Raw genomic sequence first — 69,667 nt, 5'->3', positions numbered from 1 at the left:
GTGGTTAAGAATCTGCCTGCCAGTGCAGGGGACACAGGTCGAGCCCTGGTCCGGGAAGATCCCACATGCCGCGGAGCAACTAAGCCCGTGCGCCACAACTACTGAGCCTGTGCTCTAGAGCCCGTGAGCCACAACTACTGAGCCCGTGTGCCACAACTACTGAAGCCTGCAGGCTTAGAACCTGTGCTCTGCAACAAGAGAAGCCACGGCAATGAGAAGCCCACACACCGCAACGAAGAGTAGCCCCCGCTCGCTGCAACTAGAGAAAGTCTGCACTCAGCAACAAAAACCCAATGCAGCCAAAAATAAATAAATTAATTAATTAAATAAGTAAATTTTTAAAAAAAGAATTCCTGTCCCCTCTGAACACGGACCACAAAATCCATCCCTAAGAACGAGGTATCTTTACTCTTCAACATGCTTTAAGTTTGTGACCTTTCTTCTGCCGTCAGGCAACTGGTATCATTAACGCCAGTTTATTTTTAGACATAAATGTATATCCATTTGACAAAAAAAAACTTGACATCCCAATAAGAATGACTTGGTGATGGAAAAAGGCTGGAGCTATTAGTAAAGGCCCAGTCCCCTCTTTCCAATGAATAAAATCCAATTTCTCCATCCCTGGTACAAGCATGCTCCATCACTTGTGAGTCCAGCTGGTGTCAAAGGCGCTGATCTAAAAGAAGTTAGCATGAAAAAATAATAATAATAAAAAACAAAAGAAGTTAGCGCGTGTGCATGGTGTGACAGGCCCAGCTCATTAGACTGGAATCAGAGACCCCGGGTCCTTGTCTCAGCTCTGCCACTCACTCACAGTGACCTTGACAAGGCCCCTCCACCTCTTTGAGGCTGAGCACATTTTTTCCCAAAAGCTCAAAATACTTTGTAACCTTATTTATGCAAAACAAGACCAAGAGATACCCATTATGTAGAGAACAAAGCGTGGCAGATTTCTCAGGGTAGTTTATGGGCTTAAAGGAGCTGGTTCAAACTATTTTCTGTTAACAGACAGGTAATGAGGGCTTGAAAAACTCCTCTCCTCTGAATCTTGTCAGAGTCCTTAGCCTGGCAAGTTCTTAGGTGTTGCCATGTTTCAAATAAACATTGTAAAAAAAAAGTCCTTGACCTTGTAGTCTTTAAAGCACTGGGAACATTTTTTTCTTATAAAAGGTCAGTTCCAGTGTCAGAAGAAAGATTACCTTCTCCTCATGTTAAAAAAAAAAAAAAAAAAAATCCCCTCTAGCTCAGCCTGTGTCCGGAGCCGTCCCTCCCACTGATCTCCCCCTGGAGTTTGCCTGGGCCAGCCCACCTGCCCAGGAATGGGCCAGCCACCCATACCTCTGCTCCCTGCCCAAACAGAACTCCAGCATCCCTGGTTACAGTCAGCCCTGGAGGCAAGGACATGGTCACCATGTAATAGACAATTTGGATTTGCCTTGATCCCTAGGCATGAGGGTGATGTTCAGCACTTCAAAGTCATGAAGGACAACAAGGGTAATTACTTCCTGTGGACAGAGAAGTTTCCATCCCTCAACAAGCTGGTGGACTACTACAGGACGACTTCCATCTCCAAACAGAAGCAGATCTTTCTGAGGGATAGGACCCGGGAGGAACAGGTATGCTGCATGTCCCCATTGGCCTCAGTCCAGAGATTCTGGGCAGCTCGGGTCCTACACGAACCACCAAGACCATGCATCTGATGGGGAGGTCCCATGCATCTGATGGGGAGGTCTCAGTTTAAATCCTAGCTTAGCACTTCCTAGGTATGTGACTTTGGAAAGTTCTCTAATCTTCAGTTTCTTCATCCATTAAAATTGAGATAATAGTGACAGCTACCTCATAGGATGGTGTGAAGGTTAGAGAAGATCACGTAGCCCCACTCCTTGCATCATTCCTAATCACGCCACAGGCACTCGGTACACATGGGCTCTTATTACGCTCTTATTTTGTTATTCACAGCTGTTACTATGTCACAGTTTTCAGCCTAGCTCAGGAGCCGCCCAAGGATGAAGGTGCGGGGAGGATGGGGTGCACTATACATGGGGATATTAGAGCCTAGAGTCCAGGACTAATACAGCAGGTAGAGCTTTGTGGCCGAATTTGGGGATGGGGGAGGGTAGAAGCAGGGGGCACTGGAGGAGAAAACTGGAGGTGGGATTCTTGCTCTTGGAACAGTTTGGGATATGAAGTATTGTTTTAAAGAAGATGCATCCGACAGACCTGGCTTTCTTTAAAACCTGATTTCATTGCAAGAGAAGAAAACTTTCTGAGTATCGGTTTTTCTCATCCATAGAATGGAGAGACTATAATGCCTCCATCATTGGGCTGTTGTGAGGATAAATGAGACATCATTACAGGCCTTGCCACAGGGTCTGGTCCATAGTCGGCACTAAGGAAATGTTAACTAACCTCCATAAGTAAATTCACACACACACAACCTATGCAATATGTTTCAAAGGAAATAACATGGTTATAGGAGATGGGTATTACAGGAACAAGCATTGACTAGAAGAGTTGAAATCCCAGCGACAGGTTATTTGAAAAGACATTGAGACTTTCAAAGCAACATGTGCTTCAGGGAAGTAAAGAAAACCATCCCTTGCAAGTAATGGGTTGATTTTAAGCCTGAGAAGTTACAATCAAAGGAGGAAAGAGTGTTCCCAAATGCAGAGAGAAATTTAGAAAGATAAGCAAAGGTTAAACCCCCACCTTGTAAATTCTTTTAACCAGGAAATGGACAGAGGTATTCATTTATTAGGATGTGCACACACAGGTGAAAGAGGAAATATAAAAATGCATTAAACTGGATTTAATGAGCTCATTTTGCAAAGTGCTTAGCGCAGTGCCTGGCATATACTAAGCCAAGGGCCCTGTGTAATTGTTTGTTAGATAAAAATAACAAGGAATTGTCTCTGAGTCACGAGGTTGTGGTAGCATTCAGGAGAAAGATCTTGTTTCTTCCCAACGTGCCCAGCAGCAGGCCTGGTTTCCATGGTGCTGCAAGAGCGTTGCTGTTTGGGTCTCCATCATCAAGGCTATAAATGACAGTTCAAAATCATGCAAAGTCAATAGCAGAGCTTATCTGGAGGGTAGGATGTCCAGCAGTGTGGCAACATGCGATAAGGAGGGGTGGCACTGTGTCAGTAAAATGGAACATTTAAGCATGATTACACGGAAAAAAACAAGCCCACTAGGAAGGGGCTAGTTGGGTACCACGTGGAAAGTCTGTGAACCGGAGACCCAAACTCCCCAAACTGGGAGAATCTGAGAATGCAGCGGCCGCTTTGAAAACGTAATGGTCTGAACCATTGATTCTCCTTAAGCTGCCCTCACCCCATCAGCTGTTTCTTGGAGCTGGCATGAGCTAAGTCTGGGAACAGCTGCCAGAAGAGTGGGGTAGGACCAGGAGATGGGTGAGGAGGATGGACCTGCATCATCTCTGTTCTCTCCCAGGGTCAGCGGGGCAACAGCCTGGACCGGAGGTCCCAGGGAGGCCCACCCCTGAGTGGGACTGTGGGGGAAGAAATCCGGCCTTCGATGAACCGGAAGCTGTCGGATCACCCCCCGCCCCCTCCCTCGCAGTATCCCCCCGCACCACTGCCACCACAGCAGCGGTATCTGCAGCAGCAGCAGCAGCCTTTTCATCAGGTATCTGGAAAGAATGAAGTGGGGCACAGTGAGCTGGGGAGAAGGATCTGCTCTCCCCCCCAGGCTTCAGTCACCTTGTCCCCACTGCCACTCAGTGTATGAAAACTCCCCACGGTGCTGGAAACAACCAAAGCAAATAAATGCTGGGGACCTGTTTTGGGTCCAGAACTGTCGGCTGGGGAGGAACGTCCCAGTCCAGGCCAGGCCCCATCAGCTCTCACTGGGCCCATATAGAAGATCCTGGGTCCCCAGATGGCAGAAATATGGAAACCGCTCTTGGTGAAGAAGTCTCTGTGAATTAAATGGCTCCCTGCTTGAAAACACACACACACTCTCTCTCTCACCCTGAGGACACAGTGAACAATTGTTTCATTTTCCTATCAGCACAATTCCAAATCTTTTCATGCCCTTTAACCCATCTGGCTGTCAAGATCTACAAGAAAAACTGATTAACACCAGAAATGGATCCTTGCTTATTTATTTATTTATCCCCCGCCTTGTTCCAGATAGGATTTTACGTGGCTTGCCCAGAGTGACAATACAGCCAGATAGCATCATCCCTGAATTCCGCAGCAGGGCATACAAAGTCCTCTGTGAGCTGCCCCTATCTGTCTCCCCAGCACCATCCCCTGCTACCGCGCCACGTGAACATACCTCTGGCAACGCTGCACTACCTTTAGTTACCAGAATTTTTCACTGCGTTTTCTCTCATGGCTTTGAGGCTTTTTATATGCTGTCCCCCCTGCCTGAAATGCCCTCTCTTAGTCAGTTCTACTCCTCTTTAAGCTGGAGTTCAAGCATCATCTGCTCCCTGATCACCCAGGCCAAGTTATTCAGTCTTCTCTATGCTCACTCATCACTTAAATGTGTATGGTTCCCCCTCTAAACCGATGTTCCATGAAGACAGGGGCCTCCTCTTTCCAGCTATATATCCTCATGCTTAAGACAGTACTAGATGAAAGCTGGCATCATCTTCACAATGTAACGTCTGCACTGGCTGTGTCCATGTCATCAGAGCAAGGTGCTGGGGGAGCCTGTGAGGGATGCTTCCGGCGATGTGGTGATGGCTGTTTTGTCACATCTGTTTCTAGGAACGCCGTGGAGGCAGCCTGGACATAAACGACGGGCACTGTGGCATGGGCAACAGCAGCGAAATGAATGCCGCCCTCATGCAACGGAGACACACAGACCCCGTGCAACTCCAAGCAGCCGGGGTATGTGAACTTCCCTCTCTGGGCTCAGGGGAGGAGGCCAAGGGGCCAAGTAGAGAAACGGTTGGTCCTCCACAGGAGACCGGGAGAGACCAGTTTCTCTCCACGAGAGACTGTGTGTCAAACTGCACACAGAGGTGGTGGGAACCCAGTGAGTGATGGTGGGGCAGGAGTTCCCCGTAGAGCTGATCCCAGCTGGCGCCATCCAGCCTGCTGTTCTCAGTTTGGCTGTCGGGCCTTGCCCGACCCTCATATTTCCTGACTGCAATTCTAGCAGAGGGAGATCCGTTGCGCTGGCATCGAGGGCTGTTATTCTGGGCACACTGCGTTCTGTTTGTCACTCGAAGAAAATAAAAAGAACACCTATTCATGTAGAGAGAGTAGTTCTCAAGGATCCTCTTGGAGCCTTGGAGAATAACATCTCAGTTGCTCAGAGCTGTGCATCCGGGTCTGCTTTCAGTTGCAGTGGGGTTTGAAATGTCTCTGGAGAGCCATCTGTCAGCCTTCAGGGCAGGCAGCTCACAGAGAGCTTTGTCTTGGTACCAGGGCCCGCAGATCCTCCGCCGTGTGCCCGTGGCTTAGAAAGCAGCTCGGCCGGCCCCAGCTCAGCAGGACCTCTCTGTGTTTTCCCCCAGCAGCGAGTGCGGTGGGCCCGGGCGCTGTACGACTTCGAGGCTCTCGAAGATGATGAGCTGGGATTCCACTGCGGAGAGGTGGTTGAGGTCCTGGACAGCTCCAACCCATCCTGGTGGACTGGCCGCCTGCACAACAAGCTGGGCCTCTTCCCTGCCAACTACGTGGCACCCATGACCCGGTGAGGCCCTTCTGGAGGGCTCGGAAGCTTTGGTCTGAAGCTGCCTGCAAGTGATGGAACAAGGAAGAAACTCTGGAAGTACACACACATATATATACGCGTGTATATATACATATGCACACACGTATATATGCCTACATATCTACACATTTATAATAGTAATTTATTGGCAAGTTCGTTGGTTACTTAGTTGATATGAAAGGAGCTCAGGTGGAGAATTCTATTCATACTTATCTTTCTGCTCCCCTCAGCGGGTGTGCAGAAGGCAGGGGTGGCGCTGGGAAGTGGGAGGCAGGGAAATGACACCGACATGCCTCCTGCCCTTAGGCCGGCACTGCTCCCTCCTCGTCTTGGGAATTCTGACTGAGAGGACCTAAGCGGGATCCACACCTGGTGCTGGACGCAGAAAAGCAGGGTGGGGTTGGACTTGGCGGGGCATGTCCTCCTTTACCTGCATGTCCTCCTTTACCTGCATGTCTGGCTCCCCGCCCCCTCCGAGGGTGTGTGGGGCTGCTGCCCCCCTCTCCCCACGGGGTGGGCACTGCTGGGTGGAGGACGAATGCGCCGCTCTGAGCTGGGAGCGGGAGGGGATGGGAGGGGAGGGCTGGAGCAGGGGGCGTCCCGGGGCCTGGGCAAGACTAGTCCCCTGGCAGATGCTCACCTGAGACCTTCCTCTCCCTCAAGCGAACGTTCCCCAATGAATTCTCTTCCATGTGGCTGCGGTGGAGAAATGGAGGCCCTGTGAGAACCGAGCACTGGGAAACGGAGGGGTTTTTCACAAATCCCCCACTGGCTTACTCGGGTGTAACATCTGTTTCCCCAGCAACCAAGAAAGCAGCATCCTAGACTCTGTAAAGCGCCTGGAGAAGCCCCGGCTGAGAATGGCAGATTTCAGAGCCACTGTTTTATGGTTACAGGGGTGTCTCTCCAGGGCTCTATTTGTTTTCCCTCTTGGTTTCCTGTGTTTTGAAGATGCTTTGCCTAGCAACACAGAGAGAAGCCCACTCCTCAAGAGCACTGTTTAGCGACTGGTTGATTGACTGATTGGCCATGACCCTGGGTGGCAGCTGGCTTGGAGAGAGCTTCCTGTTCCCTCCGACTGTTGGGCCACCGCTGGTGCCTCCCCGCCCCACAAGCTGCACCTGGGAAGGAACCCCACGGCCACTGTCTCTCCTTCACCTCAAAATAGACTCGCGTCTCCCAGGGCTCAGCCTGGGCGCGGGAAGCACAGATCAGCCTGGCTGGGGAGCAGGGACACTGGAGAAGGAAGCTCAGTGTCCTAGGGGAGCCAGAACAAACGTGTCCGCCCCGAGGGCGTCTAGGAGGGGTGGTGGGCGGGTATACGGAGACCAGAAGGAAAGGGCTCAGGCGGAAGTGCTGGTGAAGGAGCTCCGGGGTGGGTGGGGACCTGTTGCTTCCTCTTCTTCCCAGCCCTTCCTGCTCTGAGGAGGGACGGGGCAGCCATCACCCAAGGTGACGTAGGAAGAAAGGGCTTCTGACTCAGAAGTAACTGTCAGTGTAACGTAGGCTATGGCCTGTTGGCTCTGAAATCTGCCATTCTCTGATCTCCATGTCGCCTTTAGAGAAAAAGAGAAAAAGAAAAGACTCTGTGGTGGGTCTTGGGAGGGAAGAGAAAATAGCCTGAGAGGCAGGGGGAGTCCAGCGAGTGAGGAGGGGTCTCTGGAAGTGAAAGCGCAGGAGGTAGAAGGGAACGGAGACATTTCAAAAGATCCAGGAGCAGCGTGAGAGGCTGAAGGGAGGAAGAGGGACAGGAGGTGAAGTGGGACAGGTGAGGAAGACACTGGAGTGACACGTTGGGGGCAGATGAGGCACGGGCAGGAGGGACAGAGGCTGGTGGGCAGGACGAACCTGGACAGAGGAGACACTGCAGGAACCAAGGCAAAAGAACAAAGGCCAAGGAGCCCGGATAAGCTGTTTCGGTGCTGGGTGATGTGAACAGGTTACAGTAAATAAAAGCCAAAGTAATGTTTGATTTTACAGTATTTACAAACCGTATGCTTTCAGCGGTCCACGAACTTGGTCCATTTGTCTGATTCTGTGGGAGGACCAGCCCCAGGGAAGACAGAGGGAAACGACTGGCCTCTGGCCTGGGTTTTGTGCCTTGAAACACTCCTCAAGAAAGCAGTAATAAAACAAGTGCCTTTGTTCTGCTGGGCTGGGTCTGGGTCTGTGTCACACGCCTCTCTGGAGGAGGGTGGGGGTCACTGGCCTGGAGAAGCTGACCACGCAGTGTGGGCAAAGCTCGCAGAGCCCCTGGATCTGGACTTTCTGTTCCACCAGAGCTTTTAATTGAGGTGCTCAAACAGCCTCGTCCCTGCTCATCTGGAGGCTCAATCCAGAAGGAACTGAGAGTCATCCTAACCACCCGCAGTGAACAAGGGCCCTCGGGGACCAGACTAAGAGGACAAGGACCGCGCTGTCCACACTGTCGGGGCAGGGGAGGCTGACCCTCCTTGGCCTCTGGTGCTGCCCAGGGGAAGTTGCCCTCCACCCAAGGGGATTTCAGCACCAGGGGCGGGTCCCCCCAGGGCCTCTCACAACCACACAACCAGGAAACAACACATGGTCTCTGAATTCGGTTGAATGAATCACTCTGCGTGACTTGGGGGCCACCTGGAACTTCCAGAGAAAATCTGGTTCCTGTTGGACCATTTCGGTCTCCCTAACCGCTTGCTGAGGCTCGCAGCATTTCAAATATCTTGTACCTGCCACCGCCCACCCACTTTTAGATGGCCCTAGGGTGACCTGAGGCAGCGCTTTTCTCAGAATGAACCTGTCTGTGAATTGCCTGGGGAGTGTGTTCAAATGCGGAGTCTGGTTCAGTCCTGCAAGTCTGTCAAGCTCTGAGGCGTTGTCGCTGGGTCCACAGACCACACTTGAGTAGCAAGTGCAAAGAACTTAGCAGTGAGCTGTCTACGAAAATCTAATTGAATCTCTCTTCTAGGGGTATTTAGGCGTTTTTCTCTGTTGCTAACAAGTAAGTCACTTTGGCCGTGGGATAGACAGGCATGATTCAGAGCTGTCATAACATCATTTGCGTCTGGCAGCCCAGACTTCTTATTTTAGCATCTTCATCTCCATCTCAAATCAAGAAACTTTAGGGCAAGAGGCATTCGGATGAATACAGACAGGGATTTCCTAACAGTAATTATTGTAAACACGAGCAGAGGTTACAGAAGTGGTGAAAGCTTTCTCAGGAAACCCTTAAACTCCCATCAGCTGTGATCCTGCTTGGAGGCTATGGGGGGGGGAATAGCCCTGTGATGTCATCAGATCTCGGGTAACGTAAAGCAAAACAGGCCACGTGTGGGACAGACTGGCGTGCTCAAAATATTTGCTGTTTGCTTTGTCTAAAGTTGGCCTGTCTATACCAAGGCAAGAACCTAAGAAAAGCCGGTCATCTCAATTCTTCTCTTAAATACTCCTTAGACTCCTCCATTTCTTTCTATAACCACAGCCATGCCACCATCATCTCTCCCTTAGCAGCTGAATTCCCCTCCACCCTTTCCTCCCTGCACGCCCTCTTGTCCCCAATCCATTATCCACACATTCTCCAATGTGAATCTGAAGGCACCACTCCCCTGCCCACTGCACTTAGGTTTAAATCCAAAGTCCTAATGTGGCCCTGTGAGGTGTGGCCCCTCCCTCCCTCCCCAGCCTCCTCTGCTTCCTCTCTCCTCCTTGCTATCATGCCCCTGACCCACTGGCCTTCTTTCAGTCTCCAGATGACAAAGGATTTGTCCCCATACCTTTCACACCTGCTGTTCCCTCTACCTGGAATGCACATCCCTGCTGTTCACCTGGCTCACTCCTAAACATCTCCAGGTCTTGGTTTAAATATCACTTTCTCAGATTGTCCTTTCCTGACCTCTAATCTAAAATAATCCTTCCCAGGATTTCCCTGGTGGTCCAGTGGTTAGGACTCTGTGCTTTCACTGCCGAGGGCCTGGGTTCAGTCCCTGGTCGGGCAACTAAGATCCCCCAAACCACGTGCTGCAGCCAAAAAATAATAATACTAATCCTTCCCGTTAGACTATCTCGCGGTTCCCAGTACTTCTCCTGAATAGCACATCTACAGATGATGGTGCCGGACTGATTACTATGACTATTAGATGGTAAGCCCCCTGGGGACAGCATTGTCTCTGTTTTGTAAACCATTGTACACCCAGCATCTAGCATGATTCATGGCACACCCAGGTTTGATAAATATTTGTTTAATGAATGAACAAGTGAGAACTGCCTCATCTTACTTATCGTTCATTCTGTAACCCAAATGTCCCAGGCCTGACAGACCCATAGGTACAAACAAGGTGATATTAACATTGATGCCCAAGTTATAGTAGCTCTTAGCCATCTGCCCTCAAAACCTCCAGTTACTTCTGGAAGCCCAAGAGACAGAGGCTGGTGTCTCTCATGTGTTTAAGCACCAGTCTGCTTGTGTCTCCTTCTCTGGCCATGTTCCATTGCCCAGGACACCCCCTGCTGACAACGTCTCCCCTGATGCTGCAGATGCCCTGCGCCTTGCATCTGTCTGCCGGTGAAATGGGCCAATCCTTCAGGAAACCGAATCTGCTCCACAGTCCTTGTGGCAAGCGGTGTGGGGGGAGAATAGCCTGTGCCCAACTCTGAGTAGCTCTTGTCCCTGGGCCCCAGAGAGACACTGCTTGGGTCCAGGGTCCCTCACAGCTTGTTCCCTTCTCACCGGAGCCCTCTCTGCATCAGACGGGATAGGGATGCCACCTGCCCCGTCATCTCTCTTTTCTGTCTCTCTCCCTATTGCCCCTTTTTCTTTCAGCTGAAAAGAATGCCCCTGTACCTCTTCAATTGTGCAATAGGGTCCCAGGGGATGTGCACCCAAGTTGTACAGTCTGGGCTTGGTTATAATTCATTCATTAAATCAACAAATACTTACAAAGCACGCCTAGGGGCCACACACAGTCAGCCATTGGGTCCTTTCCATCTGTCGGACGCTGCCCTGTCTCTGCACCTGTGCCACAGTCATTGTCTCATTTAAAACTTCCCTCTCTTCCCTCCCAGGTGATTGCCATGGTCTCAGAACTGGCCTCCCTGCCTCCTGGCTGGTCCCTTCAATCCAGACTGCCAAAGAGAGCTTATTAATATGCAAAGCTGATGACATCAGGCTTCTGTTAAAGCCTTCAGGGCCTCCCCATGGCTTTCAGGCTAGAGTTTAACCTCCTTAGCTTCACACTAAAGACATTTTGTGATCTGACTGCTGCCTGTTTGTTCAGCCGAAATTTCCATCTCTCCCCAGAATGAGTCACGTTGTCTCAGACCTCTGAGTCTTCCCACCCTGTTCCTTCTGCCTGGAGTGTCTTTCTCCCAGTTTTTGGTCTAGACCAGTGCTGTCCAATAGGACTTTCTGCAATGATGATGGAAAAGTCTCTGTTTGCTCTGTCCAACGTGGTGGCCTCTGGCCACACGTGCAGTGTGTCTAGTGCAGGTGAGTTACATAGCCAGAAGTGGCTCCCTTATTGGGCAGTATGGATGCAGACAACTGCTAATCCCTTTACAGTACTTAGCTCAGGGCTCCAGTTCTGTGCCGGGAAGCCACGCCAAATTCATGGCTGATGCAGATGCCCCTCCTCTGTGTCCTGTAGCATCCTTGTTCTGTTTCTACGCCCATACTCAGAACTTCTCTATAGTCAGTGATGCATCAACCTGCCTCCCCCACTGGACTGAACATTTCTGAGGGCAAGGGCAAACAGTTCACCCAGTGAATGGTTGGTACATGAATGCATAAGTGCACTGGTAAAGATTTAACTAGCTCAGAGGAACAGCCCTGATTTGTTGTATTTGCCAATTCTGTGATGTAAGTATTCCTATTATGTGTCCAGAGAATAAGACAAGGCACAGAAAGAGAGAAAATATTTGCAAAAGTCATATCTGATAGATCTGTTATTTAAGACTGTTATCCAAAATAAACAAAGAATTCTTAAACTCCAACAATAAGAAAATGAACAACCCAATTCAAAAATGGGCAAAAGACTTGAACAGACACCTCACTGAAGAAGATAATGAGATCACAAGCAAGCAAATGAACAGATGGTCAACATCATATATGATTAGGGAAATGCAAATTAAAACAATGAGATACCACTACACACCTCTTAGAACATCCAAGATCCTAAACACCGACAGCACCAAATACTGGCAAGGATGTGGAGCCACACGAACTCTCGCTCACTGCTGGTGTGAATGACATCAAATGGTACGGCCACTTTGAAAGACAGCTTGGCAGTTCCTTAAAACCTCGTCTTAACACGTGATCCAGCAGTCATGCTCCTTGGCATTTACCCAAAGGGCTGAATACTTATGTCCACACAAAAACCTGCACGTGAACGTTTACGGCAACTTTACTCATAATTGCCAACCCTTGAAAGCAACCAAGATGTGCTTCAGTAAGTGAATGGATAAATAAACTGCAGGACACCCAGACAATGAGATATTATTCAGCGCTAAAAATAAATGAGCTATCAAGCCATGAAAAGACATGAAGGAAACTTAAATGCGTATTACTAAGTGAAAGAAACCACTCCGAAAAGGCTACATACTGTATGATTCCAACTATATGACATTCCAGAAAAGGCAAAACTATGGAGACAGTGAAAAGATCAAAGGTTACCAAGGGTGACTGGGGAGAAGAATAGGTGAAACAGGGGATTTTTAGAGCTTCGCAGTGAAACTAATCTCTGTGATTTTATAATGGTGGCCACATGTCATTATACGTTTGTCAAAACCCACAACAAGAGTGAACCCTGACATAAACTATGGACTTCGGGTGATAGTGATGTATCAATATAGGTTCATCAGCTGGGACAAATGGACCACTGTGGTGGGGGTCATTGAAAATGGGGGAGGCTATGCATGTGTGGGGGTGGGGAGGATAAGAAAAATCTCTATCTTCTGCTCTAAAATCTACTCTTTAAACTGCTCAGAAATCAAGTCTATTTTTAAAAAAACCCCACCATGGCTGACTTCAAGCTACCAACATGACATCACTGAACTCAGAGTGGGGAAGAGATGTGCAGGACTGGCTCTCACAAAGCCAATGCAGTGGTGGTAGGAGCCTGCTCCAGCACACCACTGCATGAATAAAGGAAAGAATGAATGAAATATAAGAGATGCCTTGAGCCTCTTTAAGGAGAAGCTTATTCAGACCTGCAAGAAGCTGGGCATGCAGCTGCAGGTCTGATTTCAGTTCTAAACCATCAGATAAAGGACTGAGGTGTCATGTCTTTTGACTTATTCAGGTAGAGAGACTTTTGTTTCCTTTGGGTCCTTTACCTTCAATACCAAGCCTTGTCCAGGCAACTACTGAGCGCCCAACTCAGATTAGAGGAAAGTGGGTGAGTCTGAGGGTAGGAAGCAAGGGTATCATTTAGGAGGGTTCGCCTGCAAGAACATGGAATCCTGGGCTTCCCTGGTGGCGCAGTGGTTGAGAGTCCCCCTGCCGATGCAGGGGACATGGGTTCATGCCCCGGTCCGGGAGGATCCCACATGCCTCGGAGCGGCTGGGCCCATGAGCCGTGGCCGCTGAGCCTGTGCGTCCGGAGCCTGTGCTCTGCAACGGGAGAGGCCACAACAGTGAGGGGCCCGCGTACCGCAAAAAAAAAAAAAACAAAAAACATGGAATCCTGACCAGAAGTATCCTAAACAGCCAGGGATTTGTGGTGTCCCACATAAGATGTCCAGAAGAAGGGCAGTTCCTAGCTTGCTGAATTCAATGGTCAATGATGCCATCCTCTGAGTGGTGTCTCTCCTCAGCGGCCATCGCAGTTCCAGGCATAACACGCAGGCTGACAACGTCCAGTGAAGAAGAGGCACATTCCCTCCCAATTTTAGTTAGTGAGAAAAACCTCTCCCAGAAGCCCTTCAGCTGCCATTCCTTCAGATCCCAGCGGCAATGACTAGATCACATGCCATACTTAAACCAACCGCTTCCAAGGGATGAGACCACCGTGACCGGCTTAGGCCAATGAGTGGGACCCTACAGGAGGCAGCACCTGGGAACCCAGGCAGGACTCTGCCCGCGTGGAAGAAGCAGGTAGGGGTAGGGTGGCAGTGGGCAGTGGCTGTCAAGACCCAATCTACAGGGAATATTAGAAGAAGATTCACCTATTTTATGACCAGGCCATTCCATAAGAATTCTTGAGATATTAAGGAATAAGAAGGCAGTGGAGGGAACACAGCTCCCCGGATTCCCTCTCAGGTTGAAATACCTACATGGACACAGCCCTCCTCTATGGATTCCCACGTGCAGATTAAGCCAACACGTCAATGGGGACAGGTTCCGTGCTGTTCAGAGAAACCAGAACTGTGCATAGTAAGGCCCTGCGTCTGCTGTGGGGACAGAGGCCCCAGCCAGCCCAGGTCTGAGCCATACTCCCAGCAACTCTCTGGTCCTGGTGTGAGACTCCCCCTTGCAGGTGCTTCCAGGTATGGCTCTAGCCAGGGTCATCTTGGCCACGGTCTGATGTGGGTGACCCCGTTTTGACAGGTCTGAATTCCCCAGGGTGAGCAGCGCATGGTGCCTCACTCCAGCTCTGACCTGGTTATGGGGAATTGCTAGGTAACTGCTATGCGGCCTCTGCTTCCCACGCCGAGGAGGCCTGTTTACCATGGCAAGTCCAGATGAGTTGGGGAGTGCAAAGGAAAGGGAGCCCTGGCCGGGGGTCTGCAGCCTGGACTCTTCCCTCACTCTCTCTGGACCACTGGGCCTTGGGGAAGTCTATTCACCCCTCTGGGCCTCAATTTCCTTGTCAGTCAAATGAAAGAGAGGCTGGGTCTCTTTTCTCTCTAAACCGCTGACACATGCAGGCAGCATAAACTAAATAAACACTGATCATCAGATTCCTCTCAGGTAGGAATGACTCAACACGAATGCAGAAAAGGAATGGGTTGAGTTATTTGCATTTAAAATAAAATAGAGAAACCAGCAAACCTGTGTCTCCATTAGGACACATAAAAGTTACAGAGAATCTGGAACTTCCTTGGCGGTCCAGTGGTTAAGACTCCATGCTTCCACTGCAGGGGCCTCAGGTTGGATCCCTGGTCAGGGAACTAGGATCCCACATGCTGCACGGTGAGGCCAAAAATAATAATAATAATAAATTTTAAAATAAATAAAAGCAGAAGTTACAGAGAGAGCTTCCCTGGTGGCGCAGTGGTTAAGAATCCGCCTGCCAATGCAGGGAACACGGGTTCTAGCCCTGGTCCAGGAAGACCCCACGTGCCACGAAGCAGTTAAGCCCACGCACCGCAACTACTGAGCCTGTGCCCTAGAGCCTGTGAGCCACAACTACTGAGCCCACGTGCCACAACTACTGAAGCCCACGAGCCTAGAGCCCATGCTCCACAACAAGAGAAGCCACGATGATAAGAAGCCCGCGCACCGCAAAGAAGTATAGCCCCAGCTCACTGCTACTAGAGAAAGCCCGCACACAGCAACGAAGACCCAACACAGCCAAAAAATAAAAACAAATTAATTAATTAATTAAAAAAAAAACTTACACAATGTTAAAAAAAAAAAAAGAAGTTGCAGAGAATCTTCCTTCTGTTGGCAGAAATTTAGCTTCTGAAATCGATGTTCATAAGTCCATGGGGCTCCCCGGGTCCTTTTCCAAACCCAGACTTCCTAAAGAAGTCCGCTTAGGGTCCACAGCTTGCTAAAGCGTGCTGTCCTATCTGGGCTCTACTGGCCCTTCTTCTCCTGTTGCAGCCACGCCACAGGCCCAGCCCTTCCCAGGTTGCTGGGGCCAGCCCTGACTCCTACAGTGTGGGCTCTGCACTAGCCTCTGGGGTCTGCTACTCGGTCCTGCCTTCATTCTGAGACCCGGTCCCACCCTCTTCCCTGGTCCCTGCAACAAGCTCCCCGCCCAGGCCCACAGGCTGGGACCTCTGCAGGACCCAGGTCCTCACCACCCCTGCCCCTTGTTCATGCCAAGCCCCCTCCCAGAATCCAGACTCCTTCTACTGAAGTTTCCTAACCCCACCGCCATCCTGCCTGTCTGCCCACCTGAATTTCCAAATACTGCAGGCTGCTTCACCCCTCAGCATTCCCGTGACCTTGTGCCGGGGCCCCTGGTATGCCACCTGCATGTCACCGCCACCACCACCACGCAATGCACCTTGTCACAGGTGGCCCCTGGGACCCCATCCTACCCCAAGCAGCTGATGTGTTTTCCCCTTCCTCCTAGACCCTGCCTTCCTGGTCCAGTTCTAAGTCGGCCACGCCCGATCCTTCCCTACTGCCATACACACACGGCGTAGAGGATCGTGTCTGAATGTGCCCCAGGATGATGGAGTCAGATCAGGGAGCATTCTCCACCCCTCGACAGAGTTTTCCCCCGGTTGGGGGCAGAAGGAGGCGTTAGTACCTTGTGCACAGGGAATGAGAACCACTGGGGTGGTCAGGGCAGGTGGCCTTTCAGCTGCCAGCTCTGCTCTGGGGTGCTCTAGACCCTCCCAGCCGGGTAGAGAAAGCCCCATCCTTGAGTCATGCAACCCAGTCCCGCCTTCTTTCTAACACTCCAGCAGGCAATGTGGAAAAGCCGAGAAATCACGAGCTTTGCGTCAGACAGACCTGGGCCCCAGTCCAGACTCTGCCCCTGACGAGTCCTGAGCCTGGACAACTCCCTTGACCTCTCTGAGCTATTCTAGAGAACTGGAGAGAGTAGCACGGAGCTGTCATGAGAAGTAAGCAGAATGATAGGAACTGCTTGGTGAGGGCCCAGCCAACGGTGGGCAGCCCCCCACCCCTGCCATCTTGGCGGAGATGGGCTTCCTCACGCCTCCACCCCACCCCAGACATGTTGCTGCAAAGGCCTCCTCTGCTTTGAAATTACCTGCCCTGTATTCAGCCCCCTGGGGTGAGTCTCTCCTCCACACAAGCTGATAACTTGCTGATGTAGTAAATCAACGTTGGGGGAGCTCTAATCCCTGGGCCTCACCTGCCTCCTTCCAGGTGACGGCTGCCCCGCCACAGTGACCCACCAGGGACAAAGTATGGAGGGTGTTGGCCAAATGAAGGAGTGATTCTTGAAGGGAGAATGCCAGGCCAGGCAGAGGTGTCCCGCAGCCACCATGACTTCCTCTGGCTGGTCTGCCTGCCCCCAGGCTCTCCGCTACCCAGATTGGGCACTTTCTCTACTGGAAAACCTTTCTCCTGCCATGCCTGGCTTGGGGTTCAGGCAGCCTCCCAGAGATGCGGGGGGAGGTGGAGGAAGGATGTCTGGGCTCCTCTGCCCTGAACCTTGCCCGGCACTTCCTTCTTTGGGGACTGTGCTCCTGCAGGTCCCCACTTGAATTTCCCCTTCCTTTCGATTTACCTCTGTGCACACCCTAGTCAGCCTGCAAGGCCAGGGAAAATGCCACCTCCTTGACTGATTCCTTGATTCCACCCTCAGCCTGGAGTAACTCGCCCTCTGCAGAAACTTCTCCTGACACTTGCTCTCTGGCCTTGCCCTGGAGGGAGGTGTGCCCTCGAAACCTGTGCCCTGTGACTCTGGGGGTTCCAGTTCCCCAAAGACAGAGATGAGCAGATACTAAGCAAACAAATAATTCCAGCCCAGGTCCCTTGGTTGGGTCAGAGCTGTCATAAAATTTGTCTAAAAATATTTCAGACACAGCCCAGTTCCCAGCACTGCCAGCCACTGGGAAGAGGAGGTGCTTCGCAGCACCCTACCCACAGGGGTGAAGATTGCTCACGCTGCCCCGCATTTGCCCTGCGTCTACAGCCTACCAGGTGTGTTGCTCCAGGAACTCCCCACATCTGTGCTGCCGCCAAGAGGAAGCGAGAGGAGGCTCCGTCCCTCCCCGCAGCTTCCTTCCTAAAGCCTCCCAGCCTCAGAGCAGAGTTCTTCCTCTAACACCTAATGTCGTCCACCACGGGCTCTCTCTGCCTCTGGCCCATGCTGTGCCCTCTGCCAGGCACATCCATCTCGAGCACAATTTGCATCCCGCCATTTCCCAGCTCACGAGCCATCCGTGGCTCCCAACTGCCAACAGAGTTACGTCCAAACTCACCTTGGAATTCAAAGATTCAAGAATTCAAAGATTCAGGACTTCCCTGGTGGCGTAGTGGTTAAAAATCCGCCTGCCAATGCAGGGGACACGGGTTCGAGCCCTGGTCCGGGAGGATCCCACATGGCACGGAGCAACTAAGCCCGTGCGCCACAACTACTGAGCCTGCACTCTAGAGCCCGTGCTCCGCAACAAGAGAAGCCACCGCAATGAGAAGCCCGTGCACCACAAAGAAGAGTAGCCCCCGCTCACCACAACTAGAGAAAGCCCACGCACAGCAACGAAGACCCAACGCAGCCAAATATAAATAAATAAAATAAATAACTTAAAAAAAAAGAATTCAAAGATTCAAGATTAAAAGATTCAAGAACTTTCATGAGGCAACCTGTATCTCTGGCCCATCCCTCTTCCCATCCTTGCCCCATCCCTGAAACACACACACATGTACATATTCACATACATGTATACAGACATACACATTTACACATATGCACACTTATACATATACATGCACATACATATGCACAAATACACACTTACACATAAATGCACACATATATACACACTTACATGACCCAAACTAATTTGTTGTTTAACCTGTATTTGCTTTGAGCATTACATTCATTCATTCACTCACTCATTCATTCATTCATTCATCCATTCAACATTCCCTTGGTGCCAGGTCCATATTAAAGCTGGGATGCAAATGTGAAGAGCACAGTTTTCCTACTTCTCCTAGAAGTACTTACTATTCAGCCAGCTTTCTAATAGCTTTTATTTAATTCTGACTACTTTAAATTTAAATCGTAGCAACCATATTGGACAGTGCAGTTCTACTGTAAAACCTTCTGGCCCTTGGGTCCCACGAAATTGGTGGCAAGTAGACTTGGGTTTGAATCCTTAGCTGTGTGACCCTGATTGGGTTGCTAAACCTCTCTGAGCCTCAGCTTTTTTTTTTTTTTTTTTTTTTTTTTTTGCGGCCTCTCACTGTTGTGGCCTCTCCCGTTGCGGAGCACAGGCTCCAGATGCGCAGGCTCAGCGGCCATGGCTCACGGGCCCAGCCGCTCCACGGCACGTGGGATCTTCCCGGACCAGGGCACAAACCCGTGTCCCCTGCATCGGCAGGCGGACTCCCAACCACTGCGCCACCAGGGAAGCCCCTGAGCCTCAGCTTTATCAGTTACATCATGAACAGGTTGTAACACATAAATGTAAAGATGAAATGAGCAAATGTATGCCTGGAGCCTAGAAAATGCTTAGAAAATATGTTGAATCTGAGTTTTTGTCTCTAGAAATTAAATAATTATTTGGATCATGATCCCTATTCTACTATTAACCTTGTCAATATTTTTGAAGTCTTTTGAATATATTCAGTTGGCCTGAAATAATATAGAAATCCTCCCTCCTTCGATGTTTCAAGGACAGCAGGGGAGACAGGTTCTGGAAGTTTTCTGAGCTCCTTTTGAGCTGGGAGTGTGTGCGTGTTTTTACTTAAGTCCCCTGGAACATAATGCTCTAGGTATGTTTGCTGATAGAATCATTGTATTCACTGATAAGAATACTCAGAATTCAGTCCAATAAATATTTAATGCATGCACTCTGGCTAGACACTATGGGAAACACAAAGCAAACCACAACAGTTCCTAACCTTGGAAACTTAATCTAATAGCGGAGGCAACATGTTTGCTTGCGATCGTGTTGCCCTCTGACTCTGGGTGTGAAGCCCTTGGGATGGGGCCGTTCTGGTCAGGCTAAGTGCCTCTGCCCGGGCAGTGAGAGATGAGGGGGGGCAAAAGCCTGGTTTGGGGCGTGAGGTTGTCTTGGGCCACCTACTTCGTGGTCAGGAATCTCCTTCTAATATTAAACCAGCAGAAACAGCCGGAGCACAAGGCACTGAAGACCACAGGGCAGAACTAATCTGCTAATCTGCCATGGCCACCTCTCCAGTGACCAGCTTTTGTTCTAGATCACTGCATCCCAGGTCACACAGTGGTCTGACTTTGACAAGGAACGCAGCAGCCAGGCCCCAGGGGGAAGGGCCAGGGGAGGAGTCTCCAGGTGTGGAAAAGCACGATCCCCTGGGCCTCTTCCCAGGCAGGACTTCGGCTGAACTCTGCCCTCTGTTCCCTTCCTGATCCTGCCCCCAACCCCACCTGCCCTTCCGTTTGCACCTGCCAGGAGGATGTGGATGGCAAAATCCGGCTTCATCTTTAATTTATTTATTTATTTATTTATTATTTTTGGCTGCGTTGGCTCTTAGTTGCAGCATGCGGGATCTTTTGTTGCCACGCGTGGGCTCTGTAGTCTGCAGCATGCGGGCTTAGTTGCCCCACAGCATACGGGATCTTAGTTCCCCGACCAGGGATCGAATCCGCCTCCCAGACATTGGAAGGCAGATTCTTAACCACTGGACCATCAGGAAAGTCCCCTGACTTCATGTTTAAAGTGTACCCTACCACACATATTCTCTCTCTCTCTCTCTCTCAGCTGTGTAATTGAATGGCTGAAAGGACAATTCAACTGAGTTGCCTTTTTTGTTTCAGGTTCTTATTCCTATGTTCTTACTTCATCTATGCTGAGGAAGAGAGAAAATCTTACCCATTTTTTTTTTTACATCTTTATTGGAGTGTAATTGCTTTACAATGGTGTGTTAGTTTCTGCTTTATAACAAAGTGGATCAGCTATACATATACATATATCCCCATATCTCCTCCCTCTTACGTCTCCCTCCCACCCTCCCTATCCCTCCCCTCTAGATGGTCACAAAGCACCGAGCTGATCTCCCTTGTGCTATGTGGCTGCTTCCCATTAGCTATCTATTTTACTTACCCATTTTTAAGAAGGAATTCCTGGTCAGTTTGAAATAAAATGATAGTGGAAAAGGGGGAAACTGGGGTGAAAGTCCAGTGTTTAGGGTATAATGCCTGGGAACACCACACTGAATAAGACAGTCCTGACCTCCAGGAACCTACCATCTGCTGGGGGAGACAGGCCATCAGCACAGAGCCTGAGTGCTAAACAGGGGCTGAGCGTGAAGTGAGGGGCCCTAACCCAGACCCAGAGGGCCAGGAGAGATGCTGTGGAGGAATTGACCAGGCTGAAGACAAAGGATTCAGAACAGTAGCACATGGACTGAACAGAAAAGCATTTCGGCAGCAGGAAGTCCCCACGCAAAGCCATGACATATTGAGGAAGGGGGAGAAGAAACCTAACAGGTTTGGATCATAAATGGCCACAAGGTGCTTGACTTGTAGCGTAGGGATAATAGGGAACTTTGGAAGAGTTTTGTGCAGGGAAATGATATAATATATTTGCATTTTAGAAAGGATTTGGGGGCAGAAGATCGAGTTGGGAAGACCAGTTAGTGTTACCGAACCCAGGTCTGGCTGCTCCCCGCTCAAAAGACAATAAAGAGACCAGTTTGGTGGAAAGGAAAGTTTGCTTTATTTTGGATGCGGGCAACCGGGGATGGGTGGGGTGGGAGGGTGTGGACATCCGTCCAAAGGCCAACGCCCTGCCCCCAACAATCAGGGGGCAAGAGCTTTTATAGACAGATGGAGGGGCCTACATGCAGAAACAATACAGTCAGCTCTGACAGTCATCTTGAAATTGGTCATTGGTGGTCTGACCAGCCTCATCTTGCTTGTTTTAGGTACAGTTAATCTTCAGTTCCAGATTCGGTTTGGCCTGCATTTCCTTGAGGCCATTTCTCGGAATTGTGGCAGCTTAGGTCGTGGCTACAGTCTGGTCGTCATGTAGTTCACTTCTTCCACCTGGTGGGAGTTTCAGTATCTGTAAGACAGCTCGCAGGACATGGCTCAGAATATTGTCCACAGCACTTGAGGAGGAACAAAACGTCCTTGACTATATGACGAAGCGATTCTTTGGTCTCCTTTGACGGTTTTCCTTTGTTTCTGCATTTTCTCTCTTCTCTGATTAAACTTAATTCTTTGGCTAAAGGTTTTCCACAGACGAAAGGCAGGCTGAGGACATGGTGGTGGCAGGGGCAAGGACCATAGGGTCCTGCTCTGTTTCGTTAGGAGGCTCTCGTAACAATGCTTGGGATGGGGGGAGTGGCAACAGGGATGGAGTGAAAAGGGCTGATGGGAGACATCACAAAGGAGCCTCATCTGGCCTGGTGGCTGTGAGATGGGGGAAGAGTCCAAATGCATCCATGTGTCCCAGCAGGGCCACCAGGCAGGTAGTGGTGTCATTCTGGAGGAGAGGGACCCAGAAGGACATGTAGTGGGAGCAGGTAGAGGAGGAGAGGGTGAGGGATTCCTTTTGAGACATGCTGCCTCAGAGGTGCCTGTGGGGCGTCTGAGCAGAGATGGCCAGCAGGCAGCCTGATCAACTGGTATGGAGCAGAGGAGAAAGTCCTGGGGCTGAGAGAGGACTGGGAGAGTCCTTCGAGCCCTAGGGGGGTGGGAGCACCCAAGGAGCGTGTGAGGTCTAAACAACGAGGCCAAGGCCAAGCGCTGAGGGACACCAACGTTGAAGGGATGGACAAAAGAGGCGGAGAAGGAGTGGCAGGAGGTGCAGAGAGGTCAGGGAGTCGGGGTGTCGGGAAGCAAGGGCAGCTGTGAAGCAGCGGGGAGAGGAGCCTATAGGCTTCCAAAGTTGCAGATACAACCAAGTCCCCAGGTCTGGAGGTCGGGGAGGGCAGGTACTTGCCTAGTCCAAAATCAGCGTGCAATAAATCACTCCTGAACGAACAGATGAAAGCCCGAGATATGTCTTGAATGGCAGGGGAGGAGCCTCGGTGTGTTCACTTCTCTGGGCTGCAGAGTGGGTCAGAGGTGAAGGCCGCTCAGCTAGTTCAGTACCAGGATCTACACCCCTCCTCCACGGCCGCAGCTATAATCACCTCCTCTTCCTCTGTCATCCTCTCCGGGAATAGGCAGCAAAGCACGAATCTCATAGAGGCGTGAGAAAGCCCCCAGGACCTAGGTAAATAGACGCAAACAGGGATGAACCGCAGCTACAATGACGGTAAACGCCAAGGGGTCAGATCTCAACTGCACACCCAGCGGGCAGTGAGCGCTGGGCGAGGGGAAGGCGAGTGACAGTCAAGAGCCCAGGCAGAGGCGGAGGTGCATTCCGGAGGAGAAGGAGGCCTGAGGGGAACTGGAGGAGGAGGCACAATTTCTCAGGAAGGCCCAGTCACCTTGGGCAAGGTGGCTTCCGAAGCTGGAAGGAATGCAACCGTGATGGGCCCCCCAGCTCAGGGAAACACCAGATCCAGGACTTGAGGGACCGGGAGAGGACCAGAGGCTTTCCTAGGGAGTCACCACTGCATGGGATGCCCACAGACACAAGGTAAATTGGGCCCGTGTCTAAAAGAAATCAGTGTATGGGCTGGTAAGGTGTTTAAAAAATCTCACTAATAATGCACAGGGGATCAGGCCTCAGGGATGTGTGTCCCAGCACCTCCACTGGCTGATAATCTTGAAGAGGCCGTCTCACCTCCCAGGGCCTCAACACGTTCATCTGCAGGACCTTACAGTAGTCCCTTTCACAACCTACTTCCAAAGATTGGGGGGACCAAATTAGATAAGTGTACGTGACAGTGCGTCCATAGCCTCTAACCCCTCTGTGAATGCCACTGTGTCACTCGTCACCCTGCCTTGTAAAGAAGGCTGTGGGTATCTGACTCCCAGCTAAACCAAGGGAGCCACCAGAGCAGCTAACGATCACGTCTGATTCCTCTTTTTTATTCTCAGTGGCAAGCATGTTATCTAGTACACGTCAACTGCTCAAAAAAGTTGGCTGAATAGATAAGTCATTGGTATGTAAAGGGAACTATCAGGAAAAGACCACTGTGTGTTTCATAGCAGTTAGATCTGGGAAAGCTCTTTTCCACTGCGAACTGTGACTAAAATAGTCTACTCTGATTCTAACCTTCTGTCCTATTCTAACTTGTGTCACATAATATTTGTGTCCTTGAGAGCAAAATCCTTATCGCAGTCATTCACTTCAGTGTAAGCTCCACATGGGCAAGAACTTGGCTTTTTTCAGAGCTGTACCTCAGCACCTAGAGCAGGGCCTTGTGCTTGTTACAACTCAATATGGATTTGGTAAATGAATGAGTAGCTTCTGACCCTCAGCACAATGCTAGGCATCCAGCAAATGTTTGTTGAATGGATAAATTATTAAACAAGGGGGATTCTGTTTCTTTCTAATGTCCCTTTCTAGCATTATCAACCAAGGCAGTATAGCAAGGTGGGCAGGCAGGCAAGCCCTGGAGTCAGATGGTCTGAGTTTGAATCCTGGCTCTTCTACTTAGCAGCTGAGTGACCTAGAGTGAGCTACTGAACCTCTCTGTGTTTCAGTTTTCTCACCTGCAAAATGAGGGTAATAATAATTTTTCTAATAGGATTATATGAATTTATTTGAAAGATACATATTTTGCACAGTGCCTGGCACATAGTAATTGCTATTTTTTTATGACCATATCAGTCTCTTAATAATCTTCAATGGCTCCCCTAGCTACGGAATAAGACTTAAAGTCAAGGTCCCCAGGGACTTCCCTGGTGGTCCAGTGGTTAAGACGCTGCGCGTCCACCGCAGGGCGCTTGGGTTCAGTTCCTGGTCAGTGAACTAAGATCCCACATACCGTGTGACGCAGCCAAAAAATAAAATAAAATCATGGTCCCCACAATTTGGACTCCAGGTCCCTCTCTTTCCAGTCCCATCTTCCCACACTTTTTTTTTTTTTTTTTTTTTTTGTGGTACGCGGGCCTCTCACTGCAGTGGCCTCTCCGGTTGCAGAGCACCGGCTCCGGACGCGGAGGCTCAGCGGCCATGGCTCACGGGCCCAGCCGCTCCGCGTCATGTGGGATCTTCCCGGGCGGGGGCACGATCCCATGTCTCCTGCATTGAAAGGCGGACTCTCAACCACTGCGCCACCAGGGAAGCCCCATCTTCCCACACTTTAACACTAGGTACTCTTTACAGGCTACTACGCTGTTGCCAGGCACTCCACTAAGTGGTGTATATCCATTAATTTGTTTCCCTTTTTGCACAGCTCTATTAGGTAGGACTTATTATTGCCCATATGTCACTAATGATGTGGCCAAGGCTCAGAATGGAGAAGTAACTTCCCCAGGGACACACAGCTTACACCGAGAAAGTGGGATTCCATTCCAGGACCCTCTGACATGAAAGTTCACGCTCTTATTCACTGGCTTCTGAAATCCTTGCTATGCTGATTGGCCTATGGACCAGCATTACGAACATTACCTGGGAGCTTCCTAGAAATGCAGACTCTTGGGCCTCACCTCAGACCAACTGAATCAGAATCTGCATTTTAGCAAGATCCCCCCAGGGGACTACTGGGCACAGTAAAGTTTTAGAAGTACTGTTGTAAACTACTTTCCATCAGTCAGACACAACTGCTAATTAAATCAAATACGTGATCTTATTTAATCCCTACAACAATCTGGGAGGTCACAGGGTGGCGGGGTGGTCAGCATTGTTATCCCATTTTGTAGATGAGGATACTGAAGGCTCTGAGGGTTGAGTATCTTGAGCTGAACCCACGTGTGCCTTATGCCAGCATGATGTTCTGACCACACCCAATCCCAACTTCCTCTGCCTGGAATGTCTTCACTCCCTCTCTCCCCCTTGACTTCTTCTCCTCCTTTTAGGCTCCACTTAAGACCCCTTCCTGCTAGGTGAAGACCTTCTTATCTACATCCCACTAGTCAGATTAATTTCTTCTTCCCTCAAAGTGCCCACAGCTCCTTGCACCTACCCTTTTCTTGGCCTTAATTCATTCTTTTTTAAAGAAATCGTACTAAGTACATACTGTGTGCCAGGCACATAGTAGGCATTGAGTAAATGTTTACTCCCAATGCATTGCTGATTGAGTTTATTAAAAGCATTTTCATCACACCTGTGTTATTCTCCTGTGTGTTTGTTTTTCTATTCCTCCCACTGCTGTGAGCTCCTCTGTATACTCAGGGCTTAGAGTTTGGCATCCTATAGGGCATCAAGTCATCGGAAAACAAACTAAATGCTCTCCCATCTAAAGATGAAATTTGTCTATACTTAGAGTGTTACTAGGAGTGAGGCCTTCCAATTCCCAAGAATAGCAGAGGACACAAGTGAGATGATGGACACCTCTCTGCTCACCATCCCTGACCTGACACAGGATGCCAGAATTGACTACTGTCACAAAATTTGCAGATATTTGAAAATCTAACCCTCATTTTTCCAGGTCATCAAAGGAAGACCCAGAAATATTAGGTGATCTTTTCTAAGTCCCCAGGGTTAAAACCATGTCCCCAGTAACCTTCTGTCATTTCACAAGAGAAGTAGAAAGGGCAAAGGTGGCCGTGGTGCAGGGCAAAGATCTCCCAGACACAGAGAACCTAATAGTTCCCTGTGTTGCGTCTCCTTTACAGGGAGACCTGGGCAAACCACATGTTTCTAGGGGGTTGAATTAGTTTCTAAAGCTCCTTCCAGCTCTAAGATGCTGTGCTATAAAATGAGAGAAATGTGAACCTTTGGTTGCTATGATCTGAAAATATTTTGAATGTGGAGAATCAAATAGTACAGCAGTGCATGAACAAAATAATATGTTAATGACTAAGAAGATTGTACTTGATCCAATGGGAAACAGCAGAGCTGCTGCTGGTGATGTGTGTGTGTGTGTGTGTGTGTGTGTGTGTGTGTGTGTGTGTGTTCCTCCCTTGAGCTCAAACATATATTTTAAATCACTAATATAGTAATCAGGCCTCTGGCAGCCTATCTTGCCCACACACACACACACACACACACACACACACACAAACCACTTCAAATTAAAATGGGGGGAAAAATTCCACTGCTGCTGCTTACATCCTTGCTGTATCTGGGTGGCTTTTTTTTTTTTTTTTTTTAAGAAATTTTTGTCCTGGTGAAAGTGTTGGATTGACAGCCCCTGGAGGGGCCTCTGATCTCAGACTGGGACACGTGGACGTGGGCCAGGAGCTGGGGGTTTTATTAGCATTTCGCTTTTGCACACCAACCGCCCCTGCTAGGCCGTCACAATCTGGCCTAGCAGAGGGCCCCCGGACCCCCAACCGACGAGTGGTCAGATCGGCCACCTCAGAAGCACTCTGGCCAGACCACGTGCTCGGGGCCCTAACAGTTAGCAGGGAAAATGGACGCGCTGTGACGTGTCTGGCCGCCCGGCAACAGGACCGGTTAGGTCCCCAACCTTCCCCCCACCGAAGGGTCGGGGCCAGGAGACGAAAGCGGGCCAGAGGCCGCACGTGGGTCTAACTACCGCCCGGCTCCAAGCTCCGGCCCACTCCGGGGCTCCCGCCCCAGGCTGGGCCACGCAGGCCTAGGCGTCGTCGCGTCCCCAGCCGAGCCCCCGAGGCCGTCTGCGCCGCTCGCGCCCCGCAGAGGCGGAGGCGCAGCTGCCCCTCCCCGCCCGACGGCCGCGCCCGCGCCGATTGGCCGCCCTCTCGTCCAGGTGGGGCGCCCCGCCCCTCGGCGGCTCCAGGTGCGGCGGTTGGACCCGGGCCGGGGCCGGGGCCGGGGCGCCATGGCCGAGTCCCAGCTCGGCTGCCTGGACGAGGCGCACGTGAACGAGAGGGTGACCGCGGCGCAGGCAGCCTTCTACTACTGCGAGCGGCGGCGGGCCGCCCTCGAGGCGCTGCTGGGCGGCGGCGAGCAGGCCTACCGCGAGCGGGTCAAGGAGGAGCAGCTGCGGGACTTCCTCTCCAGCCAGGAGCGTCAGGCCCTCGGCGCCACCTGGAGCCCCTACGAAGTCGCCGCCGCCGGCGCCGCCGGCCGGGGCAAGAGCAAGGCCGAGGCCGAGACCCCGACGCAGGCCGCGGCCGAGTCCGGCGATTCCCTGGCCTACTGGCCCGACTGCTCCGACACCGAGGTGCCCCCGCTGGAGCTGGGCTGGACCGAAGCAGCCTTCTACCGCGGCGTGAGCCGCGTCACCCTCTTCACTCACCCTCCTAAGGAGGAGAAGGCGCCCCACCTGAAGCAAGTGGTCCGGCAGATGATCCAACAGGCCCAGAAGGTAGGCCACGGCCCCCCGCCCCCCACGCCTCCCCACGCCCGGCCCCTTGGACCAGGCGCCAGCTCCGAGGCAAGGCCTGGGCCTGGCCGCCCTTTCCACCCTCTGGAAAATGGGACCAGAGCCCTCCCTTCCGACGTGGGGCTGGTGAGTCCTCTGGAGAGCGCGGATGTGAACGTGTTTGGCAAATTACAAGGTGTTGGGACAGTTGCTTGTCACCATTACAGTGTCCAGAGGCGCTGGCTTTCCTCTGCTCTGTGTGTCTGTTTCCCTGTCTGGTTTCTCTCCCTAGGGAAGAGTGTGGGCTGTGGAGTCCTTTGGTAAAATGGGCCACTCAAAGGTCTTGAGAATAACCTATGTGCTGCTCAGGGATTTACAAAACATATCCCTGGCCATTTTCTGATTAGATCCTCAGGCAACCCCAGGAAGTGTGGTGTGGCCTCCCACCCCAAGCCACGCTGCTCTTAGACAGTCCCCCAGAGTCAAGGCTGGCCTGGCCCCTGGCCCCTGAAATTCACTCCGGCTCTGGGCCCAGTGCTAGAGCTCATGCAGTCTAGGATGAATTAAGGGATGTATTTTGATCACCTACTACGTACCTGACTCTGTGCTGGGTGCTTTGACAAGGCAGATCCCTGGGACTTAGCAGGTCAAGAAGAAGCTCCCACTTACGGCGTCTACTCTACCTGGGGATTGAAAGGAGGTGATGTTTCCAGAGTGGCTGGTATTCTAATACTGGTGGGGCCAGTGGTTCGTAGGGCAGGGGGAAGATTTACTCTGTGCCCTTGGGTAGGGGTACCTGGGTAGGGCTTCCAGATAAAATATAAGATGTCCAGTTAAGTTTGAATTCCAGATAAACAACAAGAAAAAATTTAGTATTATTCAGTATGACCCAAATATTGCATTGGGACATACTGATGCTAAAAAGTCATTCACTGTTTCTGTGAAATTCAAAGTTAATGGGGACATTCTGTATTTTTATTTGCTAAGTCTGGTTCCCCTACATTGAGATTTGTTAAGAAACATCAGCAGCCTTCGGTGCCCAGTTCAAAATATACAGCAGGAGTGGCTTGGGTTCACCATTCTGATTCAACTCAGTAACTGTGGTTGGAGCCCTTTTATCCCTAGAGGCTGAACGAGCCTAGAAAGACCGGTGGTGGGCCTCCTCTTCCTGGAAGGCGCAATGCAGGTAGTTGGCTAGATTGGCTGCCAGAAGGAAGGGTTAACTTTTCCCTGTCCATGTTTCCACCCTCCCTCTCTAAAGAATTCCAGCTTGTCTACCTGAGCGTCCTTTGTATATTGCATTCTGCAAAAGAGAAAGACAAGTTTGGACAGAGGAGGAGAAAGGACTGGGTCACAATACTGTGCAGCAGGGTGCAGCTGGGGTCAGGGGTCAGGGCTCGTGCTGTAATACTAACAAGCCTTGATTTATGCATCCTTAATATGTGCCAGCCACTGTGCTAATGATTTACCTGCATTTTTTCTTTTGCTTTTCACAACTACGGAGTAAGATGGGTATTTTCCTTACGTTTGGATTCAGAACAGTTAAGTCACTTGCTGAGCCAGGGTTCAAACACCAAAGTCCTTCTCCTTAACTGCCGTGCTGTCGGTTGACTAAACCAAGGAGCTGGAATGGAACTAGCCTGGTCAGAACCTGGACTGCAGGTTGTGACCCCCTGTTACAAGGAGGGGGAGACAGGGACCTGCCCACTAGAACTTCTAGTCCCATATGGGATGTCAGGAATCTCCTATGTAGTGGAGTGTTCTTAACTCTTTAAATATTTAACAACAGAAACTTTAACAACTGTGAACTGATCCAATGCATACGTATTAAACCAGTAATTATTTCCTAGGTGCCTACCGTGTGCCGGGCACTAGCCATAGGAGGATATAAGGTAGCCTTTGCCCTCCAAGAGTTAATTCAAATGCTGGGGGATGTGCTGGAAGGAAAGCAGTTTTTGAGGCTGGATATGCCTAATCTGGGAGGGCTTTCCAAGGAACGTAAATTGCAGAGTTGAAAGGAGAGAGAGAAGGAAACTGGAATGGGCAGTTTCTCCTTAAGAGACTCAGGAGAGAGAGATTTTCGATGTACTTTGCTTAAAGTACAGGCGGAAAAGTGCCTTCAGGGACCCAGAAGTGAGTCCGTGGCCTCTCCCACGCTGGCAGAGAGGGACCAGGGGAGGTTGCTGCCGCTTGGGCTGCTGTGACCACTGTTAACTGCAGGGCGGGGGCAGGGGGGACTGGACTTAAATCAAGACCCTATGTAGACAAGGAAACGGCTGGTTCTCATTTACAAGGGCAGAGTGAGAGGACCAAATAACTGCGATTTGGAAGAATAGTGCATTTGGTCATTGGACAAATATTTCGAGGTTTACTATGTGCTAAGCACTTCAGTAGAAAACAGACATATAAAACACACCTCTGCTCTTAAATGGCCTAATAGTCTAATAAACCATCATTTTAATACAGAATGATGGGTGCTTAACAGAGGGCGTGGCAGGAGGGGCACTGACCCAGCCCCTGAACCGGGTTATGGAAGGACCTTTGATGCCGAGGGCCTGTCTACAAGCGTGTCTGAATGCAGCAAGAAGGGTGGAATTGCACCAAGCATCCACCCATCTTTGCGCCCCAGCTCCCTTCTGACCAGCGGCGTCCATTTTTGAGTCTACCGAGTAGGTTTAGAGAGTATCGCCTGTGCTCCAGGAGCAGAGGAAAACCTACTGGCCACCCACCTTGAAGACTGACCCTTGGCCCCTGCATTCCTGAGCCCCACACTCGAGGATACCAACTACCCAGCTCCTCACTGCTTACCACAGTGCCTCCCCCAGCATTTCCTTTGGGCCCCAAAAACCGTGTCAGGCAGAGGGGAGGCCCCTGAGGTCCAGAAGGGTCTAATGATTTGTCTTCAGACCAAGGACAAGGAGAGGACACAGCTTACCCAGGTCCCTGGTCAGAACTACCAATGACTCGTGTAGATATAAACACAACCCAGGAGAGGGTGGCTGCTGGGCTAGGAAGCTTTGATTAACTGGGAGCTGCTGCTCTTTATTCCCGTGGCAGGGAGAGGAACAGGCCCACCTGGTTGGGGGGGGACAGAGGGGCATGGGTAGCAGGCCCAGCCCTGCCCCATCTCTGCCTGTCAATGGTGTGTCCCTTTCCTTCAGGGTCTGGCTCAGAGGCTAACCCTTCTTTGGCTGTTTATCAAATTTTCAATCCAAAAGTGACTTTTTGTTCTCAGACGTGGCTCCTTGTTTGTGCCACACGTGTGCCTGGCACACAGCTCGATTCAGGAGAGCCATTTTATCCTCGGGGACTAGCGGCTTTGGAAGAGCTAAGACTCCCTCCTACACCTGTCCGTCATCTTTGTAGGGCCCCAGCGGCACGGGCAACCAATGATGTTTGTTTAATTGATTGGAAACTGCCTCCTATTGGCCACCCGCCCCTCTCCATCCGTCTAGGGAAGCAAGTGTCTGGAGAGTCCCCAGTTGAACTGCACATTACCGAGGGACCCCTTTAATCCCCATTGTTCCAAGCCACCTGGCAGCAGAGAGAAGAATGCTCTAAATTGGGAGGAGGGGGGTGCAGAGGGCTTTGGGGAAAGGCTCCAGGCAGGAGACATGGTTGGCCAGGTTAGCAGCCTTGGTTAGAGGTCTGGGCAGGTGATGGGGGTGAACAGCGGGGTACACATGCCCAGGGGATGTGGCAAAGTCTCAGAGGCTCCAGTTCACTTCACCAGGAGGCTCAGCTTTCGGGTGGCAGCCTTTGCCACTGTCTCGCCCTGCTAGCCTCAATTGGCTCTTCCCTCATTCAGATACATCCAGCAAATAGCACGCAGCACCTTCTCTGGACCAGGTGCCTGGACCAGGCACCATGCTGGGCACTGGGATATTGACATGAAGCAGATTCAAAAAGAAAAAAGAGAGAGAGAAGAAACAAAAGAAACAGTTGACATATATATATGTACTTAAATATGCCTGGTTTGTGAAATCTTGAGTCTGACAGTACATTCGTCAGCCACCTCGCAGCCTTGTTGGAGAGCTGGTCCTGCTTCTCGCCCAATACCTTTCCCCGTTCTCCTACCGTTCCATGTCAGAGGCTTTATCTAGAGCTCCTGAGCTGCCTTTGAAAAGCCTGATTCGCTGTGCAGAGCAAGAAAAGGCCTCTCAGGGCAGGCCGTGACCTGTGGGTCCAACACACTGTCTCCCTCGCCCAACTCTTCTTCCCTCCCTGAGTGACCATTCCTCATGGGCGGTTATTTCCAAGGTGCGGGGCGGTTCCAGAGTCCTTGTCCCCTTGAGGCTGGCGGATAATGATGCAGCTGCAGTTCCAGGGACTGAGCACTTCACAGTCCTTCCAGGATCTTGCCTCGGCCTGTCCCAGCATCCCTGCCAAGCCCTTGGCTCTGTGGCTATTGGATTCTGAGTCTCTGTCTTTTACGCTCAGTCACTGATCCTGGGAGCTGGGGTTTCCGGGCAATGGAGACCCAGCTTCACGTCAGGGACAGAGAATAGGCTCTGAAGTTGAAAGGTCTTGATTTCTGTCCTGACCTGGCTACTTACAAACTGTGTTCCTTTGGGGTAAATCACTTCCCTCCCTGGGACTCCTGACCTGCAAAATTGGAGGGCATTACCTAGATTTCTGGATGGTTTTGAAAAATCAGGAAGAAACTGTATGAAAGCAGAGGATACCAAGAAAGTATCGTACAAACATCAGTTGTCCTGGAAAGGTGCTGCCGTCGCTCTCGCCTCTCAGAGCCGGGAGGGAAGTGCGGCTGAGCTTCCTCCCAGGACTCGATGCGGGGCTGCCTGCCAGGAGATCAGAGTTAGGACGGTCAGGGCTTGCTTCTCCTCTTCAGGTTGGAGGCCCTGTGCAGGTGCGCTTCCTGTTTCCTCCTCTGGGTGAGAGGAGCAGCTCCAGCTGCCCCCTCCCCGCCCCCCCCCCCCCCGCACTTCTCAACTGCCTTGATCTGATGTGGCCGTTTGTCAGGGCGGCTCTCATCTGCCAGGGTGGCTCTTGTCCGCAGGGCTGTGGTAACTGAGTACTCAGCCAAGGGTCTTCTCTAGGATCTGCCACGGGCCGGGCCGAGATGAGACAGGAAGGCACGGCGGCTCCCCGGTCCCTGAATCAGGGGTCCCTGAGGGCGTCCCCTGCAGAGTCATTCAGAAGGGCAGTCTGGAAGGACTCCTCAGGACGAGAGCTTGCACAAGTAGGCGCTGGGGCATGGGGACACGGGGGTGGGGTGGGTGGAGGTGGGGGACAGGCTGTGTTTCTGTCTTTGGAGAAGAGAGAGGCTGAGGCTTGGTTCCTCTGAAATCTGACAATTTAGGTCCCTGAAACTCTGAGGATGGGTGTTTCCCGGGGAGTTCAAAAGTAGAAGATGGGGCCTCAGTGAAGGGGTGCATTCTTCATGACTTCTTGGTCTCATGGTAGCGTAGCCAGGTTTGCTGGGCAATGGTCTCAGGAGGCCAGGTCACTGCAGGGGAAGGAGTACACAGTTGGCAGCCGGGAGCCAGGGTGTCTTCATTCTTGCTCTGTCTTTCCTCCTCTACCAGGTGACCTTGGGCAAATCATTTGACCTTGCTAGGCCTCCATCTCTGCATCTGTAAAATGGGGATCATTCTTGTCTTCTTGCTTACTTTCACAAGATTGCTCTGAGACTCCAGTGCAAGACTATATGAGACAGCATTTTGAAAAAGATGACTAATAGATGCAGATAAAAGGGATTTATATTACAAGGGGCTAACATTGTTGAAAGATAGGTGCTCTGCATGTTATTTCCTTTAATTAACTCAATCCTTAGCACCTTGCAAGGGAAATGAGGTTTTCCCAGAGGCTCAGGGAAAGCACAAGGCCGTAGATCTCATAAGAGGCAAGCTGGGACTCCACCCAGGTCTGAATTCAAGGCTTGTGTCCTTCTGCTACACATGCAGTTACTTTTGGGGATTGCCCCTGTGGCCACCGCTTCCATCTGAAATTCCAGAAGCAAAGTATATTTGTTGCCAGCCAGGTTCTGGGAAGCTCACCAACTAGTTCTGGAAACAAACAAGTACAGGACTACTTTGGTGGGAGAGGGAGAGGAGAGGATTCTTTCTGTCTGGTGGCACTGGTGTCACCAGGAAGCTGGATATAGGTAGCTTCCAGGGACTTATTTGGTTTGGCCATGCCACATGGCTTGTGGGATCTTAGTCCCCCGACCAGTGTCCTCTTGCTGGCCACTTTCTGGCCCTCTGGGACGTGGGCCCTCACTGACAAACTGAGACCTTAATGGGAGACCTGCCGGCAACCCCACGCCCACGCCGCCCCATCTGTCCAGGTGTGCCCCCGGGATGCTGCCTCACTGTTTCACCTTGGCTGGTGGTCAGGTCCGCCTCCTTTTCCTCACAATGTACAGGGCAGAGCCTGTTCTGGGGCAGGCCTCCAATCTTCTGGGAGAGAGGAGCAGGGCAGAGGACCAACGAGCAGGGCTGGGTCCTGGCTGACCGCCTGCCTCTGCTCCTGACACTGTCCTGACCACACCCCCTCCCAGGCTGAGTCACTCTAGTGATCCCTGCCCCTCCCCCTCCCTCCTACCACACCTCCTACCCCAGGGGCCATGCATGACTGGTCGCCTTAGCTGGGGCCGCTGCCTTCCCCCCCCCCCCCCCCCCCCCGCCCCGTTTTCTTTTCCTTCTCTGAATTTGTGGAGTCTGTAGACTTGCTAATGATCCCAGAATCTTAGCCCAGGAAAAGAGCCTATGGCTTTTCTAATTAGTGGTCTCTCTGGCCTGAGTTTCTAGTAATCTGTTGGCTCATCCCAGCCCAGCTTGTACGGTGGTCACCCTGTTGGGCCTCTCACAGCACCGGTGGGGCACGTGGGAGGCTCCAGATAAATGCTCTTTCTGTTGTGTTCTCTAGCAGTGAGTCGGCAGGAGGCAGGGTCAGGGACAGGGACCAGGGCTTCTTTCCTTTTTGTGGGTCCTTGAGGACCCACTGTGAGTGTTCTTAACTCCCCCTCCCGGAAGGGTTCCCAGACTGCTTGGAGATTCCCCACTTCTGCTCATTTACTCACCATGTTTCACACGTGCCACATTCCAGAAATATACAGGTGAATAAAATGTGGACGCTGAAAAAGAAGATAAACTGCAGAACAGGTTAGAGGGAGCGGGTCAATAGCTATTAACTGTTGAGTACTTAAATACCAGACCGTGTTAGCCCTTTTAAAATATATTATTTCATTTAACTTTCCCAACAATCCAGCAACTTTCCATTTTACAGATGCTAAGGTCACAGGGCTGGTAAATAGTGGAGCTGGATGGGAACTTGAGATGGAGTCTGAATCCCACTGAGCTCCAGGGGCGCAGAGGCCTCCTGGGAATTGACGGCTGAAGCAGCCGGTATGGAAGGGAGGGCGGGCAGAGGGCCGGGTGTGCAAGGCCGGAGGCCTCGGAGTGCACAGATTCACGCTATTCCCAGCACCCAGCCCCTCCTGACCACCTTCCCCCGCTCCCTGCACCCTCCACTTGCCTCTCTGGAGAAGCCCTCCCAGGCAGCATCACCTGGCTGTGGCCAGTAAGTTATCCTTGCCGCTTCTCAGAACCTCCCGGGCAAGCTGCCAACTCCAGTTGTCTTGCGCTGATTGATCCATCAAGAAATACCTCGAAGGTACTTCTCGGGTCCTGCCGTACTCTGCCCACACAGTGTGTGGTGCTCAGAGCTCCAGGCCGGTAACCCAGAGCAGCAGCTTATCCTAAGAATCATGTGTGTTTCCTCGTTGGGTTTTTTTTTCTTAGCAGCTGATTTATCTTCTTAATTATGTTTAGCTTTAAGCTAATGTTAAAATGAGCTTGCATTAGATAATTTTCACTAATTAACACCAACTTAGTGCAGGGGAAGTCATCCCAGAAGCATGCTGTGGGGCAGGGAAAAGCTGGCCTAGGATCTTAAAAAGAATTGCTCTTCTTACTGCCTGGCAGATCACATATGGTTCTTCACGGCTGAATTAGTTGACCTTGCTCACATGGGTACAGTCTGTTCTCTGGAGAGCCGGCCCGAGTGTCCTTTGTATCACCCCTTCATCCACCTAGTTTGGGGAATGGGTGTCAAGAGTGCCTCATAAGGATGAGGGGTGGACAGGGAGTGAGCCCCGGTGCTGCACAGCAGAGGCGGGAACAGAGCTGGCGCAGAGGCCACGGGGCCTGGGGGGGAGGTGGCCTGGCTGGCAGAGCTGGGCTCCAGTGGCTGCCAGTGCAGGAGGGAGCCTGGTGGTTAATGATGTCTAATTAGTGAGCCTGAAACAGTGTAACATGGCCTCAGACAGCTGGGAAGCCTCAGCTGACAAAGCGCAGGTGCCCGGCCGGTGGGCTGGGGGCAGCCCGGCCTCGAGGCAGAGCACAAGACCCCAGTGGTCTTGGCTTCTGTCCTCTCGGTGGGCCAGGGCTCTGGTCCAGACTGCTTCCTCAGCCCCCCGAGAGAAGCCCCCTACTGCGGAGGTACTCTTTAGACATTCACTGCGTGTCAGGCCCTGTGCAGGGTGGCATGACAGGTCTCTGCGCGCCCCCCCCTCCACCATGTGCTCAGAGAGACACAGGCCTGAGCAGGTGTGCCTTCTGGGAAGGGTACACACTGCCCTGGGGGCTGGGGACCCAGGACGAGAATGAACCTGGGACAGCCTGGGGGAGGGTGAAGCAAGGACCTCAACAGGGAAGGGATGTTCCCATCACCACAGGGAGAAGGTGGTGACAGTGTGAGTTAAGCCACCAGGGTGGGAGTTGCTGGGTGTGTTTGGAGAACGCAGAGGAGTTTATCATCAAGGGAGGGAGTGGGTTGGAAGCACACGGAGGGTCTTTGGCCAGGCTGAACTCAGGCCGAGGGTTTGGGCAGGGAAACGGCACGCTTAGGGTTGGGCTATTGGTTCCACCTGCCAAGAGCAGGGGACCGACCCCTAGTCTCCCATCATGCTGACGCTGAGCCCCACCCCCACCCTCCCACCGTGTGCCAGGCACTGTGGAGAGGAAGCACAGCGCCAGATGCTCTCCAGGCGTCACTGCGTCTCCGCATCCTCACAAGAACCATGAGTCAGCCTCACTTTACAGGCAGAGTTCCCAGGGGTCAAGTAACACCCGTGGTCTCACCACCCCTGTGGAACCCCCGACTCCAAAGTCTGTGCTTCACCCACTGCAGGATGCTCCTGGACTTTGGGGATTCAGCTAAATGACTCTGGTGTCCCAGAGGTAGGAGGCTGCAAGGCAGGTGGGGCAGGGCCAGGCAGCGTCCGTGGGTGTTCCCCGGGCAGTCATGCAGGCCTCCTCTCCTGGGCTTTCCTCTCCTCTCTCACCCCAGGAAGCACAGACAGGAAGCTTAAGGTAACGCTTTCTTGTCCAGTTGTTCACATCCCACCGGGGGAGAAATTGGATGGGGCCTGTTGCAGCCTTGATGACAAAAGAAGGCCTTTGACGTGTGCCGGGCGAGTTGTCTCCATCCTCCAGCAGCACCTCTCCATGCTCAGTGGCAGCCGTGCCAACTGGGTCCCGAGCCCACCTGGAGGTGCTCTCCACTCAGGCTGCAGTTTTCTTTCCTTTCTTTCTTTCTTTTTTCTTTTGGCCGCGCCTCATGGCCCCAGCCAGGGGTTGAACCCAGGCCCTCGGCAGTGAAAGCTCAGAGTCCTAACCACTGGACCACCAGAGAATTCCCAGGGCCGCAGTTTTCCTAGTGGTGCGTTCCGTGCTCGGCGTGCAGGCACTGATGCCCAGCGTCGCTCGAGGGACAGTGCATTGTACAGACTTACTTACTCTTCCCTTGATTGAGCTGCCCTTCCCCTCGGTTCAAGTTTTGACCTTCCTGGAAGTGTAGTGTTGCCTTGGCGTTAATCACCATGTTCTGGACCTGCTGGACATGGTACCAGGCAAAGGAAAACATCTCTACCTTGACGTCTGGGGCTGGTGGGCAGCTCTGTGCTGCTGTCTCCCTGGGAGCTGCCTCCGAAGTGAGGCCCCTTTGTTCTGGGTTCCATCAGAGGAGAGAAGGGGGTGCCGACGTGGACCCACAGCTCACAGCAGGCCAGGCACTGTGTTCCTTGTGCCGCTGCATTATCTCATTTAAAACTCAGAACAACCCTGAAGGGACCACCTCCCCATTTGAAAATGAGGAAATGGAGACTTAGATGAACTTACTCACTCAAGGCCCCACAACCAGTGAGACTTTCTGCTTCCAGAGAGTAGATTCTCTTCCCAACACTGGCCGTCACTCAAAGTGTGATCCTTCCACCACCTGCATTCAGATCACCTGAGGGGGAGGGTGTTGTTAAAACGCGTTTCCAGGGGCCGCTGAGTCAGACTCTCTGAGGATGGGGCCCTAGCACCCGCACGTTCAGCGGGCACACCCCGCCCCACCCCGCCCCGCACGGCTGATCCTCTACAGGCTCGAGTTTGACAGCCACTGCCCTGGAGACCTAGATCGCTCGCTGGGGAAATCAGAGAAGGCGGTCCACAGCTGGGGATGTGTGAGCCGGGTGCTGGCTGGCCTGCCCAGAACTGGCTCCCCTGGGCTGCCAGACAGATGGGCCTTCTGGGAGGCAGCAGCTGACCAGTTTGCCCAGGTGCTGCCCTTCCTACCCCAAGGCACCTTAGGGCTGGAGGTGGGGGCGTTTGGCCCCATTCACCTGGTTTGGGGATAGCCCCTCAAAACCGCACAGCTTTTTCATGGGATTTCGTGGGCATGATCTCATCTGAAACCCCCAACGGCCCTGGGAGGCAGGCAGGGCAGGCATGGGAGGTAAAAGTCAGGCCCCAGGCTTACATGGGTAATCAGTGGGCAAGTGGGGAGTGGAGCTGCCCATGTGGGTTCCCCTCCCTCCCTTACTCCCTCCCCAGGAAAAAGTGACCATCTCCAGCACATACCTGCAAGGAGCGTGCCTGGCCTGGGGCCTCTTGCCTTTTCCCCACAGTGGCGCTGAGCGAGACCGGGGGGGGGGGTGTGGGGGGGTCTTTGTCAGCAGCAGCCACGCCCACCCCGGTGCCTAAGCTCCTCGTCAGCAGAGCTGGGGAAACCAGTGACCGAGAGGGTGGTATCGTCCGGCTCTATGGATGTATCCTGGTTTTGTGTGATCAGAAGTGACCTCAGGTCCTAGCCAGAGTAGATGTCCCCAGAGCCTCCCACGACCACACCACTGGGGGTGACAGCTCTGGACTGGGGTCAGAAGCCTGGGCTTTATTTAATCCCACCTCTGCTAAGACCCAGCTGGGTCACTTAACCTTGGGGCTGGGCTCCAGCTGATACATTTCCTCCCAGCTCTGAGGTTCTGCCCATCTGGAATGTCCTTCCGCGTAGGCACCGAGTGCACAGATGCAGCCTGTGCCTGCACTGGAGCCTGGCCCAGGGGCTTTGTAGGGCTGACTTGCAGCCCGTGCTCCACTTGCTGGCTTGCATTCCATCACAGGGAGGACGGGTACCCTTTCATAATCTGCACAGAGGCGCTGGCTGTATGTGCTGGTGGCAGCTCTGCTTCCTGGCCTGATGTTCTTGGCGTGGACTTTGACCCCTTCGTAAAGTACTATCCTCAGTAATGGGCTGGCTGCCCCTTCAAGACCTTGGGTGGGTGGAACAGAGGAAGACCAGACCGGGGACTGGCGCTCAGGCCGCAGTCCCAAAAGGCGCCCACTTCCTTTCCCTTCTCTGTGCCCTTGAGGAAGAGCTTCAGCTCTGCCTTCCAGCAGGATGGTCTAACCTGGAATCTTGCGCAGCATTCTTTTTTTTTTTTCTGTCCCTCCACCAAAATGTCTAGTCATTAATGAAATAAAAGAGTTAACAACAAAGCTAGGTCCACAGCCCGCAAATAAAACAGTAGACGTGAAACACCCTCCGTGTAGACATTCATTCCACAAACATGGAGAACTGACTTCGTGTTGAGATGTCCCCTGAGGGTGGAGATTCTGAGAGAAGTCAGCTGGTCCCTGCCATCCGGGAGCCCACAGCCCAGTAAGGGACAGAGCCATTCAGCAGATGTTACAATAAAATGTCAAGGACCTCTGTTATGTACCCGGAACACAACGTGGGCAGGAAGCAGGGAGTGGTGAACAATATTGGGTGGGGAGAAGTTCAGGAAATTCTTACCTGTGTCTTGAAAGATGCGTAGATGTTTCACAGGCGTACAGGAGGGGTAGGAACAGAAGAACTGGAAACTGCCTGGTGTGTGCAGTTGTTCTCAAAAGGGGGTGGGGAGTTGATGCAGTTTTGCCCCCAGGAGATATTTATCGATGTCTACAAACATTTTTCGTTGTCACCAGTGGGGGTGGCGCTACTGGCATGCTGCTAAGCACCCTGCGATGCACAGGACAGCCCCCCACGGCAAGGAATACTGTCCCTGGACCCCTGGAAGTCCCACAGTGGAGAAACCCTGAGTTAGGGTAACTACAGGTCATCCTGCACGGCTGAAAACAAGGGGCAGACGTGAGATGGTCCGAGATGAAGCTGGAGAGGAGGAAAGGGGCCATCATAAGGCCCTTCAATGCCAAGTTAAGGAGTTTGGCTGTGGGACCCACCACTTCATCAGTCTGTTGTTTTGGCAGGGTCACTGCTACGGAGAAGGAATTGGAGCACAGAGATGGAGGAGAGACTAGTTAGGAAACTATTCCAGAAGTTCAGTGAGAAATGAGGGGGGCCCGAGCAAGGGCAGCAGTGCAGTAGGAACAGAATGGAGCTGACCCAGAGAAGGTGCACAGAGGAGGACCTGCTGGCGTCGGTAGCCGATTGGATTTGGTCGTGGGGAGGAGGAGGAGGCCAGCAGACTCGGGCTTCTGGCCCGGATGACCTAGAGGACGTTGGCTTTGGAAGGGCCTCCAGGGCAGGCTGGTGAGCATAGCTCTGTGCCGAGGAGACTGGCAGTGCGGTGGCCATCCAGACTGGGTCATCCAAACACACCGGGGGTGTCAGTCCCCAGCTGTCTTTTTTTTTTTTAAATAAATTTATTTATTTAGTTATTTTTGGCTGTGTTGGGTCTTCGTTGCTGCACACAGGCTTTCTCTAGTTGCGGCGAGCGGGGGCTACTCTTCGTAGCAGTGCGTGGGCTTCTCATGTCCTGGCTTCTATTGTAGCGGAGCACGGGCTCTAGCCGCGCGGGCTTCAGTAGTTGCAGCATGCGGACTCAGTAGTTGTGGCTCGCGGACTGTAGAGCTCAGGCTCAGTAGTTGTGGTGCACGCGCTTAGTTGCTCCGCTGCATGTGGGATCTTCCCGGGCCAGGGCACGAACCCGTGTCCCTTGCATTGGCAGGTGGATTCTTAACCACTGTGCCACCAGGAAAGCCCCTCCCCGGCTGTCTTGAGTAGAGTTGCTGCGGTGTGCACGGGGAAGGTGGAGTCCTTTTCATTAATTTCGTTAATCTAATGGTAGTTAAGGAGTCCAGGAAGAGAATCTGAAAAGATGGCAGCTTAATTAAAGGTAAGTGACAGATGGAGGGGAATTCAGAGGTTCCCTAACACACCCTGTTGCCCCACCCCACCGCTGAGGCCGAACGTCAAAGGAGGAGATGGTAAGCTAACCAAACACCTGATGAGAAGTGTTACAACATCAGAACTGCTTTGCCAGAGCCTGCGACAGCTTCTAAAAACTCCTGCCACCTCAAATTAACCTCTCTCCCCAGGTGCCGCACGTCAGTGGGTAACCAGATAAAGGAGCCTGCCGGGAGGCCAGGGGATGACTTTTCCCTCCTGACGAAATCCAGCTCCCCGGGTTCTGTGCCTTTGATGTCTCTCTTATAAAACCTGATTTTCCATTTCTACTGGCAGCCTTGAAGTTAGATTTGGCCCGTAGGATCACGGGGCACATTAAACACCAGAGCGGAGGGAGTGGGGAGCTGGTTTTCCTGGGCCTGATGCCGGGGATCCTAATGTCAAGCAGGGCCTCAAGAGACCAAAGCGAAGGGTAATTATCACCACTCCTCCACAACGAGATTGCAGGAGTCAGCGAGCAATTGATTTTTTCCTACTACAGATATTTCACTGCTTAATTGGTAGTGACACAGATGGCTGGCTCTGACCAGGGCACCGCAGACCAAGCCTCCCGAAAGCAGGGCCCCTGAGGACATCTCTCGCTCTAGTCTGTGATGCTCTCACAGCACATCCTCTGTCGGGTGGGGGTGAGGGCGAGCAGGCTCCCTGCGCTTTCAATTACAAAACAAAAGCAAGAGTGAATCCAGAAGCGCTTTCCTGAGCCAGTGAAGCCCTCCCCAGCAACATACTGAGAGTCAGCTTTGAGCTGGACACTGTGGAGAGTCTGGAAATGAGCAAACAGTAGACTCTGGCCTCAGGCAGCAGTTGGGAGCTATCAGGAGGCCTCTGAGATGGTGCGAGCTGTGTTCTGCTGGAATGAAGCCTAAAGTGGATTGTTAAAGCCCTCCGTGATCCAGCCCCACCCCGTTGTCCTTACGCTACACCTACCCTGAACTGTTCCAGGCCAATTGTTTTTTGTTTGTTTGTCTGTTTGTCTTGGACCTCAAGTGCAGAGCTGATTGTGAGCCTCAGTTCATGGTCCACTGCCATCGTCAATCCAGGGAAGGCCCCTCTTATTTTACTCTCTCCTTCCCTCCCGTCCCTTTCTCCTTCCATAGGCAGCCATCCTCCTATATTCAGTGTATGTCCTTGGACATGTCCGTATCCTTGAAAAACATGCAGGGTTATTTTATGTAGTGTGTTTTTATTTACATAAATGGTATTAGGCTATAGATCTCTATCTCTAACATTCATCTTAAAAAGAACTACCCAGGTTCTGCACATGGAACTCGTTCATTGCTTCTGTCTGCTGCAGAGCACTCTGTCCGGAGCATCCCTCACATTCTCCACATCCATTCTTCTAGAGATGGACATCCAGGTTGCTGCCAACTCCTTGCTATCCCGAAGAAAGCTACAGTGAATGTCTTTGTTCCTGCCCCCTTATAGACCTGTGCAAAGATCCAAGAGGTTCCCTGGGTGTGTAGCCAAGAGTAGCGTTGCTGGCTTCCAGGCATGCACAACCTTAAATCCACGAAGCTCTGCCCCTTGCCCTAAGAAATAGCTGTACCAGTGTTCCCTCCCACCCTCAGTGAATGAGGGTTCCCCTTTCCTCACACGCCAACATTTAGGACTATCCAACTTTCTAGTTTTTAGTTCATGTTATAGTTGTAAAGTGGTATCTCTCTTATCTCTTTGCTTTTTTTAAATTTATTTAAAATTTTTTATATAATTTTTAAAGGTTACACTTCATGTGCCGTTATTATTACTGTCTCTTTGCTTTAATTTGAATCTTTCTGCTTACTAATGAGGTCTGCTTCTCTTTACATACTTATTAGCCATTCAGGTATATCCTCTAGGAATTGCCTATTCATATCCTTTGCCCATTATTCTAATTAGTTTTCTGTCTTTTTCTTGCTGATGTGCAGGCATCTCTTGTGTATTATTAGTTCCTTTTGGTTGTAGACATTGCAGATATCTTCCCCCTGTTGGTTATCTTTGTCTGTTGACATCTTTCTTTGAACAGAAAATCCCTAATTTGCCAAATGCCTCTTTTAAAATTTTATTTGTCTTATGATTCATGCTTTTGGAATCTTAAGAAATCCCATCTTACCTATGCCATGAAGATATTTTCCTATATTTCATGAATTCCTTTATTAGTTGTATCTTCTGCATTTAGGTATACAGCCTACCTGAAATTCACCTTTATATATGGTGTGAGGTAGGGATCCATTTTATTTTTCTGCATTTAGTATGCCAGTTGTCCCAATAGCATCTGCTAAACAGCATCCTTTCTCCACTGAGTTGTGATTCTGCCTTAAAGTTAAGACTTTAAGTTAAAGTTTTATGTATGTGTGTAGGTACCTATATATTTCTGGTCTCTCTATTCTGTCCCATGGTCTATTTGTCAGTTCCTTCCTATCTCAGTATCGCAATTCTTATTAATTTGGCTCTGCAGTATGTCTTACTGTCTAGTAGGACAAGTGTCCCCTTTTAGCTTTTCTTTTTCAAAATTGACTTAGTTATTTGAATCTTCATTCTTCCTCACATCTTAGAAATATTTGAACTCAAAAAATTTTACTGACCATTCATTGGAGTTGCATGGGATTTTATTAATATGAAGAGAACTGGATTTTTAAAACATTAAATCATGTTATCCATGAACACAATTTATCTTTTCATTTATTCAAATATTTGTAACTGTCCTTTAATAGAGTTTTCTAAATTTCTCCATAAAGGTATTAATTCCTAAATACTATGTGCTTAAGTTGCAATTTTGAATGGACCTTCTTTTCTTTTTTTTTAATTGGTTATTGCTGTAGTAGAAAAATGCTATTGGTTTTTGTAAGTTTTTCTTGTATCTGGCAATCTTGCCAAATTCTCCTATTACTTCTAATAGTTTTTCTCTGTATTCTGCTGTTTTTTTTTTTTTTAAATATCATCCTTAAATACTGGTAGTTTTGTCTCTTCTAATCCTTCTGTCTCATTTCTTTTCCTTGTCATGTTGCATTGGTCAGGACCGCCAATACTTTGTTGAACAGCAGTGGTGATAAGTGAATATTCTTGACTTGCTTAAGACTTAAAGGGAATGCAACTTTAAGTATGTTTCATGAGGGTTTTTAGTAGATAGGCTTTATGACATTAAGGAAGTTCCCATCTATTCCTAGTTTTTTGAGAGTTTTAATCACAAATAGTGTTCTCAAATACTTTATAAAAACTTATTAAGATAATATATGATTTTCCCTCTTTGGCACTATAAATGTTATAAATTGATATGTTTCTGATGTTGAATAATCCTTTCATTTTTAGGATAACCTTATTTGATTATGCCGTATTGTATTTAATTTACTTTTTAAAAAACTGAACTATAGTTGATATGTTTAATTCACTTTTAATGACTTATCCATGTCAATTTCATTTTCAAAGTCATCAATGTGTAAATATTCCTAGTCTTTTTACCATTTCTTAAGTAGTAAGAATTTCTTAAAAAGTAAATATATCTGTAGTTATTTCTCTTTCTTCATTCAGTATTTTATTTGCATCTCCTCTGTTTCTGTCAGTCATGCCTGTCCTCAGTGCCTTTGCTTGTGCTGTTTTCTTTGCCTGAAATGTTCACCTCCTAGGCCCCTGGTAGCCCATGTGGCACCTGTGCGCAGATTAGGAAAAGGCATCTCTTCCTCAGGCAGGCACAGCTCCCACTCACCCCCATCAGCCCAGTGCCTGTGTGCAGTGCACAACCTGCATACCCATGCATGGCAGCCTTGCCCACTTCCCTGCTTGGTTTTATTCCCTGCTCGTTTCTTATGGCACCCAAGGCTGCCCATTCTTCAGGTTTCAGCTTCCTCGGTGAAACCTTTCCTGTTCTCCCCTGGCTGAAAGTGATCTTTCAACCCTCCCCCTCCCTAAGTCCCTCCTTCTCTTCCTACCACCCCTCCTTAGAACTCACATCACACATCATTTGTGCATCTCTTAAGGCATTTGTCTCATTTTACCTTATGTCTTATTATTTTGTGCGAATGTCTTATGATTCCAACTGGATTAACCCCTTGAGGTTAGGGACTGTAGTTTGTTTGTCCTGAGATCCTCCCTCTGCCTGTGGGGCTTTGTAAATGTTACTTGTATGAATGATTGGGTATTAGATGTAGGAGGTAAGAAGGGCCTTATGTGATATTGTGTAAATGGTGTTGGGGGGTGGTCTTTAGAGGCAGAGATAACGGCAGAGCACACGTGAAGGTGATGGTGATTGTGATGATGATGATGGTGATGGAGGATACACTTATTGAGCTTAACATGTGCCTGCGCTCTGCTAAACGCTTTCACAGTTTGCTTCTCTAAGCCTTCTCAACAACCCTTTGAGACAGGTGCTACTATGAGCTCGATTTTGCTGCCAAGGAAGCTGGGGCACTGATGAGTCAGCAGTGGAGTTAGTGAACCAGGCCTGGTCTGCCTGGCTTCAGCGTTCGGGCTTTCAGTTACAACGACAAGCAGACTCCTTCGACCATACAATGGTTACCATTTATTGAAGACTTACCTACATATCAGGCATTGTTGATGCTTACAGATGTTATTTCTAATCCTGATGCCAAATGTATCAAGTACAGCGTATTCCCACTTTGCAGATGAGGAAACAGAGGCTCATCAAAGTTAAGGGATTTGCCTAAGGTTACATAAATAGAAAGTGGTTATAATCGGATCTCTCTGACCCCAAAGCACATACTTTCCTCTGCATCATGGGCACAGTGCTTGGGGCCAACAAGAACACCCTGCCTCTGGAGCAGAAGGTTTGTGTAGGAAAGTGGAGGAGGCTGAGGTCAGGAAGGCAAATCCGCCTCAGGCTGCGGAAGGCCTCGCCTTCCAGGATGGATAATCAAGGCTGGCTTTTGGAAATCAAGGGTCCTGGCAGGGACCTTGATTTGAGGATGAAGTGGGATGGTCTGGACACCTGGAGGCCAAGGGAGCCCGAGCTAACTGGAGCTCTGCCCGAATCTGTGCTCAGGGAAGCACAGGGCTTTGCACAGCTGCAGGGAGATCAAAGCACCCAGGTCTGCAAAGAAAGTGGTATCTGAGCAGATCTGCAGCTTGTGGAAATGGTCCATTTCATGCCTCTCAGTGACTGCAGCTCCTTGAACCTGCTTATTTCCCGAAGGCACCAGAACCAACTTTCCTCAGCCTCCTAGATCTCCACTGACGTGGCTTCTGAAGAGCTGCTGGAAAATCCCCAGGGTGGGTGGTGGGAATTTGCCAAGGATGAAGTACAAGCAGCATGGCCTACACCCTCTGCACCATCTTCATTTCCCAGAGCAGGGAGCCCATCTCCTGCTCACATGTGCTCAGAGGTGGGTGGGGATGTGCAAAACCCAGGAGTGGTGCAGATGGCATTTTTGACTCTTGGCCAGCACTTACCCCAGCCCAGCTGGTCCTCTGTGGGCCGCAGTGTGACTCTGTATGTGTGTGGTCACCACGTGCCTCACTAGTGCCCTTCCCTGTCCAGGTCATTGCTGTGGTCATGGACCTCTTCACTGATGGTGAGATCTTCCAAGACATTGTGGATGCTGCCTCCAAGCGCCGCGTGCCAGTGTACATCATCCTGGACGAGGCGGGCGTGAGGTATTTCCTGGAGATGTGTCAGGGCCTGGAGCTCGCTGACTTCCGTATTCGGGTAAGTTGTATCACTGACACTGGGGGTGGGAGGGGGGAAGGAAGTGGGATGGAGACTGCCTCTGCCCCTCCCTCTGCCTGCTCCCCAGTTCAGGGGCCCCGGTGAACAGCCCTCTCAACCCCTTTCCTTCTGTCTAAAGCCTTGCCTCATGAACTGCTAACCCTCACTGCACGACTGGCTTACATTTTATCCCAAGGCTGCTGAGGCCAAGGAGGCAGCTGCAGCCTAGTCCCGGGCGCTCAGCCCTCAGAGTCACTGTCAGGGTTGAAGGCAGGGCTGTGTTTCTCTTCTGAAGAGCTTTGAGAGCAGACTGGGGCCCCCCTGGGCCCGTCTGAGCCCAAGGCCAGATTTGCTGACTTCCTCAGGCCGTAGGAAGCAGAGTCAGGGTCCCGTGGACAAGAGGATTCATCCTCCACCCATGCAGAGACTCAGCTTAGAGCCTCTAGGGCCCCATCCTGAGTGACAGTGCCCTTCTCCTCTTCTCAACAGAACATCCGTGTCCGCTCTGTGACAGGTGTTGGCTTTTACATGCCCATGGGGAAGATCAAGGGGACCCTGTCATCCAAGTTCCTAATGGTAGATGGTGATAAAGTAGCCACTGGATCCTACAGGTGAGTTGGGCCAGGTCAGAGAAGGGCCCGGGAGGCCTTTGTTCATGGTCACAAGTGTTCATGTTCAGAAAGATGCTGGACTAGAGCCTCCACAGTCATGAGTTTAAGAGCTCTTGTCTATTCTGATAGCAAAGAATAGCCTCCTGGCCGGTCCCTTCCCTCAAACTTTCTGGCTAATGGATTATTCAAGAAAGAGGGTCAACTTTTGTTGAGCATTAAGCACTGCCTGCCTTGCATGGTCCACAACAGCTGGTTGCCTTTTGAGGCTGGAAGAGACCCGGGCACATGACACAATTAATAAATGGCGTCAGTCCTCTTGTGTGGTTGAAGTATGGGGTTTTGCAGATGCTAGGTGCTCTAAAAATTCAGAGGAGAACTATTAGGGAATGGAATAGTATTAACAGTAGTGGCAGCTATAGGTACTCCTTATTAAATGTACGTTTGTGCCAGGTACTGAGCGAAACCTTTTATATTTGTTATTGGACTTTGAGCCTCACAGCAACTCTGTGATGGTACGCCTTACAAGCCCCATTTGACAAGGCACGCAGGGCAGAAAGCAGGTTTGAATCCAGACCTGACTTCTCTTGCCCTTGCCCTACACCCACTGCCTGCTTTCTGCATTTGAGGCCAAGACCTGGACCAAGGGAGGATTTGGGTCTGTGGAGGGAGAGCACCCCAGCACGAAGGCAGCAAGGCATCCAGCCTCAGTGGTGGAGCAGGTCGGGCTGGGCAGCGGGGTTTGAGATGGGCTCACCGAGGGGCGGCTGGCAGGGCAAGGCTGCAGGCCTGGGCACATGTATGTTGCTTTTCTGTCCCCATGTTCCCAGATTCACCTGGAGTTCCTCCCATGTGGACAGGAACCTTCTCCTCCTCCTGACAGGGCAGAACGTGGAGCCCTTCGACGTGGAGTTCCGGGAGCTGTACGCCATCTCCGAGGAGGTGGACTTGTACCAGCAGCTGGGCCTGGCAGGAGGCGCTGGCAGGCTGGGCCTCAACTACTCCTCCACTGTGGCTCGCAAGCTTATCAACCCCAAGTACACCCTGGTGACGGGCAGCCACCACCCACCCGGGGAGATGATGCGCTGGGCTGCCCGGCAGCAGCAGGAGGCCAGCCGCAATGCAGAGGGGCAGGAGGAGGGCAGCAAGGGCGGCGAGTCAGCACGGCGCCTGGAGAGTTTCCTGCACGACCTGGTCACGCTGGAGCAGGTGCTGCCCCCCGTGGAGCCCATTCTCTCGGGAGAGCTGAGTCGGGATGGCAGGGTGTTCTCCCACCTGCGTGTGGACCTGAAGCCCAGACCCCAGGACGCCCTTGCCCAAAATGGCAGGGGAGAAGCTGCCAATGGGGAGGCCACCGCGGCCAAGGAGGGCAGGCGCTTCAGCAGCAGGTTCTTCAGCCGGCGGTCCAAGAGGCCCGCAGCGCCCAATAGCACGGCCAGCGCCCCCTCCCCCGAGGCCTTGGCCGAAGCGGAGTTTATGGCGGGGAAGAGGCCCAACCAGGGCTCCAGTGGCGACGTCTCAGGTGAGTCCCTCCCACTGGGCCCAGGGCTCCTCAGGCCTCTGGCCCTGGTCCAGGAGCACTGCTGATTCTGCAAGAAGGCCGCCTCCCGGCAGGGAGAGCACATCAGCTCTGGGCCCTGTGGTCCTCAATTCCCATCCTGCTCTGGCCTTTGCCTGCGTGTGGCCTGGGGCCAGCCACTGCAGGCCGGAGTTTCAGTTTCCTCTTCTCTAAAAGGGGAAAGTGATGCCTGCCTCGCCCAGCTGTTCTGAGGATATGAAGTGCTCAGAACAGTGCTGGGCACGGAGTAGTCTGAGACTAGGGCTCTGACTCTAGGGCTTGTTCCAGCAAACCTTGTTCCTTGCTGGATCCGTTGCCGTCAGGATCTGAGCTGGTCAAACACACCGCACCAATGCCCTGACCCACTTTTCCTTGTTTCTGTTGTTTCTGTTGTTGACGTGGCTCCTCCCTGTGTTTATTTGATCAGTGGTATTTGCCAGGCTGTTTACTTCTGGGAGAGATTGTTCCTGGTGGCATCTTTCTGGCTGTCTCTCTGCCTTTATCTCTTTCTCTGGAACAGTCTCCAGAGCGGCCTCTTCTGGCTGGTGGTGGCAGCCAGGGCCACCGCTGGCGCCTTTTCTCATGTCGGCATTGCTGAGTCAAAGGGGTTTCCATGTTGGGGTTTCTCCCTCCATGGCTGTGGGGCTTTGCAGCGGTGAGGCTGGGCTCCCTGGCTGGCCAGGTAGGTAATGGCAGGGACTTACCTTGGGCAGCCTGAGTGCTTCCAGAATTCCTGTGTCCCTCAAGGCCCCAGCTTTGACCTGACATTGGCTGGAGTGCAAGTCTTCCCAAACACTGATGCCCCAGCCCTGCTAGAGAGCCTGACGCACTCAGTCTGTGCCTCTTAAAGTTAGGACAGGCCTGGAGTCTCCGAGAATTTGGGCACAGCAGCAGTGCCAGGGCTATAGCTGCACTTGGCCAGGAAGCATTTACTGAGCGCCTCCGTGTGCCGGGTCCTTCACTAGGTGCTCTCTCTCTCACTTGGCCCTCACAGGAACCACGGAGGTGGCAGATGGAAGCTCAGGGAGGTGAATTAAGTGGTCCCAGGGCACAGTAAGTGATAGTGGGGCCGGGACACAAACCGAGGCCAGGGCCCGTGTCCTGTCAGGGAGGGGTAGCTGGGCCTGGCCCATTCCCCCTGGGCTCCCTGGCTCCCCCAGCTCCGGATGCTTCTGCTGCCCTGCACCTCTTGTTTGGAAGAAGGGTTGCCATGGTGAACACCTGGCAGGGAAGAGAGGGGGAGGGGCGAGCCCAACCACAAAAGGGGCTCTTTCCCACGTCCTGACTGGAGGTGAAGTAGAAGCTTTCTCTTCCTTCAGCCCCTCACCCGGAGGTGCTGTTTCCATAGAAACAAAAGGCCATTGTCTTATCCCTTCCTGCCTCCTTTAGTGAGTCTCAGCATCAGATTCCCCTGCTTGGATGACTTGAACAGGTCACTGACACTTCCGCTGCTCCCTGAGTGTTTGCATGGGGTGCCAGGAGCCCGCCAAACCGCCAGGGACAGTGCCCTGCACCAGCTCGCCTCCTGCGCGCCTGGCACCCAGAGAGAGCCAGAGCCAGAGAGAGAAGCGCAAGTGCGAGAGTGCCGCGGCACGCACGAGGGATGGCCCTCGAGGCCACCCTGTTCCTGCTCCATCACAAGGAAACACAGCGTGGCCTCGTCCAGCACAGCCTCTGTGTACCTGGGCGGGCATCCAGCCCTGAGGGCCTGGAATTCAAGTCCCTTAAGAGACCTTTCCTCTCCCTTCTGCTTTCTTCCCTCGAAGGCAGGGCAAGAAGCAGAGACTCCCCTCCCCACAGCCCCTTTTTGTGGCCTCCAGCCTCGCAAACATTTGACTGGTTTAGTGCCTCCTCTCAGGCAGCAGAAGCTTATCAGCAGGACTCTGCGTGCCAGAGGGTCATGTTCCTGGCGGCATGGGGGTCCCCAAGGTTGGAACGAGCAACCTAGTACACTGGGAACTGTCATCTGGGAGGAAGTCACTTCAGCTATTCCCATAGGGCCCCATCCAGGGAAAGGATCCCTGTCCTACAGTGAATCCTACGGGGACCGTTCAGAGCATCATCAGAACAGCCATCGGATGGATCTCAGCTCCCAGTACCTTGCTCCCCACACCTTGGACACATCCTTTCACCTCCCCGGGGCTGTTTCCTGGTTGAGAAGAGGAGGGGTTGATCCAGGGAGGGTTCAAGAGGCCCCTTTGAGCTCTGATTCTGACTGTCCTTTCTGTCCCTGCTGCCCTCTTGTCAAGGGAGAACCCAGGCCGATGACAGGGTGAGTAAAAGAGAGAAAAATAGAAAAGCTAAGAGCTGACAGCCTGTACAATTACTTGATAAGAAGTATATAGTTGTCAAACAGCATGCAAATTTTTGCAAACCCAAGTGTGGCCCTTGGGAGAACCTTCAGAAATCCCTTCCTTTGGGTCTGGCAGTCCAGCCGTGGGCGGCCAGGTGGTTTGAAGGCTCACAGCCCCCCCTACTGGTGGAAGCCAAGCACCCTCTCCTTCTGGTTTTTCTCTCAGCGAAGTCCTTGCTCCTGCAATTGGCGCCTTTCCTGAGCCGGCCGCCTGTGCCCATCCAGGAGCTCGGGACTCTGGGGCAGAGATCCAACCTCAGGGACCAGCAGTCACTGGAGGGCCTTGTCAAAAGAGTGAGGAGTCGGTCCCGCTCGGCTGGGCTCAGGAATCTGCATTTTAAACGAGCACCCCGAGCGTTTTCCCACACAGGGGTCCTCAGAGCAGCAGATTAGGTGACAGGTCTCTGCCACTGGGGGCTGCCAGTTTGGGGGAGGGGGTTCCAGGTGATGTCCTGAAACCCCTCCTGATCCCCCTGGGGAAATCCCTGGGACAAGGCCCACACTCTCGTGCGCGGTAAGAGGAGGAAGAAAGGCACAGACTTTGGCTGAGCGCCTGGCGTGTGCTGGTAGACACGGGGCTCAATGCTCTCACCCAGAACCCACAGCCACCCTGCCTGATGACGTTGTTTCAAGACGGGACCCCAGAGGTGCAGAGAGGCGAGGCCCTGTGCCCACGGTCATGAGTGAGAAAAGGGCGGTGGGCTCTCCTGCCTCCCAGGGCCTGCCAGAGCGTTATGGCCATCTCTGGAAGGTTAGGGTTGACACCAGCTACCTACGTCTTTAAAGGCTGTTTGGAAGGGCCAGAGGCCTGAGTACATGACTGACTCCCCGCCCCCCACCCCCCCCTCCCCCGTACGGAGGAAGAGGAGAGTGCCTCTGGGTCACCACCTTCCAAGGGCCCCTGAGCCCACGCTTCTGTTCCCAGAGTTCTCTGAGGTGACTGCAGCCACAGTTGCCTTGCCAGAACTCTCCCAGGTTCCCCTGAGTGGTGCGTGGATGGGCCACCCTGGCTGGCAGTGTGGTCTGGCTCCTAGCGCTGTGCTCGCTGGCTCCTGGATTTGGGAACTTCAGACTTGCCTGTGTCATCCCTGGGGTGGAGGTCTCAGATCTCTCTCCTGGAAGGCTGGGCCCCTGCCTGGGATGGAAGGCTGGGGAGGTGCTGCTGGGGTTCAGAGCTCCATAAGGGACCTGTGGGCCTTCAGTTCCAGGGTAAGCCTACTCAGCAGCTGTCTTGCCAAGATGGAGTTCCAAAACTCAGTGTCGCTCCTGAGGTCAGACCCCAGCTGGTGTTCTCAGGCCGTGCTCTGATTCCATGAACCTGAGCACTGTTACCAGCCAAGGTCTCGGTCACATGGCACAGAAGAGGGGAGCTGAATGGGCATCCTTCGAGGAGCTGATCCCACTGGGCTCCAGAGAAGAGGCAGGCGTCCTTAGTCTCGTTGGCAGATGTCAAAATCCCCTGCCCTGCTGGTCTCTCGGGCCTGGCTGGGGCTTCCATCACCATCTAGGTGAGTGAGGGCATGTACGTCACCCGGTCACCACCCACTGATGCCACTGCAGTTGCTCTTGTTATTAGATTGGTGTGAACCCTTACGTAGCTGCTGCCTGATCATTCATTGTTTTCGACACATGTCTATCTGTGCGGTGTCTGCTCTGTGCCAGGCACTGTCCTAAATTCCTGGTGTAGCAGTGGACAAAGTGAGCTTGCCCCTGCTCTTATGTACTGGGAGGGGGACAGGGACGGCAAGGACCTTCTCCTGAAGAGTGATCAGGGAAGGCCTCTCTGACAAAGGGGCATTTGAGCAGAGACTTGAATGATGGGAAGCAGAGAACCATGGGGACATCCAGGGGAAGAATCTTCCAGAAAAGGGGAGTGTGAGGTCCTGAAGCCCATAGGGAGGTAGAGCTCACTGTCCTTGTGAGCCCTCTACACCACTGTCCCCTCTCCTGCCTGCCGAGCCAGACCGGCCAGGTCCTGACCATCGGACCGGGTCCCTATGCTCCAGGCCTTCCTTGAGGCCGCCTCTCCTCCACTTCCCGCCCCCATGTCCAGTCTCACTTCTTCCTTTGAAATTTGACTTTCTCTCATGAGCCTCCTTTGGGCCGCCCGTGCCACATACACTTTGTAGGGAAGAGCTGAGATGGGGCTCGGCAGAGCAGGCAGTGGCGCAGGCGCTGCCCGGCTCTGGGGGCTACTGCCCCCCCCGTCCCCCACTGTCAGGTCGGGCCGAGGATGCCCCCTCGCGGCAGGGCCACGCTGAGAGGGTCACTGATAGTGACTGCGGTCGCGCTTGTGAGCTGTGACGCAGCATAGGGTATTAGTAACTGGTGAATCGCCCCGCTGAGGTCAGAAGATGGCAGATCCCTGATGCCCCAACCAGTGGTGGTCTTGCTGAGGCTGTCAGGACAGGGAGAATCTTTCCTTTTGCTCTTCTGAGGACCTACTGACCTGGTTTCAGCAGCTTGGGAGGCAGACAGTGACCCAACCACCCAAATTTGCGGTGTGGGTGGTGCATAGTAGAGGGGCTGGAGGCCAGCCCAGGGAGCACTTTACCTACGTCCTCCCTCGCCTGTGTCCCTTGTCTCTGCAGGTAAAACAAGTTCCAGTCCTGCCAAGGCCAGCAACTGTGTGATTTTGTGAGCTGCGGGCCAGCTGTTGGCAGGACCTGTGGATGCCTCCATCCTGTCCTGTGGAGACACAGGTCAAACCCTGCACCGATTTGCACATCGGACGCCTAGTGGCCTCCTGCCCCAGCAGCCTCCATCCTGGCCTCAGGGACCCTGTATCCCAGATGTGAGGGTCTGCAGCATCTCAAGACCGTCACACGCCTCCACAAGACTGTCGTGGCCGGGCAGGGGGTCACCCTTTGTTTACATGAAGTGGAAGCTTGACTAGTGTCTGCTCTCCTTTATGCCCAGCCCGCTCCCTCCACTGGGCCAGCTTTGCCCTGCAGGCCCCCAGATGGGGTGAGTCCATGTCTTTCTACCTTAATGTGATGGGGTCTCCGGGGCAGCCCCAGCCCCCTGGCTTCTCCTTCCCTGGGCTTCCTGGTGCTGCCGGTCCCCCAAGAGGTTTGGTGGAACAGAAGGGACGAGGACAGGGCTCTGAGCCCGGGATCCAGTCTCGCTTGAGCTTCTGAACTCAAGGTGGAAGATGCAGCGAGGACGGCTGGGGGCTGGCTGCTGCGGCCTTCCTGGCGTGGCCTTCCTGGCGTGGCCGTCCTGGCGTGGCCTTCCTGGTGTGGCCGTCCTGGCCTGTCCCTCAGGCTCCTGCAGTAGACTCTGAATGCAGTAAGGGCAGCATTTGACCCTGCCCTTTTGAGAGCCCTTGTGCTGAGGTCTCCTTTCCCTCCCCCAGCAGCATCCTGGCAGGCTCTGCCCTGGGTGGTCCGGGCCTCCTTGGCTATCGCCTGCTGCAAGCCCATCTGGCAGTTCTGCTCACGCCTTTACCTGAGGCGACTCCCTCCCGTTTTTTGCCTTGAGTTGCAGCCCAAAGTAGGGAGAGAGAGAGCCTGGCTGATGTTCTGGTGGTGCTGGAGGCTGGGCCCTGTCACCAGGAGCGTTTGCCCTCCTCCCACCCCAGAGATGGCCCTCAGTCCCTTCACCAGCCGGGACTTATGTGCCTTCTCTAGTTATATGTCAGCCAAAGACCAGGCTTGGCCTCCTGCCAAAGTCAGACTGGATTGAGTTGCCTCAGCCTCCCTGGCTTCTTAGGGACCTGGCCTAACTGCCATGACGCCAGGCCAGGAAGACCAGCTGAAAATCGCACACCACCCCCTCTTCACGCATGTGACTGAGAGGACCTGCGGAGAGAGTTCTTGAATGGACGGCCGGGAAACTGCCGAACCGCAGGCTCCGTGGCTGGCCTTGCTTCCGGCCGGGGGCTGGAGGCCTGGAGAGCGGGGGGCTGGCCTTGCTTCCGGCCGGGTGCTGGAGGCTTGGAGAGCCGGGGTGGCTGGCCTTGCTTTCGGCCGGGGGCTGGAGGCCTGGAGAGCCGGGGAGGCTGGCCTTGCTTCCGGCAGGGTGCTGGAGGCCTGGAGACCCGGGGTGGCTGGCCTTGCTTCCGGCCGGGTGCTGGAGGCCTGGAGAGCGGGGGGCTGGCCTTGCTTCCGGCTGGGGGCTGGAGGCCTGGAGAGCGGGGGGCTGGCCTTGCTTCCGGCCGGGGGCTGGAGGCCTGGAGAGCGGGGGGCTGCAGTGCCTGAGAAAGCACCACACTCAGCCTCTCTCAGCCTCCTGCTTCTGAGCCAAACTCTCGTCCTCACACCTTTCCTTCTGCAAAACCCTGGGGCACCAGCAGCACCTTGGGGGGGGGCCCCGGTGCCTGCTAGCGCCTGACGGGTGAGGGAGCAAGGGGACCAGCGAGCATCCTGAGAGGAGCCTGGCCTCCCCGCTGGGTGGTGGGAGGGGCAGGGGAAGGAAGGGTGAACCTGGTTCTTGGGGAGTGAGGGACCCTGACCCACCTCCATGAGCGTCTGTGAGGATTAAACCCTTGCTGGGAAGTGCTTCCTTATGCACCAAGGCCTGGCGATGTGGCCCTGCTTGTTCTGGAGGGGAAGGGAGAGGGAGGTGGAACACGAGGGGCAGGGGTTACACCTCAGCTCAAAGTGTTTGGGTGGAGAGAGCACTCTTGGTGAGCAGAGTGGACACCTCTGGGGCAAGTGGGGAGGCCAGAGGAGGGGACCAGCTCCTAAGCGATTGCGCCTCGCCTGCGAGAGAAGCAGGCCCACGTAATCCCTTTCCCATCTCCTGACCCAAAGCAAGCCCAGTTCCTCCCCTGCCTTCACATGCAGGAGGCTCTGGACTGGAAGTTCCAAGTCGCTGCAGCCTTGAGCCTGGCTGGCCGTCCTGCCCCAGCTTCTCCCTGCACCAGCGTGGGGTCATTCTCACTCTCTTCAGAGAAACCAAGCAGGATGGGAGACCATGTGTTGAAAAGGAAGCAACGCAGTGTCACGGGAAGAGTGCTGGCCTGTGAGGTGGAGCACCTCTCCCCTTCCTTACAGAGGTTTCAGCGAGGTGGTCTCTGACCCCCTCCAGCTCTAAGATGCTCGGGAAGAGACGAGAGTCCAAAGGTGGCTGAGGATCCTGAAGACCTCAAATGCAGCTTGTCTGCCTGAACTCCAGCCCCTCCGTCCTGCCTCTCGGCTTCTCACTTTTTAGTGCGTCTGCCCTCTGTTCCAGCACTTTGCACATGCTTTGTGAAACAGTCTCTCTGTCATCAAATCTCAAGGGGACATCTGGCCTTCCCAGTTGGATGGCAAGTTCAAGGATGGATCATGCCCTTGGCCCCTCTGCAGCAGCTTCCACAAGGCTGGTAACATCAGAAGGGCTCCAGGAGGAACAGGGATGAAACAGTACTCTGGGTGCGGGGCCTGGCTTCGCTGGCCCCATCTCACCCCACCACCAAGCTGCCCACTTTCTGAGTACGGCCTCTGTAGGTTGAGTGCCAACAAATGGCACAGCTCCTTGAGAGGCCGACCTCAGATGAGCAGAGGCACTTGAGGGCTGAGACCCCAGGGCTGCTGCCACCCTAGACCTCGCCCCGTAGGAGCAGGAAGCCCAGGACCCCTGCACGGAGCTGGGAGGCTTTCCCATGGCATTGGCAAAACTTCCCAGTCTCATCGTCAGCTGTCTTTGGGGTATGGTTAGCCCTAGCCCTGATCCTTCAGGGGTGCTTCTGAGACCGCCTCTGCCAACAGCAGTATCCAGTGCCTGTTTGGACCCTAATAGAAAAGCTGGACCACAAAGGCAGCCTTGAGATATGGAGGAAACGGGCCCGGGGGGAGGGGAGGGGTTACGGGGGAGACTTTTTTTTTTTTTTTTGCTATGATGCTTTCCTCTTTTTAATTTATTGAACACCTACTATATGCTAGTCACCGTGCTAGATGCCCCCCTCAGTCACCTGCAGGTTTCAAACTAAGAAAAGCTCAGGAAGAGGCCCTTTACAAAGTTAACAAAAAGTTCTCCTGCGTATTTGGAGATGGAGCCTCACGAAGTTGTGTGATGAGCAGCTTGGGTCTTACCACCCCCGTTTTTCAGATGAGGAGGTGCATTGTTCTCCCCAAATCCCACAGCACATAAAGTGCAGATCTAGCCTGCCCCCCCAACTCAGGGTTTCCTGCCTTCAACGCCAGTGACACTTCAGATACAAAATTCTCTGTGGGAGGAGAGGCTGTCCTACACGTGGTAGAATGTTTAGCAGCGCCTCCGGCCTCTTCCTACCAACTACCAGTAGCACCCCTTCAGATGAGACCGCCAAAAATGTCTCCAGACATCTCCAAGTGTCCCTGGGGGTTAGAATCGCCCCAGTTGAGAAAGAGCTCTTTGCATTGAGCCCTGAAGGGCCACGGGCTCCTGCCTGAGCTGCTTTCTGTGCTTACATCCTGCAAAACAGTTCTCTTTGACTGATCTCTTCGGCCCAGAGAGGCTGGCTGACTTGCCAAAGATTTTGCTTTCTGTGACCCACACAATAGCATCTTCCGTCCTTGTTCTGGTTACCTTGCTTAGCTCTTGCCCGCCTTGGACTCTGCGGAACAGGTATGTTTATATGCACACATCTGTCTTACTCCACCCAGAGCCCTGCCACGTTTCCTCCCAATCTGTTCCCCTTCCTTCAGTCCCAGTTAAAGTCCTACACAGAGAGTACCCTTGGACATTCCAGTGTGTGCCCAGCAGTGTCCCCACCTCAAAAGGCAGCCAGGGCCGACAGTAGAGAGACTTCCACGCTCCTCAACGCAGGCCAGGTGGGGATTGCTACTTGGGGTACCACAACCACGTTCCGTTCTGACAAAGCCCCCTTAGCAGCTATTGAGCCCTGCCATGCACCGCGCATATAGTTTATCACCTGGCTGTGCACCACCGTCATTCCTCCCTGCCTGGAGGACCCAGCGGCTGTCCCTGTGATTGTCTGCACTGCTGTTCCAGTGGCAGGAGGTCTGGTACAGAACAGGCATCCCGGGCTCAGCGAGCTGAGCCAGACCAAGCTTGAGAGGATGCGCACCTTAGGAAAGGTTGAGAGGTGGCAGGCGCAGATGTGAGAGTGTTCTCAGGGCGAGTCATCGTTGGATCAGCCAGAAGGCTTTGAAAAGTTAGGCAGGCCTGAACTTCTCACCCCTCCTCGGCGAAGCTTCTGCCTTCCCAGCTCCGAACCGAGGAAGGCCCTGCTTCTGACAGCTTCTGCTGCTTCCTGGCACGACAGATACCCATTCTGCGCCTGGAGACCAGGACACTGTCTTTCCGCCTCACTATCGTATCCACAGTATCTGCTTAATAACGACTCGTTAAATGATTGAACACTTGATAACCATGTGGTACAGAGAATAAGTCAGGCTAATCAATGTGGACGGTGTCAGAGGCTCTGCCATTGATCATGACCCTTTCACTTTTGTTCCTGACTCCTGAAATTGTACATGGAAGCCAAACAGGATTTAATTTCTTAAGGACTTTGAAGTCCTTCCTTATCAAATCCTTTCCTCCAGGAAGGCTTCTCCTTTCAGTGCATGTCCTCAGCAGACAGTCTTCATCTCCCAGCCACCCGGGTCTCCAGGCCTCTCTGGCTGCTCACGGATGACCCTGTCCGCATGCTTCTTTCAAAGGCTAGCACGAAAGCAGGGGAGGAGGAGATGGGCCCTGAGGTAAGGAAATCTGTCCAAAGTCACTCAGCAAGTCATGAGAAGGGCTAGAACCTGGTTATCCGGACCCTCTAGGAGGGCACTGTCACTGCATCATGTGGCCTCTCCAAGTGACAGCCAGCTGGAGACAAGTTTTCATCAGAAAAGTGGCTAGAAGTTAGGCACTGTCTGCAGCCACTAGAAAGCAGCTCTAGGAACAGATGTCCATGTCATAGGGACCAGCTAGGACCTGCCACAGAAGGCAGCAAGTGTGTGGGGAGCCTGGAGGACGAAGGGAGGAAAGGGCAAGACAGGCAGTATGCCTGCAGAGGCTACGGTCCTCTGGGCACGAGCAAGGGAAAAGCACATCCCATCCTGTGCTGAGCCAAGAACCGTGCCTGGTGACCCTTATTTCCTGAGTGCAGCTTGGACACCCTGGCTGGTCTCCTCCTGGAAGGCCTTGGAAGTTGGGCGATTGAACAAGGAGAGGCACTTCACTGCAGTACTTGGAAGGCTTTATACATTTGTTCACTCAGCAGATACTGTGCACTAGGCCTGGGGATGAACGGTGAGGCAGGCCATCGCGGATTTAGGGCAGCGGCGGTGGGGGGGGGGTCAACCTGCTTGCTGTGATCTTAGCTGAGGCTTGCGGCAGCAAGAGGACAGTGCAGAACGGGCAGGCTCGGGCTGGATTCCCCACTCCGCCACATATTAGCTAAATGACCCTGTAAGCTGCTCCACATCCATCCAGGTAAAATGGGGATAATCCTGGTACCACCCTCAAGAGGCCCTGGGGAGTAAAGCCCTCAGCACAGCGGCTGACGTAGAGGAGGAGCTCTGTAAAGGCTGCTGCCTCCGTTGTGTTATTTGGGGGGTTATCACTTTCCTCTCGAGACATTCTCTCCTGGATTCTCTACCCTGCTCCCTCCCGGTAAAATGGCCACCTTCATGTCCAGTACTTGGCACACCGGCCTAAATGCTCATCGACCTGGAAGAAGTTAGGAGGCCAAGGTTTTGAAAGAAAGATGGAGAAAATTTCCAGAGATGCCACTTGTGAGCCCTCAGCTCAGCAGGGCCTGAGTTACGCCGGTGCCCGCTGACCCCCGCGGCCCCCCCTCAGCTCTGTAGGTCTGTTATCAGGGGGCCTGGAAGAGGGCCACCGCCTTATCCGGTTGTGCAAAAGTCCCAAACTTTTCTTGACTGATAGTTTTGGGTAAAAATAAACAATTTTTGTTTGTTTGGTGACTCCTTCATATATAAAATACGAATTAAACCCAAACCAAACAAATAGCACATCAGAAAAGCCTGCCGACCCGCGCCAAGCCACCGGGCTAACGAGCCAGTCCTGAACCCCCGTGCGGCTCCAGACCCTCCTCAGCTTTCTTCCAGCCCTTTCCGCGCACTCGCCGGCGGCGACGACGGCCGGCGTCTTCCCGGATGGACCGGGAGGAGCCCCAGGACCGGCGCGGGTCGCGGCGCAGAACCCGAGGCTGCGGGTCCCCGCGGAGCGCGGAGCTGAGAGCACGCGGGGCGATGCTGACACCTGGCGGCCGCTCGCAGCGCCTTGCTTTCCTCCTCAGGGTAGAGAAAGAAGGCAGGGGCCAGCGCTCGGCAAACTTTCTGTAAATGGCCACATAGTAAATGTTCTAGGCTTTGGGGACATGCGGGGTCTGTCACGACCGCTGCTGCTGCTGCAGCGCTAAAGCCCACCAGTACGAGGCGAGTGAGTGGGCGTGGCTGTTCCAGTGAAATTTTGGGGACGCTGAAATTCGAATTTCGTCTCATTTTCGTGTGTCACAAAATATTATTCATCTTTTAATTTTACCACCCATTCAAAAAATATAAAAATCATTCTTGGTCAAGAGCTGTGCAAAAACAGGCAGTGGCTGGATTTGGCCTGCAAGGCCGCTGGACCCCTGACCCCCGGCCACTTTCCTCCAGGCTCCCAGCACTAACCCCAACTGTCACACCTGGGACCCTTCCCTACTTTGCCAGTGTCCTGCCAAGAGGACTCCCCCAGTACCCCACCCTCAACCAGACTGCTGCCGCTGAGCCCTCTTCCTAACAAATTCTGGAGTTGTTAGTTTTCACCCATGCCTATGAACAATTCCCATGGCCAGGTCGGGGCTGGGTCTGACTCTACACAGGGTACTGAGAGAATTTAGGGGGAAGGAGATGTGGGTCTGGCTTCTCTGTTCCAGAAGCCCCTGAGAGGAAAAGGGGCTTGAACTGAGCTTTGAAGGGAGTGTAGACCTCGGAGCAGGGGACAGAGAAAGGGGCATCCGAGGGCCGGCAAACTCGCTGAGGAAGCAATGGGCATGGGCCCGCTGAGAGGCTACCAGGAAGTCCTCCTGAGGGGACCCCCGGGAGGGAACCATCCTTCACGGTATGAATCTCACAACTACTCCAACCAACAGGTGTAAATTTTCTCAGCCCTACCAATTAAAAAATGCGACCTCGGACAGTTACTTAACCTCCCTCTGCCTTAGTGTCCTCATCTGTATCTACCTCATAAGATTGTTATGAGGATTGAGTAAGTCAATACCTATATAATTACAGCAGTGCCTGGCACTAGGGCCAGCTTCATGGGCATGCAACTTGCGGGCTCCCATGGGCCCTGCACCCAGGAGGCGAAGGATCCCACATTTGGTTTAATGCTCTGCTGTTGCTGTCTTGAAATTCTTAACAATTTTGGAACAAGGAGCCCCATGCTTTCATTTTGCACTGCCAGTCCTGCCTGGCATAGCATGTGTTTACAAACTTGAGGTTTTATTGTTATCTTAGAGTCTAGAATAACAAATCGGCTTCAGTACACTTACTTTAGAAATGAGGAAACTGAAGCTCAGACAGTTTACGTGACTTGCACACGATCGATCACACAGCAAGTGGCCTGCAGAATGACGGCTGGGGACGGAGAAATGAAAATCACGATCTCAGAGGTGAAGGCAGGACAACGACCCAGCTCTCCACCCCCACTCCCCACCCCCCACCCCCCACCACGACAGCCCCGGAAGGCAACATAAGGAGAGGAGAGAGAGAGACTCCATAGAAGGAGCTTAGAGAGAGAGGGGATATGAAAAAGAGCATGAACAGTTGTAGAGGTAGGAGGGGAGCTGGCTATTTTGAGGAACCAAGAGAAGATTTTCAGAGTAAAACATAGTGGTGAAGCCATGGAAACAAGGACTAAGAAAGTCTCTTGGATGTTGGCCACAAAGAGGTCATAGATGAGCTTAGAGAAACGAGTTTCAGTAGAGAGTTAGGGCTGGAAGCCAGGATACGGAAAAGCAGTGGTGGATATGGCCACAGGGCATTATTTAAGACACTGAGAAAAGGAAAAAGAGGGGGAAAGGGCAGGCAGGCAGGAAGGAAGGCTATTTTGAAGGGGGTGGGAGAGGAGCCAGATCCCAACTGGATGCTGAGGAAGGACCATCAGAGGCAGTAATTTAGCCAGGAAGAGGTGTGCCTCTTTCCCTGAGTCTGTAGGGAAAAGAGCATGGGGTTGAGCTCATAAAGGCTATGAGGGCGACTGTTCATTTGGGGGCTGGTTGTCTCTCCAGCGGCACCGTGGCAGTTCCGACGTAGACGCCTCTGGGAAACATAGCAGCATGGAAAAGAGCTGACTCATTGGAGGCAGAGGGCCTGGGTTCAGCTTTGAAGTTATTAACTGTGGCGACCTGGGGCAAGTTAGTCAGCCCTTCAGAGCCTCAGTTTGCCTACCTGGAAAATGGGGATAACCATGGTTGTTGTGAAGGTTAACTGCCATGATCCATGTAAAGCCCTCAGTACAGTGTCTGACACACATCGGTGTTCACGAAAGGGTAGCTCTTATTAACAGCACATCCGGTTCTCCTGTGAACCTCCTGGGGGTCGAGCGTTGGCCAGCACACAGGAGGGGTCCAGTGTTTGCTGCTTCCCTAGGAGCTTTTCAGGAAGTGTGGTTGTAAGAAATGAGAGGTGGTTTAGAGGCAGCACAGCTTCTGTCAGAAGGGCTTTGTTGCACAATAAATGCTACCAAACGTAATAAATTCTTATGAGCGTGTCCTCTGTAATCAGCACCCTCTAGAAAGTTCCCCTCCCCCAGTGCTATTGGCCTTGGCTGTGGCCACACCTACTTCCCAAGTGAGCCAGATCAGCTGTCAGCTGTCCTCTTGTCTTCTGGATTTAGTTCTTTGACAGGGAATCTTCCCATGATTATAAGTTTGAGAACCAGAGACTGCATTATAAACACTTCCAAATGTCTCACAGAAATGAGAGGCCAGCGCAAAGGGAGTCCTCCTGTGCCACAGAAATCAGAGTTGGAGCCGATCCAGCTGGCTATGTCACCCCAAGCTTGTGGGTCATTGCAGAATTGTTTGCAGAAATTCCCCTTGTATTGGATTTTGTCCAGGCCAATGCAATGTGTTCAGGGATCACAGAACAATCTCTCAAGGGAAGAAAGGAAGGCCTGTTTCTTGGAATGGCTTAGAGCACTTTTGGTAGCCATCCAAGGCAGCTATCACTCATTAAATCTGCCTTCCCCTCCAGCAAAAAGCCAACTGTATAGAATACCACATATAGAGCTCTAAGAATAGTATAGCGCTCCAAGAACATACTGCACTTGGCCTGCATACGAGTGTGCAGGGCTTGGCGAGTCTTTTTACTCTCAAAGCTGGGTGTGTTGTAACAAACAAACACACAAAATATTTACCGCAAGTAGAATGCAGAGAAGAAACAAGAAAGAGAGCAAAGGAGAGCACCCTAGCATGTCATTCTTTGACCTGGGCTGCCTTTTCAGGGCAGGAATGGACTCCACAGCCACCAAAGTAGCCTGTAAGCCCTCGGGCAGTGAGTACTGCAGACCCCTTTCCTCCCCACCATTCACTGACTCCACACTAGGCTGAGCAAGCCCCAAAGTCCTGTAACAGGTGATAATCTGTCATTTGCTGCGACAGGAAGTTGAAACCATCATCCTCCACAATAAACATTTAGTTGATTTATTGGCTTTCTTCCCGCAAGTATAGAAAGTGAGAACAGGTTCCATCCAAAGCTGCAGTTCTGAGCAATGAGAGCTATCAAAGTACAGACAAGACCCTAAACCACACCCCACTGTTTGTTGGAAGAAATCCATGTGCGGGTCTATTCATAAAAGAGTCTGGGGGCTTCCCTGGTGGCACAGTGGTTGAGAGTCCGCCTGCCGATGTAGGGGACACGGGTTCGTGCCCCAGTCCGGGAAGATCCCACATGCCCCAGAGCGGCTAGGCCCGTGAGCCATGGCCGCTGAGCCTGCGTGTCCAGAGCCTGTGCTCCGCAATGGGAGAGGCCACAACAGTGAGAGGCCCACATAACGCAAAAAAAAAAAAAAGAGTCTGGGAAGATACTCTCCTTAATGGCGGTTGGCTCTAGTAGTGGGATTTGAGGGAGATTTTATTTTCTACTTTAAAACTTTCTGTATTGTCTGAAATCTTTACTCAATGTTACTTTTATGATCAGAAAAACAGCAATCTTATAGGAAGCACCGGCTTTGGCCACTCCTGGATATTCCTATCCTGCTCCCTGCCCCCAGAGAGCAAGCATTGCAGGTCACCGCACATCCCCAGTCTCTTGCCTAGGTAATCACAATTCATCCTTTAGTTCTTGTAGATGTCACACCTTCAGGGTAGCCATCTTTGTCTCTCCAAGATTGAGTCTCATGTCCCTCCAAGCCATCTGCACTATGTTTACCTGTTGGTCACCCCCACTAAATCGAGGTTCCTAAAGGCAGACGTGTTTTATTCATCTGTGCAGCCTCTGTACCTTAGGAAAGTGCCAACTAGCTCCATAAATATTTACTGAATAATTATTTATTGGGGGAACCTTATATAATCAGAGCAATTTGAGACATACAAAGATGAAAAAGAAATCATTTGTTTTCAAGAAACTTTAAACTGAGTTGGGGAGACAGGTATGTCCAACAATTAAACTATAAAAACTAGTTTAAGGGTTAAAAATAGAGTTACAAACAACCAACTATGAAAATAAGGAAGTTTTTGGACACTGACCATTTCTCATTCTTTTTGTTTTCTGGTTCAGAATCCCCATATTGGAATGCTAGTATGGGGTATGTAGTTATAAGGATTCACGTTCTTAGGACCTTTCTTAGAATTTGACTCATGAATTTTCTTCTGTCCTTCTGCTGGCAGTTGCCCTAGGAATACCTGCCATTTAATCTTAATTGATGTTTGTGAAACACTTATCTTCCTCTGCTGAAAGGCTATAAGTGTTGAGCACTATTACTGTGTTACAGTGGTTGTTTTATTATTAAAGCAGTGCCAATGCGGTTACACAACAGCTTGGATCAGGAGAGGAAACAAGGGCAGTGATCCCACTGAAGCTACAGGGGGTGGGGATTTGGGATGGTAAAATGTTAATTACCCGAGACGGAATGCAGGCTATCGTCCAGCACTGTGCTCCTGGAGATCATTTCAGTACCAGAGCCTGGGGCCGGCTCTCTGGCAGTGGGTCCTAAGCATTCTGCCCTCCCCTGGCTGGAATGTTGGATTCACTTTGCTGAAAGCGGCCACAAAGAATCCAATGGCCACAAGCCAGGAGCACTTGTCTTGCACAGCATCAGGGGCTACTCTGGAAGCTATCCAGGAGCTGAAGGGCTGTTCCGTTTGCATACAGTAAATTATTTATTTCTAAACAGATTTATTCTTTTTCTCTCTTTAGATTCTCTTCTTGTTTCTGCCTCTTGAGGACTCTCTCAAAAGAGAGTGAGCTGGAGATGGACGGGTGTGGGTCAGGAAAGTAGGCTTGAAACAGAAGGCTGGTAGAAGTGTCCATTTATTTATAAAGCCTAGAAAATGAACATAAAGGTAGATAGGCTTCTGGTCCGGAATCACCAAGACTGTTTAATTCAGGGTGGGGAGGAATGGGTGCTGGAGAAGAGGATGCAGTGGAGGCAATGACAGCCTATTCCATAGCTTTAGTCCCCAGCAATGTCACCTCCAGAAACTGAGGAACTTAGGTTCTGATTGAAAGCTTTTGAAGATGTTGGGTTAGCTGACTGGGTACGATTCTAGGCTAAGGGAAAGGCACTAAAGTACAGTGAAAAGAGCGAAGGCTCTGGAGTCAGACAGACCTGGGACCAAATGCTTGTCTACCAACTACATCCTATCTAGGTGACCTTGGGCAAATTTCCTAACCTCTCTGGAGCCTCAGTTTCCTAACTGTAAAATTTAGAGAACGTAAAATGCACAGGTTCAACCGATAGTCCTTGTAAAGAACTCTGCATGGTTGGCACAAAGCGGACATGCAATAAATGGTAATCGTTACTATCGTCAACCACAGGCCAAATGACGGGAGTCATTCAAACTCCCTAGCAAACAATTAACCACAGCACAGCGAATCCAGATCTGACCGACGCGCCTATTTGCCCAATAAGGTACCAGGAAAGAACTCAGTGGAGACAAACCAATGGCATTAGCCCTTGTTGTTGGACGGACTTGCTTGCTGTTCCACCAATAGTTTGAAGATTTGACTAGGGAGTGACACGCTGACAGTCCAATGATTCACAACGAGCCCACACTCAGCACTTCGGCGGGGATAAATCAAGGAGCCGGGACGTATAGATTCCGTTATTAGGCAGTACTGGACGGAGAGAGGAGCTTAGGGGAAACAGCGCGAGGGCGAGGCACTAATGAGCTAATAAAAGGAAAAAGACGATGGTTGCGCCAAGTGAGCTCGGCCGCCATCATGCTCTAGTTTCCCCTTCGCCTCTCCGAGTCCGCGACCGAGGAAAAGGTCTCTGGGATGCTGAGGGGGTGTGTCCCCGAATGATTGGCGCAGACAGCTCAGCCAATCGTAGCTCGTCAAACGGAACGCATTTGACCAATGAGGGGCGACGGCAGCTGGGAGAAATTGGAGGGGCGGAACGGCAGCTTGACGGGCACAAAAGCCAGCCAGTGAGGGCCGGCAGCATCCTCCCTGCGGCCAATGGAGTGGGGCTCTGGGCGGGCCCCCGAGTGTTTGTGTTGTGGTTTTGGGGGAGGGAGGCGGAGGGGAAAGTTTGTTTATTTTGTTTTTAGTTTCTGGGGTCCCCGTGTTTCTCGGAGGTGAAGCGGGAGGGAGTGACCCCCCCCGAGCCCCTCAATCCCTCTACTACGTCGCCTCCATAGCCTGCAGAGAAGCGGGGACCGCGCGCATCGCGGCGCATCGCCTCACAGCGGAACGCCGCGCACTTGGAGCCGGCACGGCTCAGTGGTAAGTGAGGACCGACGGCCACCGCCGCCCTTCCCCTCCCCCGCTCACCGCCCAGTCAGAGCTGGCCGGCCGGGTGGGCGAGGACGCCCGCGGGAGCGCGCGGCGCGGGGTCGGCCTGTCAAGCTGAGGCGCACCGTGTGCGTGTCCTCGCGAGTGAGCGCGCGCGGCGGGGAGAGGGCCGGAGGGGCGTGAGCGCGCGGGGTCGGCGGGGGTGGCGGCGTTGGGCGCGCGCCCCGCGGGGCGGGCGTCTGGTGGGTTTGACCCCGGGGCTGGGAGGGACGCGGGCGACATCCGCTCGCGGGGAAGGGGCGCCCCGAATGGCCGGGCCGGGACCGGCAGACGAGCGCGACTGCGGGCGTCACGCGCCGGCAGGTGTGAGCTGGGGGAGGGCTTCCGGGTGGGCTGGTCGAGTCGAGTTCGCTTCCCGTCGCTGGGGGACCTCGGGGCAGAGAGGGGTCCCCGCGGAGAGCCGAGGCCCGCGGAGGCGCGTCGGGGCCCCTGCCTGGCGGTGGCAGAGGGAGGCGGCAGGCCTCGGAGCCTCCCGGTCCCCACCTGTGTGCAGGACCTGCGTGACGGAGTGAATGCGTTCCCCTGCTCCCGCCCCCACTCCTCCCCCCCAGAGCCCTGAGTGTGTGGCCACCTTCGAGAGGCGATTCAACCTCCTCGGGGAAAGGAGGGCGAGGGGAATATCAGCGGACGACCAGCCTGCAGTGTTTCCTGCATTCTCTGGTCCTGCGCCCTTTGGTTTCAAACTAGTGGGTTTCCACAGTGGGCTTCAATCCACTGTAGTGGCTGAAGACACCCAGTAAAGGTAGCCTCTTGTCAGGCTTCTTAAGGACCAGCACATGCTCAGTTCTTTGGGCACCGAGAACTAGTCTGGGTCTTTTCAGGCTCCTTGCTTTCTCATGTATCTTTTGGCTGTTTTATTACTTTTTAGCGTCTGTGCTGGAGGTTGAAGCGAGGGATAAGGTGAATTTCAAGTTGGCCATTTGCTTACAATATAAGCAAAATTATACAACAAAATTGGCCAGAGATGTTTCCCCATGGTCAGTGAATAAAACGTCATTAATTACTGCCCCCCCCCGCCAGCAGTTAAGCAAACAGAAATAGGATGTATAGAAATCTTACATCTTAGCATTTTGTGCAGGTTTAACAATAGAGGCTATTTCCTTCGTAGTTCTGGGGAATTTCAGTAGGATGATAGTTTCCTATTGATTTGGAGAAGCAGCTTGGCTTTGAAACTATGTTTATTCTTTTGGTAGTGTTTTGTAAATGCCTTTTAAAAAGCAGAACCTTTAGAACATTGACAACTCTACACGTGTGCAGTGTCCCACTGGGTATGTAGTAGGAGAGATGTGAATGTAGTAGGTCCATACACTAAGGCAAGTATGCAGATCGCAAATCAGACTGGCTTGTTCCTCTTGGGATGCCGTGATGATAATAATGATGCCTTTATAGTTTCTTAGTTGTTGACTGTTTTTAAGTGCTTGTTCCAAACATCATTATTTGAGCAAAATAGTTCCTGATAGGACTTAAGGAGAAGAAATTGCCAAGCTGCTTTTCTAAGGTAGCACATAAATGTCATGCCCTTGGGGAAAAAAGATTATTTTTTTCTCATTCAAATGGAAGCACTTAAAAATGTTTTAAATCAGAACAATATCATTTCTTCAAATGGTAGTAATAATGTTAAGCTAACTTTTTTTTTTTTTTTTTTGCGGTACGCGGGCCTCTCCCATTGCGGAGCACAGGCTCCAGATGCGCAGGCTCAGTAGCCGTGGCTCATGGGGCCAGCTGCTCCGCGGCATGTGGGATCTTCCCGGACCTGGGCACGAACCCGTGTCCCCTGCATCTGCAGGTGGACTCTCAACCACTGCGCCACCAGGGAGGCCCTAAGCTAACATTTTTTGCGTGTTTTGCATATGCCAACCTGTTTATATTTTTACCTAATTCTTACCTTAAGCCTGCGGGGTAGGTATCATTACTGTTTTATGGATGAGAAAAAGAGCCTGCAGAAGCCACAGAACTAGGAAGTTCAAGGGCATCGGTTTAGTCTTAAGTCTGTTTGGTTTCAAAGCCTGTGCTTGTCCCATTTTGCCCCCTAACTTATCCAGAGGAAGAAATGCAGAGTACACTGAAAAGTAGAGAGGGATGGAAAAGGGAAATGCGACTGATGATTAGGTTCCCCATACCTAACTTAAGAAACTCATTCTTAGTTTTTAGAAATTAGGAACATTTTTACTAGTGTTACATCTAAGCTTTGCTTTAATTTCCTCCTTATTTACTTTTCATAAAGATAAATTAAAATGTGTTTAATTCAGAGGTCAAGGCTTTCAGAGCCCTTCGTGCGGATCACTCCAGTACCTTTGCTGTTGTGATTAATCCTGTGTGCTCTTCCAGGGCCCAGGCGTTATTCACTTTTGTATCCAGCAGGGTGCTTACTGTATAGT

The 69,667-nt window shown here is 52.2% G+C and overlaps 3 protein-coding genes across 9 annotated transcripts in view; all 3 read left to right on the top strand.

The window, feature by feature from the left end:
- The window catches only part of GRAP2 (GRB2 related adaptor protein 2), a 61,011-nt gene extending 54,750 nt beyond the window's left edge, over positions 1 to 6,261 (top strand). The window contains exons 5-8 of one of the 2 annotated variants that reach the window (XM_060165021.1): positions 1,448 to 1,616; positions 3,454 to 3,648; positions 4,740 to 4,862; positions 5,498 to 6,261. In XM_060165021.1, coding sequence (XP_060021004.1) covers positions 1,448 to 1,616; positions 3,454 to 3,648; positions 4,740 to 4,862; positions 5,498 to 5,677 — 667 coding nt within the window. In that variant the 3' untranslated portion in view covers positions 5,678 to 6,261. The remainder of the gene's footprint in view (positions 1 to 1,447; positions 1,617 to 3,453; positions 3,649 to 4,739; positions 4,863 to 5,497) is intronic. The other variant, XM_060165022.1, reaches the window with a different exon arrangement.
- A 20,936-nt stretch (positions 6,262 to 27,197) lies between these two features.
- On the top strand, positions 27,198 to 54,285 carry FAM83F (family with sequence similarity 83 member F). 4 transcript variants are annotated; one of them, XM_060165019.1, is made up of 5 exons: positions 27,201 to 27,763; positions 46,707 to 46,874; positions 47,364 to 47,485; positions 48,343 to 49,004; positions 53,985 to 54,285. In XM_060165019.1, exons 1-5 carry the CDS (start codon positions 27,275 to 27,277, stop codon positions 54,032 to 54,034), a joined length of 1,491 nt encoding a protein of 496 aa, XP_060021002.1. In that variant the 5' UTR covers positions 27,201 to 27,274; the 3' UTR covers positions 54,035 to 54,285. The 4 variants fall into 4 exon arrangements, 3 of the variants coding, with proteins under 3 accessions (XP_060021003.1, XP_060021002.1, XP_060021001.1); XM_060165018.1 differs by having other exon boundaries at positions 27,202 to 27,763; positions 48,313 to 49,004; XR_009543322.1 differs by lacking the exon at positions 47,364 to 47,485 and having other exon boundaries at positions 27,199 to 27,763; positions 48,313 to 49,004.
- Positions 54,286 to 67,039: 12,754 nt separating this feature from the next.
- TNRC6B (trinucleotide repeat containing adaptor 6B) overlaps positions 67,040 to 69,667 on the top strand; it is a 240,809-nt gene continuing 238,181 nt past the window's right edge. For all 3 annotated transcript variants that reach the window (XM_060166367.1, XM_060166368.1, XM_060166365.1), the window contains exon 1: positions 67,040 to 67,220. The gene's annotated coding sequence lies outside the window, so the exon portion shown is untranslated. The remainder of the gene's footprint in view (positions 67,221 to 69,667) is intronic.

Source organism: Lagenorhynchus albirostris, chromosome 11 (genome assembly GCF_949774975.1).
Source record: "Lagenorhynchus albirostris chromosome 11, mLagAlb1.1, whole genome shotgun sequence".
NCBI lineage: Eukaryota > Metazoa > Chordata > Mammalia > Artiodactyla > Delphinidae > Lagenorhynchus > Lagenorhynchus albirostris.
The sequence above is the reverse complement of the archived record's forward strand: the minus strand, read 5'-3'. Positions and strand labels throughout refer to the sequence as shown.

What these genes read in the sequence shown, in the direction of transcription:
- FAM83F (XM_060165018.1), top strand. Translation starts at nt 27,275, where the DNA reads ATGGCCGAGTCCCAGCTCGGCTGCCTGGACGAGGCGCACGTGAACGAG. An exon ending in TCGCTGACTTCCGTATTCGG is followed by an intron (nt 46,875 to 47,363) that starts GTAAGTTGTATC and finishes TCTTCTCAACAG; the next exon opens with AACATCCGTGTCCGCTCTGT. An exon ending in GTAGCCACTGGATCCTACAG is followed by an intron (nt 47,486 to 48,312) that starts GTGAGTTGGGCC and finishes CCATGTTCCCAG; the next exon opens with ATTCACCTGGAGTTCCTCCC.